The 72,089-nt window shown below is 40.0% G+C and overlaps 2 protein-coding genes across 2 annotated transcripts; one reads left to right on the top strand and one right to left on the bottom strand.

Moving 5' to 3' along the window:
• The first annotated feature begins 20,947 nt into the window (after positions 1–20,947).
• On the top strand, positions 20,948–41,152 carry LOC107759285 (uncharacterized). Its single transcript, XM_016577172.2, has 10 exons — positions 20,948–21,171; positions 22,013–22,163; positions 22,259–22,442; positions 24,540–24,610; positions 36,548–36,685; positions 36,922–37,013; positions 38,725–38,996; positions 39,754–39,839; positions 39,978–40,079; positions 40,639–41,152. Exons 1-10 carry the CDS (start codon positions 21,092–21,094, stop codon positions 40,798–40,800), a joined length of 1,338 nt encoding a protein of 445 aa, XP_016432658.1. The 5' UTR covers positions 20,948–21,091; the 3' UTR covers positions 40,801–41,152.
• A 550-nt stretch (positions 41,153–41,702) lies between these two features.
• LOC107759284 (protein THYLAKOID ASSEMBLY 8-like, chloroplastic) lies at positions 41,703–59,095 on the bottom strand. The gene is made up of 3 exons (XM_016577171.2): positions 58,745–59,095; positions 56,074–56,460; positions 41,703–42,033 (listed from the first exon to the last, which is right to left on the bottom strand). Exons 1-3 carry the CDS (start codon positions 59,048–59,050, stop codon positions 42,004–42,006), a joined length of 723 nt encoding a protein of 240 aa, XP_016432657.1. The 5' UTR covers positions 59,051–59,095; the 3' UTR covers positions 41,703–42,003.
• Positions 59,096–72,089: the final 12,994 nt, after the last annotated feature.

Genomic DNA, 72,089 nt, shown 5'->3' with positions numbered 1-72,089 from the left:
CGAATGAGGTTCAAAGCTTACCATTAGTATCCAATGTGACTCAGCTGCTATTTCACACACCAACAGTTCCTAAATTTTGATTAACTCCCTAAATTTTCAAAAATTTCATCAGAGTTTCCCCTGTAATTGGGCCTATCCTCGTGTCAGAGAATCCCAGAAACCAATTCTAACAACATATACATAACCCAACGACGCAACATGACATTAAATTAGCCCCAACCGTGACCTCATAAGCAATACATTATCAGAAAGGAACACCCTATGATACATAATTCATAGGGAACAATTTCATAGAATCAATTACATAGCTATTCAAACAAATGAGGTTACTTCTTCTTTATCTCTTCCTCGGCCTCCTGGTGGCCTCTTAAACCTGTTAGTTTCGCCGTAGTACTTTCACGGAGGCAATTTCTTTATTTCTTAGCTTTCGGACTTGCCTATCAATAATGGCAATTGGAATCTCTTCATAAGTCAATTCCTCATTCACCTCTATAGTCTCAATCAGAACAACAAGCGACAGATCTCCAACCATCTTCTTCAACATGGATAAATGAAACACCGGGTGCACTAAAGATATTTCTGTAGGTAGTTCTAGCCTGTAAGCCACCTGACCAGTCCTCTGAATAATTCTGTACGGTCCAACGTACCTCAGACTCAATTTCCCTTTCTTACCAAACCACATTATCACAATGAAAGCAGATAATACAATATCACGATAAGGTGGCTATTATGATATTATCGATACGGAGAGATAAGAGTGGCATTGTCACAGGTTCACTATCACAATCTGCCCGACATGGTCACATGCTATCACAATCTGCCCAGCATGGTCACAAGCTCAATGTCACAATGAAATCAATAATACAAGAATACATGGTCATGATCAATAAATGTCAAGTTTTATACTCCTGAACAAGTATAAGTGGAATGATACGGTGTATGCCTGTGCGAGTGTACTATTACAGCCCAAGTCAACTAGTAATATAGAAGACATCGAGTAGCTCATTGAAAGCACACAACAAGACACGTAAGGTGTATGACATACACAAGGAAAATCACACCATCACACGAATATCATCAAGATAATGCCCCCGGGACATCACACATCATTCCTGACATTGCCACCCTTATCTCTCTGTATTGATAACATCATAATAGCCACCCTTATCCCTCTTCCCAGACATTTACACAATAGCCACATGTATCACTCCAATAGCCACCCGTATCACTATACCCTGGCAATAATACAATAGCCATCTGTGTTGCTCTACACAATCATCAACAGTGAGATGCCACCCTTATGTTCAGCATAACGAAAACAGTGAGATACCACCCTATACTCTGCATAAAAACAATCAATCTACACAACAAATTCACATGTGCTAACATCACAACAACATGACATATCAACTCGTACCACAAGTGACCATAGGCCGCAACCTCTTAACAACAATAATACCAATACCACCTCATCACATAGCCTATGGCTCAAACATGACATGTACAAAATCTCAATAACAACAAAATGAACGGGGAAAGTTACTCAATAATGAACAACACCCCATTGAACAACAACTTCAACAAAAACAGATTAATGGCTTTCAATAACTTCAATTTCAGCTAATTGCTTAAGAATAAACTCAATAATAAAGGTATTTCCATGAAATGGTAAACTTCCAAATTCTAGTGTGTGAAATAAGTTAACAATGGAAGAGATGGCATGAACTAGCAACTACATCTAAATGCATGAGAATAACCTGATAACGAAAAGATATCATGTAACAACAATTTCAATTAAGAATAACTCAATAGTGAAGGAAGTCATATTATAATAAAAGAGGTAACAACATCAAATAAAGCAATTAAGAGTAAACATAACAAATAAAAGATATAACATGTGCCAACAATTCCACATAAAATAATTGAGAGAAAACATGACAAATAAAAAATATAACATGTGTTGACAATTCCAAATAAAGTATGTGAAAAAAGCTTGGGAGTCTAAACCGGTCAATTTTCACATATAAGTCTGGATACACACTCGTCACCTTGCATACATGTCTTTCACATAATTCAACTAACACAATCAACCCAATTCCTAAGGGGTAGTTTTCCCACACAAAGTTAGGCAAGATACTTACCTAAAAGAAGCTAAATCAAAACTCTAAAATGACATTCTCGTGTAAAACAACCTCCGAATGACTTGAATCTAGCCAAAATAACTTAATATCATAAATAAAAGCCATAGAAACAATTCCAGATAATAAAGCTTCAATCTTTAATGAAAACAAAAAAAACTCAACCCAAAAAGTCATCCCTAGGCTCACACCTCGGAACCCGACAAAACTCAAAAAATCCGAACATCCATTCAGATACAAATCAAACCATATCAAAATTGTCCAATTCTGACACCAAATCGGCCTTCAAATCATCATTTTACATTCTAGAAATTTTTTACAAGAAGCCTCATTTTCTCCAATTCAAATCACTAACTTAATGATAAAAATGAAGATGGAATCATGAAATATAAACAATAAGAACACTAACCCCAATCCAACATGTTAAAATCCCCTCCAAAATCGCCCATATCCGAGCTCTCCAACTTAAAAGTGATAAAATAACAAAAGACCTCGAAGTAGAGTACTTATAATTCTGCCCAGGTATAATACATCGTGATCGCGGAACTTACTTCACGATTGCGAAGAACAAAATCAATCAGCTGCCAAATCATGCTAAGAAAATACGACACTAGGATCGCGAATGCGGTGACCAAGAACTCAGACACTACGCGAACGTGAAGAGAAAATTACTTGATGCCCTTCCCGCCTTACCTTCAACATGATCGCGGACTATAACATGCAAACACGAAGATGGAAGTCTTCCAAGCTTCGTGAACGCATTGACATATTTGCGAACGTGAAGAACAAATATTTTCTAGCTCCAAATTACCTTACGCAAATGCTTCCTTACACTCGCGATCACGAATAAGAAAATACTAGATATCAAATCAGCAATCCAAAACATAAGAAAATGGCTCGCAGCGTCCGCGAAACACACCTGGGGCCCCCGGCCCCCCATCTGAACATACCAACAAGTTCCATATCATAACGCGGACCTATTCGAGGCCTCAAATAACATCAAACAATATCAAAACTACGACAAAAAGTCAAACTCTGGTCAACTCTTGCTACTTAAGCTTCTAAAACAAGAATCATTCTTCCAAATCAATCCTGAATCATCCAAAAATCAAATACGGCCACACACGCAAGTCATAATATATAATACAAAGATTCTCATGATCTTAAACCACCGAACGAATGTTAATTCTCAAAATGATCGGTCGGGTCATTACATTCTCCCCTCCTAAACAAACATTTATCCTCGAACGTGCCAAGAACTAGTTTGGAGCCACGAAATCACTGAATGAACTCACCATACATATACTCGCAGGTGATCCCATGTAGAATTCCCTTTATGAGGGTGCTACTTATGAAATAAAGTTGAATTACTACTTGCAACATTCAGAAGATATTAATCTAAAAAGGCATTCATAATAATTTAGTAGCGGAAATAAGCACATGCAATAAGGTTTCAAGGTGCAATATTTTTGTTTTTGAAAATACACTTCGTTAAAATTCTTAAATGAAATACAATGTCAAAGTATCAAGATAATATGATACAACCCTTCTTGAATAATCAACACGTTAAAGCAACTTCCTAACAAAATTATACTTTTCATTCAACATCACTGCAGGTTCATATTGTACATGAATTTCAAACTAGCGAGTATAAAAGGAAAACTAGTCTTATCCTTTGTATATATTTACAAGACAAAGTGTAAATTTAGTATACTACAAGACTTGAGTTATTAACACACTCTAAAACATCAAAACAAGTCACCGAATTCAAGTTACAAGCTTATATTCTTGAGATCCAACAAGCCTCCAAAATTACATACATAAGTGTGACATATAGATCCTACAAGTCACAAACTATACAAAACCTAAGTGCATATGCAAATGTGATCTCAACAAAATCTCCCATGAAGTCTACTCCAAAAGGCCTTCTTCAAATCTCTTCTCGCACATTACCTACGATAGAAAATAGCTATCGCTAAGCATAAAGCTTAGTGATGTATAAATGTCATGACACAAAACCCTAAACTGTCGTGATGATACCTATCGATGGTACTAGGCAAGTCGATTCTAAAAATACTTCGATATTTAATAAAAGATAAACCAAAAGCTTTTTTATAATAGAGTTTTAAAAAAAACACAAGTTAAACTCAAAATACAATGCGGAAAGGTAGCCCTAAACATCAAGGTGTCACCAAGTCATGAGCAACTAGACCTCCAGTCCAAGAAACAGTGTTTATAATAGTCTGTGTCTAAATGTAATACAGAAAAGAAAGATAGCAAAGAAGGAGAATAAGGACTGCGAATGCCGGCAGCTACCTCGTAAATCTCCGGTAATCGACCACGCACGAGCTCAATGTCCTCCGTGACCGGACACACCTGGATCTGCACATTTAAGTGCAGGAAGTAACATGAGCACTTCCAACTCAGTAAGTAACAGAAACAAATAAGGAATCGAGAAGCAGTGGCGAGCTATACAAATACAGTTCATTTTAGAAGTTTCAGTAAAGAATAGACATGCTTTCAAATATGGCAGTTTAAGCCAAGTCCGTTTTATACAGTTTCAAGTTCAAGTAGATCGGACATAAAATCTTCCAGGAATTTCACAATAATTACATATATTAACTAAGTACATCAACAAATGAAAACAAGTACAGCCTCACATGGAAACAGTCACTCAACTCATCTCAACAACTCAATCACTCGGCTCTCAGCCCTTAGTACTCACACTCAATAGGTACTTGCGCTTACTGAGGGTGTACAAACTGCGGAGGGGCTCCTACAGCTCAAGTGCTATAATCCGCACGGACAACTCACGTGCTGCACGGATAACTCACGTGCTATAATATCATATCAAGATCCGCATGGACAACTCACGTGCTACAGTATAAATATCTAGATCCGAACGGACAACTCACTTGCTATGGTAACAATCTCTTACCATCAGGCCCTTGGCCTCACTCAGTCATCAACCTCCCTAGTCTCTTGGGCTCTCAGGAATCATATAAATCAGCCCAAATAGAGATAATAACATGTATCAACAAAGAATAAGAAGAGATGGAGGTATAGTACGCAAGTAAAATCATGGCTGAGTACAAAATAGCAAATAGCAGTTAATTCAATAAGTACACGACCTCAACGGGTCCCAACAGTGATATCATATGGCCTAATCATGATTTCTAACATGAATTTCAGTCAAATCTCCATAAAACAAAGGAAAAAATCTCGAAGTCCCGTATTTATATGTTTTGCCCAGGCTTTTCGCACCTGCGGCCATATATATGCACCTGCGAAGCCGATTTTGCGCTGAAATATCCGCATCTGCGAAAAATCACTTAAGTGACCAGCTTCCGCACCTGCGCACCTTATCCGCTTCTGCGTAAAAAATCCCGTGTCACGACCCAAATTGATGGGCCGCGACGGGTGCTTGAGTCCTACCTGTCAAACACCCCTAAGCATGTGTCTAAGATATGAACCTGAATAACATCTATTGCATTACGAAAAAAACATACATGAAGGAAACCTGCCATCAAGGCATATATACGTATACATGCAGAATACAGTGGGTGAGCCGGCAAGGCTGCTATAGACAACTATACATCCAAAACTGAAACCCGACAAGGCCACATACAACCCAACTAGACATACTGTCTACAGACCTCTAATAGAAATATAACTGTACAAATACGGGGCTTAGCCATGTCATACCCATATATATATATACACACACACACAAATATATCGTACCAAAATCAAAAGTAGCTCTGGATCAAGTGGAGCACGCCAACTCTCGTTGATCAATGATCCTAAGAAGAGGGACCGTCAGCTTGCCTGCCTGCACCTACGGGCATGAAACGCAGGCCCCGTGAAATAGGGCGTCAGTACGAAAAATGTACTGAGTATATAAGGCATGAAAATTTGTACGTAAAAGACATAGATGAAACATGGAATAAAGAAACACATCTTTAAATCTGAATAATATTGTAAATTCTGAAACATTTATAATGTCATGCACATGCGTATAAATGTCGTGCCATGCATAGGTATAGGTGTACGTAATATCATCAAGCCACTGAGGGCATCCCATCGTATCGTCTCAGCCACTGTGGGCAACATCATCAACATATACCAGCTGATCAGGTGGTGGTGAGTATATAACGCCGTAACCTTTTTCCATATCTTATATACATATATTTACATATATACACGTATATAGCTCCATTTGATCATGGGTCAATGCTTATGTATAAATTGGTGAAATGCATGAAAAATACGTAAAAATCTCAATATTCCTTCCGGATAAACTTTTTCAACTGTGTATTATTCTAAGACCCATGAACAGAAGATAATAATAATTCTCATGAGGAATCAAGAATATAGACACCCCTAGTATCTCTATGAATAGAGTAATTTATGGAAACAGTGTGTTTGCTCGTTTCTTCTTTATAATTTGGACCATGCCAAAAGAAAGAAGGGATGACCTTACATACCTGGAGTAGGGAAGACTCTGTATAATATTCCGTTGGAGAACCTTCGTTGATTGAACTTAGAACTCAAAAAAAATCAAATTTCTGCTTTCTGAATCCTTGAACGGAATTGTGCTTGCTTCTTTTGAATTTTTCAAACGAAATTTTGGCTAAGGATTTCTTGAAATGTTGGACGAAAATGATCTCTGCTTCTAATGTTTTTGGTTTTTTAAACTAAAGACAGAATGTTGTTTTTGATCTTTACAAGAAATGGATTACCAAGTCTTATGCTTACAAGTCTTATTTGATAAGACTTAAATTTAAGTCATAAGTAGCCATCTAGCAAAAGTGACCAAGAGTCATTTTGTGTCATTGTGGCTTTATGCCACGTGGGGGTATAATTTATAATTATTTTATCTACTTATTAGTTAATTGGGTAATGTCTTGTTACCCGGTAATTAATCAATTACCCACAGAATTTAAAAATTGTCATAAATTACTTCAAATTCTACTTATTTTTAATATACTTTATACATTATACTACTATGGTCATATGATATCTTCATGGTACTAGTTCATAATCATCGGGTATTATTGCTCGACCCGTATTTTTTCTCAAATTGGTCACTTTCAACGAAACTCGTTTTCTTTAATTCGTGTACTCTTTTATCCTTCATAACACTTATTTATCGCTTGTTATAAATAGCATAAATACATTAACGTCAAGATGATCTCATCCCCGAGTCTACGTCAATTAACTAAAGACGAAATTTTTAATGTACGAAAACGCGAGATGTAACATCCTTCCTCCCTAGAAACATTAGTCCTCGAATGTTTAATTCCCCGTGATCCATATAACTTTGGCAGGGTCGCCTCTGTAATAACACCACTACCAACTCTCCCCGTAGAAGCTTAATAACCCAACGCCACATAGGGCCATAATTATGAATAACGACAATGGCCTCACATGACCAACGACAATAACCAACACAAGAATTTATACACGTACCTTATGGTTATGACGTCTCAGTCGGACCCTTCTTTTGAGGAGGAAATAAGTAGGGATATCTAGACTTCATGTCTTCCTCGGCCTCCCAAGTCATTTCTTCCACATTGTTGTTCCTCCAAAGTACTTTCACGGAGGCTACCTCCTTATTCCGCAGCTTGCGAATTCGTCGGTCTAGGATGGTAATTGGAATTTCCTCGTATGAAAAGTCCTCTGTAATCTGTACATCATCCATGGGCACCACTCGGGTAGGATCGCCAATGCATTTTCGTAACATAGATACGTGAAAAACCGGATGGACAGACTCCAATTCCGAGGGAAATTCTAACTCATAAGCTACTTGGACCATTCTCCGAATGATCCTATAAGACCCAATATAATGTGGGCTAAGTTTGTCTTTCTTGCCAAACCTCATCACACCCTTCATAGGTGACACCTTTAAGAATACCTAGTCATCGACCCCGAACTCTAAATCTCATCACTGCACGTCAAAATATGATTTCTGACGACTTTGAGATGTCAATAGTCGATCCCGGATAAGCTTTACTTTTTCTATGGCTTGCTGAACCAGGTCTGGCCCATGTAATTCAGATTCTCCAACATCAAACCACCCTATAGGCGACTTACACTTCCGTAAAGAGCTTCGTATGGAGCCATCTGAATACTGGAATGGTAGTTATTATTATATGGAACTCAATAAGCGGCAGATGATCATCCCAACTACCTTTGAAGCCCATTACACAAGCTCGTAACATATCCTTCAGTGTCTGAATGGTACGCTCGGCCTGTCCGTCTGTCTGGGGATGAAATGTTGTACTAAGACTTACTTGAGTCCTCAATCCTTTTTGGAAGGACATTCAGAAATTAGCTGTAAATTGAGCTCTTCTATCCGAGATAATAGATACAAGGACACCATGCAGTCATACTATCTCTTTAATGTAAAGCCTTGCATAATCTTCTAAGGAATATGTAGTTCTAACGGGCAGAAAATGGGCTGACTTTGTAAGCCTATCAACAATCACCCATATCAAATCAAACTTATGCTGGGTACGAGGTAAGCCTACGATGAAATCCATATTGATTATTTCCCATTTCCAAGTCGGAATCTCCATAGCCTGCAATAATCCACCGGGTTTTTGATGCTCAATTTTAACTTGCTAACAGTTAGGACACTGAGCAACAAATTCTGCTATATCCTTTTTCATTTCGTCCCACCAATATACTTCTCTGATATCATGATACATCTTTGTTGCTCCTGGATGGATAGAATAACGAGAATAGTGAGTTTCTCCCATAACCTGCCGACACAGCCTTTCAACATTAGGCACACATAATCGCCCTTGATATTTGAGGACCCCATCTTTTGTAATCTCAAATGGTGTATTCTTCTTCTGAAGAGTGGTATCCCTATAATGAACTAGCACAAGATCCTCGTACTGGCGTTTCTTTACTTCAGTTACTAAAGAGGATGTTGTCGTATCTTGAATAGTAATTCCAATATCACCTGAGTTCAGTGACCGAACTCTAAGACTAGCTAGCTGATGAACCTCATGGGCTATTCCCCTTTTTTCTAGCTGTAAATATGATAGGCTACCCAAAGATCTACGGCTGAGGGCGTCGGCTACTACGTTCGCCTTCCCCGGATGGTATAAAATATCAACGTCATAGTCTTTAAGTAGCTCCAACCATCTCCTTTGACGTAGATTCAATTCCCTTTGCTTGAAGATATACTGGGGGCTCTTATAATTCGTATAGAAATCAACATGAATGCCATACAAGTAGTGCCTCCACATCTTTAGAGAATGAATCATCGCGGCTAACTCTAATCATGGGTCGGGTAGTTCTTCTCGTGCTTCCTTAGTTGTCTAGAAGCATAAGCCACAACCTTACCATGCTGCATCAGCACATAACCCAATCCAATGCCGAAAGCGTCATAATAGATAGTATAACCATCGGTCCCTTATGGGAGTGTTAGAACCAGTGCTGAAGTTAATCTGTCCTTTAAGGACTGGAAACTCCATTCGCAAGCGTCAGTCCATTGAAACTTTACTCCCTTCTGAGTCAACTTATTTAAAGGTGCTGAAAGGGAAGAAAATCCTTCCACAAATCTCCTGTAATAACCTGCCAAACCGAGAAAGCTACGAACCTCCGTCGGTGTTCTAGGTCTAGGCCAAGTCTTTACTGCCTCAATCTTTTGTGTATCCACCCGAATACCTTCACCCGAAATAACATGCCCAAGGAAAGCTACAGAGTTCAACCAAAATTCACATTTAGAAAATTTTGCATACAGCTTCCTTTCTTATAGAACTATGAGCACAATACGCAGATGATCTGCATGCTCAGCCTCTGAACGAGAATTTACCAATATATCGTCAATAAATACAATTACGAACAGATCTAAAAAAAGACTGAACATACGGTTCATTAAATCCATGAATATTGCTGGGGCATTGGTCATACCGAATGACATAACCCAAAACTCAAAGTGCCCATATCTAGTCCTGAATGTTGTCTTCGGAATATCTTCATCCTTAACCCTTACCTGATGGTACCTGGACCTCAAGTCTATCTTTTAAAAACACTTGGTACATTGTAACTGATCAAATAGATCATCAATTCTAGGGAGCGGGTACTTATTCTTGATCGTCACCTTATTTAGTTGCCTATAATCAACACACATTCGTAAGGAACCATCTTTCTGTCTCATAAACAACACAGGTGCTCCCCACGGTGACATACTAGGTCTGATAAAACCTTTTTCAAGCAAGTCCCTTAGTTGTTCCTTTAACTCTTTCAACTCTGCAGGGGCCATTATATAGGAGGGAATAGATATTGGATGAGTATCTGGTAGTAGGTCAATGACAAACTCAATTTCTCACTCTGGCGGAAGACCCGGAAGTTCAGCGGGAAAAACATCGGGAAACTCATTAACCATTGGGATGGACTGAATGGTTGGTGACTTTACTTCTACATCCAGAACCCGAACTAAGTGATAAATACAACCCTTTCTAATCATCCTCCTTGACTTGAGGTAGGAAATAAATTTTCCTCTCGGCGACGCTGTATTACCTTTCCACTCCAAAATAGGCTCCCCTGGAAATTGAAATTGGACTATATTTGCTCTATAATCAATGATAAGAAGCCAACCAATCCATACCCACTATAACATCAAATTCTACCATATCTAACTCGATTAGATTTGCTATGGTAGATCAACCATGAACTACTATTATACAACCCATATATACTTGCTTAGTTATCACCGAGTCCCCAACAGATGTAGATACCCCAAAAGGTTTAACCAATTCGATTTTATTCCAAACTTACTAGCAACTAACGGAGTAACATATGATAAGGTAGAACCTGGGTCAATCAATGCATATACATCATACGAGGAGACTAATAATATACCTGTAACAACATCAGGCAATGACTCCTGGTCCTGTCGTCCTGCCAACGCATAAATGCAGTTATGAGGGCTGCTCGAGCTAGATGCTCTGCCTCTGCCTCTACCACGACTCATTGGTGCTTGGGAACCTTACCCAAGGGGCGTACTGATGATGACGAACCGGCTGCAGATCCCGACGGCTGAGCTATGCTTGCATCACCTCTCATCGGATAATCCCTCATAACGTGGCCCAAATAACCACAAGTATAACAAACACCTAACCCCATCTGGCACTGCCCAATATTCTGCTTACCATATTGAGCACATCGTGGCAAGGGTGGCTTCATCTTATTTGACCCACCCATATACTGAGAACCTGAGGCCCTGAAATTCTGACCAGACCCTGAATATGTAGAACGATCAAATCTCTTACCGCCAAACTGAGGGGCGCGCTAGCCGAGGGCTGGGATGGATACCTCAAGTATTGCTGCCTCTGACTACCTCAAAACTCACCAGAAGGACCTGAAGACCTCACTCTCTTATTCTGGGCCCTATCTTGCTCACGATCGGCCCACTGTTTTTGTTTATGCTCCTCTACACCCTGAGCGTATGCCTGAATACGAGAAATATACATGTCTGGCTAAAGTGAGACCGACATACAATCTTTAAGCAAGTGAGGCTCTAAACCCATCACAAACCGGTGAACCCGATCCTTCGTCTTAGATACAATAGTGGGAACATACCTAGCCAACGAATCAAACTGAAGACTGTACTCCCGAACATTCATGTTACCCTGTCAAAGGGTCAAGAACCTATAAACTCTGATTCGCTTAAGCTCTGGTGGCAGATAATGACAAAGAAAAGCTTCTGTAAACTCCTTCTATACTGCTTGAGGGGCATCCTCACCTCTAGAAAGTTCCCAAGACTCCTCCAATTAACTGCAACATCTCGGAGTCTATAGGAAGCTAACTCAACTGACTCAGTCGCTGTGGCCTTTATTACCCTTAACGTCCTCTGCACCCTATCAATAAATACCTGAGGGTCCTCATTCGGATCTGCCCTAGTAAATACTAGAGGATCTAAATTAATGAAGTCACAAACCCTCGCACTGACAGACCTATCTGAATAACCAATACCTATTTCCTGACGTCGAGTCTGCGTGGCTACTAATCGGGTTAATAGCTGAATAGCATCTCTCATCTCCTGACTCGGTACATCCAGCTGATGTGTTGAATATACAGGGGTGGGCGCTGGAGCTGGTGCCCCTCGGAGCTCTTTTGGAAAGGGCGGGGTATATGAAGTCTGAGATGGAACCTCACCATGAGATTCTCCCCGAGCCCTGGTAACTCGTGGCGCTCGACTAGAAGTCTCACCAACCATGGACTTTCCCTTCTGGGCGGTCGTACTCTTTGGAGGCATCACTGAAAATATAGCATATTGTTAGGAACATGAATTCTTGTATCGCACGATCTGAGATAAAAAGAGTGGATAACATCCTATATGTCTTGTAGCCTCCTGTCTATAAGTGTGGTGCACGACACACCCATAAACAAGACTCTACTAGACACGGTCTGTAGACAACCGTATGATAGAACAACTCTGATACCACTTTTGTCATGACCCAAACCGATGGGCCGCGACGGGTGCCTGAGTCCTACCTGTCAAACACCCCTAAGCATGCGTCTAAGATATGAACCTAAATAACATCTGCTGCATTACGAAAATAACATACATGAAAAAAACCTGCCATCAAGGCATATGTACGTATACATGCAGAATACAGTGGGTGAGCCGGCAAAGCTGCTATAGACAACTATACACCCAAAACTGAAAGCCGACAAGGCCACATACAACCCAACTAGACATACTGTCTACAGACCTCTAATAAAAATATAACTGTACAAAGATGGGATTGAGCCACGTCATACCCATATATATATATATATATAAACATATCGTACCAAGATCAAAAGCAACTATGGATCAAGTGGAGCACGCCAACCAAAATCAAAAACAGCTCCGGATCAAGGGGATCGTTAGCTTGCCTACCAGCACCTGCGGGCATGAAACGCAGGCCTCGTGAAATAGGGCATCAGTACAAAAAATGTACTGAATATGTAAGGCATGAAAATTTGTACATAAAAGACATAGATGAAACATGGAATAAAGAAACACATCTTTAAATCTGAATAACTTTGTAAATTCTGAAACATTTATAATGTCATGCACATGCGTATAAATGTCGTGCTATGCATAGGTATGGGTGTACATAATATCATCAAGCCACTGAGAGCATCCTATCATATTGTCTTGGCCACTGTGGGCAACATCATCAACATATACCAGCTGATCAGGTGGTGGTGTGTATATAACGCCGTCTTTTTCCCATATCCCATATACATATATTTACATATATACGCGTATATAACGCCATTTGGTCATGGGTCAATGCATATGTATAAATGGGTGAAATGCATGAAAAATATGTAATAATCTCAATATTACTTCCGGATAAACTTTTTCAACTGTGTATTATTCTGAGACCCATGAACAGAAGATAATAATAATTCTCATAGGGAATCAAGAATATAGACACCCCTAGTATCTCTATGAATAGAGTAATTTATGGAAACTGTGCGTTTGCTCGTTTCTTCAGTATAGTTTGGACCATGCCAAAGAAAGATGGGATGACCTTAACATACCTAGAGTAGGGAAGACTATGTCTAATATTCCGTTGGAGAATCTTCGTTGATTGAACTTAAAACTCAAAAAAAAAAATTGGATTTCTGCTTTCTGAATCCTTGAACGGAATTATGCTTGCTTATTTTGAAATTTTCAAACAAAATTTTGGCTAAGGATTTCTTGAAATGTTGGACGAAAATGATCCCTGCTTCTAATGTTTTTTGTTTTTTAAACTAAAGACATAATGTTGTTTTTGATCTTTACAAGAAATGGATTACCGAGTCTTATGCTTACAAGTCTTATTTGATAAGACTTAAATTTAAGTCATAAGTAGCCATCTGGCAGTCACTTTTGTGCCATTGTGGTTTTATGCCGCGTGGGGGTATAATTTATAAAAAAAAAATTATCCACTTATTAGTTAACTGGGAAATGTCCTGTTACCGGTAATTAATCAATTACCCGCATAATTTAAAATTTGCCATAAATTAAAATTCTACTTATTTTTAATATACTTTATACATTATACTACAGTGGTCATATGGCATTTTCATGGTACTAGTTCATAATCATCGGGTATTATTGCTTGACCCGTATTTTTTCTCAAATTGGTCACTTTCAACGAAACTCGTTTTCCTTAATTCGTGTACCCTTTTATCCTTCATAACACTTACTTATCGCTTGTTATAAATAGCGTAAATATGTTAACGTCAAGATGATCTCATCCCCGGGTCTACGTCAATTAACTGAAGACGAAACTTTTAATGTACGAAAACGCGAGATGTAACATCTCGCTTCTGCGACCTCACAGGTATGGAAAAGACCTTGCACATGCGACCACTGCCAAACCCCTTCTCTTTCGCTTCTGTGGGCAACTTCTCGCTTCTGCGGGCTCGTATCTGCTATGAAACTTCCGAATATGCGATTACAACAGCTGAGTCCAAACTTCAGCAGTCTTCCAACTCCAAAACTTGATCCTTTAACCACCCGAAATCAACTCGAGGCCCTCCGGACCTCAACCAAATACATCAACAGATCCTATAACCCAATATGAACTTAGTCGAATCCTCAAATCACCTCAAACAACATCAAAAATACGAACTAAACACGGATTCAAGCCTAATGAACTTTGAAATTTCCAAATTCTACAAACAACGTCAAACCTATCAAATCACGTCCAATTGACCTTAAATTTTGCACATAAGTCATAAATGACACCACGATCCTACTCCAAATTCTGAAAATTCAATTCGACCCTGATATCAAAATTTCCACTCCCGATCAAACTTTCCATAATTCCAACTTTCGGCATTTCAAGCCTTATTCTACTACGGACCTCCAAAACACAATCCGGAGGCGCTCCTGAGTCCAAAATCACCTAACGGAGCTAACGGAATCATCAAAATTCAAATCCGAGGTCGTTTACACATAAGTCAACATCCGGTCAACTTTTTCAACTTAAGCTTTCAAATAAGAGACTAAGTGTCTCATTTCATTTTGAAATCACTCCGGACCTGAACCAACTAACCCGATAAGTTATAATACAGATGTAGAACACAAAAAGAAGCAAAAAAAATGAGGGAACAGGGCTACAACTATCGAAATGACCGGGCGGGTCGTTACATCCTCCCCTCTTAAACAAACGTTCGCCCTCGAACAGGTCTAGAAACATACCCGGAGACATAAATAGGTGTGGATATCTGCTCCGAATCTCTCGCTCGGTCTCCAAGTAGCCTCCTCCATGGGCTGACCTCTCCACTGCACTTTCGCTGAAGCTATATCCTTTGAGCTCAACTTTCGAACTTGCCACTCCAAAATAGCCACCGGCTCCACATCATAAGTCAAATCACCATCCAACTGAACCGTGCAGAAATCTAAAATATGGGACGGATCGCCGGTATACTTTCGGAGCATAGAAATATAAAATACTGGATGCACACTCGACAAGCTAGGTGGCAAGGCGAGCTTGTAAGCCACCTCCCCAATCTTCTGAAGTACCTCAAAAGGCCCGATGAACTGAGGGCTCAGCTTGCCCCTCTTCCCAAACCTCATAACACCCTTCGTGGATGATACCTTCATCAAAACCTTCTCCTTGACCATGTAAGACAAATCATGGACTTTCCTGTCAGCATAACTCTTCTGTCTCGATTGCACCGTGCGAAGCCACTCCTGAATCAATTTAACATTGTCCGAAGCATCCTGAACCAAGTCTGTACCCAAAAGCCTAGCCTCACCCGGCTCAAACCATCCCACCGGAGATCTACACCGCCTCCCATATAAAGCCTTATACGGAGCCATCTGAATACTCGACTGATAACTATTGTTGTAAGCAAACTCTGCGAGCGACATAAACTGGTCTCATGAACCACCAATTCAATGACACAAGCGCGTAGCATGTCCTCCAATATCTGAATAGTGCGCTCGACTGTCCGTCCGTCTGAGGGTGAAATGTTATGCTCAACTCAACCTAAGTGCCCAACTTTCGCAGCAAGGCTCCCTAAAACTGCAATGTAAACTGCGTGCCTCTATCTGAAATGATGAAAACGGGTACACCATGCAAGCGAACAATCTCTTTGATGTAAATATGATCCAACCAATCTGAAGAATAAGTAGTATTCACTGGAATGAAGTGCGTGGACTTGGTCAGCTAATCCACAATCACCCAAATAGCATCCGTGGGAGCCCAACTACGAAATTCATGGTGATCCGCTCCCACTTCCACTCTGGAATCTCTATCTTCTCAAGCAATCCACCCGGTCTCTGATGCTTATACTTTACTTGCTGACAGTTGAGACACCGAGCTACAAACCCAATTATATCCTTCTTTATTCTCCTCTATTAATAGTGATACCTCAAATCCTGATACATTTTCGTGGCACCCAGATGAATGGAATACCGCGAGCTGTATGCCTCCTCAAGAATCAACTACCATAACCCATCTACATTGGGCACACATATCTGGCCCTACATCCTCAATAGACCATCATCACCAATAGTCACATCTCTGGCATTACCGTGCTAAACTCTGTCCTTGAGGACAAGCAAATGCAAATCATCATATTGGCGCTCTCTAATGCGATCAAATAAGGAAGACCGAGAAACCACACAAGCTAGAACCCGACTGGGCTCTGAAATATCCAATCTCACGAACTGGTTGGCCAAAGCCTGAACATGAACTGCAAGAGGTCTCTCCCCAACAGGAATGAATGCAAGACTGCCCATGCTCACTGCCTTCCTACTCAAGGTAGCGGCCACCACATTGGCCTTTCCCAGATGATACAGAATAGTAATATCATAGTCCTTTAGTAGCTCCAACCATCTCCGCTACTTCAAATTGAGATCCTTCTATTTGAACAAGTGTTGGAGGCTACGATGATCAATAAATACCTCACAAGACATGCCATAGAGATAGTGCCTCCAAATCTTCAACGCGTGAACAATGGTAGCCAACTCCAAATCATGAACATGGTAGTTCTTCTCATGGGGCTTCAACTGGCGCGAAGCGTAAACAATCACTCTACCCTCCTGCATCAATACACACCCAATAACGATTCGGGAAGCACCACAATATACTATATAAGAACCAGAAGCTAATGGTAAAACTAGAACTGAAGCTGTGATCAAGGCAGTCTTGAGCTTCTAAAAGCTCGCCTCACACTCATCCGACCACCTGAAAGGAGCACTTTTTGGGTTAATTTAGTCAAGGGCGATGCAATAGACGAGAAACCCTACACGAACCGATGGTAATAACCAACTAAACCAAGAAAGTTCCAAAACTCTACAGCTGAGGACGGTCTGGGCCAACTCTGAACCGCCTCTATCTTCTTCGAATCTACCTGAATACCCTCACTGGACACCACGTGCCCCAAGAACGCCACTGAACTAAGCCAAAACTCACACTTGGAGAACTTGGCATAAAGCTTCTCCCCCCTCAACCGTTGCAATACAACCCTCAAATGTTGGACGTGCTCCTCCTAGCTACGAGAGTACACCAGGATATCATCAGTGAACACAATACCGAACGAGTCGAGATAAGGCCGAAACACGTTGTTCATCAAATTCATGAACTAAGGTGACACGCTAGGCCAAATAAACCCCTTATAAAAGAGTTCCTGAAACTGCTCATTCAATTCTTTCAACTCCGCCGGTGCCATACGATACAGTGGAATAGAAATAGGCTGAGTGCCCGGCACCAAATCAATGCCAACTCAATATCCCTGTCTGGCAGGTCTGCAAGAAACACATCCGAAAAATTTTGCACTACCGAAACAGAATTAATAGTAGTGGTCTCTGCACTAACATCCTTCACAAAAGCTAAATAAGAAAGACAACCCTTTCTAACCATCCGCTGGGCCTTCAAGTATGAAATCACTCTACTGGGAACATAGTCTAAAGAACCTCGCCACTCAATCCATGGCAAACCCGGCATCGCTAACGTCATAGTCTTAACGTGACAGTCCAAACTAGCATGATATGGAGACATCCAACCCATACCCAATATAACATCAAAATCAACCATACTAAGCAGCAACAGATCAACTCTAGTCTCTAATACCCCAACAGTCACTATACACGACCGGTATATGCGGTCCACAATAATAGTATCGCCGCCCGGCATAGATAGACGAACAGATAAAACTAGAGACTCACGGGGCATGTCCAGATAATGAGAAAAATACGACGACACATATGAATAGGTGGAACCAAGGTTAAATAATACAGAAGCATCTCAATGACATACTAAGATAACACCTGTGATCACTATGTCTGAAACAATAGCATCTGGTCTGGCAGAGAGTGCATAGAAATGGGTCTGATCGCCACCTGATCGGCCTCCCCCTCTAGAGTGACCTCTAGCTGGCTAGGCCCCACCCAGAGCTGACTGAGCGGGTGGTGTAGCTGTTGGTGCTGACGCCATCGGCCGAGAACCAATCTCTCTTGATATGACCAAGATCCCCGCACTTGAAACAACCCCTCCTCTAACGGAATTGCTGCTCTTGATACCCCGAGGAACTACCCGTAGAAACCTGAGAGGACGAGGGATGGTGAGAACTCTGTGCTGGTAATGCACTGAATGAAGGCTGGCCTGAGCGAGCAATGTGAGAATTGTGGCTGACTGACGCATCACGATGAACTGGTCGAGTCGTCTGAGCATGCCTATAGGGACGACCCCTACCATGGTGGAACTAACCTCCAAAAGGACCCACCAAAACTACCTGATCCACGAGGCCTCTTGGCTCCCTCTCAACTCGTTCCTAGTGGCAAACCGACTCTATCTCCCGAGCAATGTCAACAACCTCCTCAAAAGTAGAACCAGACACTCACTCTCTAGTCATAAGCACCCGTAGCTGAAACATGAGGCCATCAAGAACCTCCCGATCCTCTCCCCATCAGTGGGAACTAGCCAAACCGAATGACGGGCTAACATAGAAAACCTCATCTCGTACTGCGTCACAGTCATATCATCCTAACGCAACAGCTCGAACTGTCTGCGCAGCTCCTCTCTGCGAGACTACGACACATACTTCTCCAAGAAGGGAACGGAGAACTCCTACCAAGTGGCGCTGCACCAACCAGCCTACGCCTTTCATAAGCCTCCCACCAAGTGAAGGCAGCTCCAGTGAACTGAAAAGTAGTGAACGAGACCCTACTGGTCTCCAGAAGACCTGCTGTCCGGAGGATCCTCTAACATCTGCCAAGAAACCCTAGGCATCCTTTCCCTCTGCACCGCTGAAAGACGAAGGCTGGAGCCTAGAATAGGGCTCCTCTACTATATAAAAGGGAGTCTGATAATTCATTGTAGATATTGTAACACACATCCCAAAGCAATATACTGTTATTACTAGTTCTCATTATCGCATCATTCTGTTCCGACATCGATTAAGGCATTTTTGATTCGAGAGTGACCAACCTTCAAGGCCAAGATTGTTCAACTTGTGTGGTTTGCATTTACTTTTCTATCATTAATATCAATATTAATCTGATTTCTCAAATTGTATTAAGTTGGATCATGTATTCTTAAAATCGCGTATAAATTCAGTTGTTATCCGATTTGAGGGTAAACAATTATTTTAAAGTAATACTCGAAATTATTAAATTGTTTAAATTTATTAATAATATTTTTAAGTATTGTATAGTAAAATTTCTAATATTTTGATTTAGTTATTTATAATTAATTAATTAAAAAATAAGTTACATGTGCCATATGGCTAAATTAGTTATTAGTTATTAGTTAATTAGTTATACATTACATGTGGCTAATTTTAAGGCTGTCACTTGGCTTAAGTAGAGGGTTTTTTTCTATCCTTATAATAATATATAGATTTTACTTTTCTTGTCTTTGGCTATTTTAATTCCTTATTAGAATAGGAATTGTAGTCATCAAAGAAGAGACTCTAGATCTATATAAAGGGTTCTCATGGCTTGTAGAAGAGAATTCACGTTTTTGGAGGTTGACCCTAATTTGCAATAGAGTGTTGTTCTATATTTTGTCTTCTTTATTTTTGTTTTTGTTTCCAAACAAGGTAGTGATAGCCTTTATCTTATTTTCAGTTGTGTATGGTGTTTCTTTATCACGTTAATTGATTTCAAGCGATGACTTTATGAACTTTTTAGTTCTTGATCATTCAAGAAAATGTTTCTTGATCTAAATTCGTTCTTTTGATATCATAGAATTATAACTTTCATTGAACCGGTGCATCATCAATTTTTACTTGTTTTGAACGAGCAAATAGTCTTTCTTATAGTTCAGATCGTTATCTTTCACCTCGGTTTTAATCATCAGATTTCGAGTCCTAAAACTTGAAATACGTTGTTTCTTGAATTCAACCCATAAATCATATTTTCGTTTCAAAATCTTGATCCTGATCGATTGGTTCTTCGTTAACCAGAAGAATCATATCACGAGTCAAACAAGCTTAATAGAGTTCTCAACTTGCCTCCTTTTGTTGCATTCCTCCTTTGACTATTCCTGTGGCTATATAAGATATGTGGAAAAAAGTAGTTGTGAATTTGCAAAAGACAAATGAGTGTTTAAAATGTAGAATAACTATGTTCTAAGATCATTTCTTTTTAGTTTTTAATTAATCCCACAGCTACAAACATTTGCTTTTTATTTTCTTAAATTTATATATTGTCGAAATTTACCCCCCCAAAAAAAAAAAAAAAGAAGAAGATGGCGCCCAGTTTCCTAAAATGGTCAAAGTATGTGGAGAGAGCAACTTTGGTTAATGCCAGAGCAAAACACGCATCAAGAAGTTGTACTAATGCGCAGTTGAAGCTGTACCATATTAAGGCAAGAGCCAGGAGAAAAAAATCTCTGTGGCGTCATCAATTGTACTCCTCGTAACAGACTTTAACACTTAACATTGAAAGCAAAGTTTCGAGAGCTTCTCAGGCAAGTGATAACAATTAAACCATGAGGAGCGACAGGGAGGAAGATCCAAGGAGTGCTACTGTTGATTCAAGATTCAACCAAACACTCAGAAATGTTCAAGGGTAATTGATCCCTGTTATTTATTCAGATCTATATAATTCTCATAAACCCACCGCTTAGATTTCCAGTTTTTTCCCCCCTATCATTTTAAATGAGGGAATTCAAAGTTATCTATGATCAATTGGACTTGGAGAGTGTCTGATCAGTGAACGAGTAGGCGTATTTTGTAATCTGAATGGTGGATTTGTGATTAGAAATGAAGTTGGGCGACAAGACATTGGTGTATACAGATGAGGCATCCTTAGGTAGAGTTGAACCTTTGATCAGTGCCCAAAAGCTCTGCTTCTTTTTTGCCTATGGAGGAATTTGGTTATGCACCTTGCCTAGTTTCTTCACTATTGGTGCTAGCTCCAGCATAAACTAACAGTAGGAGATGAACAGCATACTTGTTTGCATATAAAGTGACTTTTTACTTATTTCTTGAAGTTAATGGTTACAATTTTTAATGATACATTTAACAACTCCATTTCTGGTTTCATTAGTATTTTAATAGTTTGCTTTAGAAGAGTTGAGCAAAAAGAAATGCTGAGGAAAGAAGCCCAAACTTAGCCCCTGAATGTGAACTTCATTGCACATACTTATTGCTTCTTATCCTTTTATTGGATATTGCCATTCTAGTGACTTCTTTTGTTAACATGTTGCAACTTTGTCTCATAGCTATGGCCCTGAAGCACCATCTGAAATCATTATCTTTACTGATTAAAGAAGAAACCCTCTAAAATAATAATCGTTGGTATTTAACAGTCAAGGATGTTGATTACTTTGTTTGATTCGTTTTAAATCAGAACACCTTCTTTTTTGCTTTAACTTTTAACAAGTCACAAAAACTATGATGTGATGCAGGTTGTTAAAGGGACGCAGTTTCCCTGGCAAAGTACTGATTACACGGAGGTCAGACCCAGTGGATAACTCAACAGTGAGGTCTCCGGATAATCATGGCAGTCTAAGAGATAGTGAGACGGGACCAAGCCAACAGACAGATGGATCTTTTGAGGTATGACCGGTGCTGACATTCAGTGTACTGGGATTTGTGGTATATCTATTGCTTATATGTATCAGCATACGTAAGCTCTTTTCTTTGTATATCAGGATGAGCTGCAAAAGAGAAGCAATCTGAATGCTAGCTCATCCGCTAGCCAGTCAAAATCGTCCACGTCAAATTCAGAACACACGTCCGACGAAGTACAGAAGCCATCGATGGGCTCAAGAGCTACTGATTCAGCTAGGCTAATGAAATTCACCAAAGAATTATCAGCACCAACTGTTATTCTAGGTACCAAGATATGTTTTTGGTTATATAAACATCTATGATTCTTTTCTTGCATAAGTTGGCATATGTTTTATGATTTTGTTTATCCCTACCTAGGAGCTCCCAACTTTGCTCCCTTGATGACTCGAATCTTCAACCTTAAGGTTGGAGGTGGAGGTTGCTTACCGCTTGAGCAAACGTCTCTTGTCAAAATTTGGCATATAGTGGTGAGAGCTTATTATTTGGGAACCTATGGGTGCCAAGATCCTAAAAAGATGATTTTTGTTTGACTAGTTAAGGATTGAGTATCCTTTACATGCATTTGCTCCTGAACTTTTCACTATTAATTTCTTTGAGAAATTGGGAGAAGAATTTCCTTTCTCACCATGAAAAGGCAGTCCCTTTAAGGCGGTCAACCTTCCTGACCCTCTCCCTCCCCCTTATTCTTTTTTTTTTCATTTGTTTCAAGTATGCTCCGGGTTTGACAATCCTTGACATAGGTCCCCTAAGAACTCATAAAGTATGGTTGCAAATGCATTGTAGATGCTTGGTACCTTTCCCGATCCACCAAACGTGTAACAAATGAGCTTAAGACTTAACACCTATAACTAATTCAAAGGAACATTTATGTAGTGTAGATGCACAAAACTGTAATAATGCGACTTATACTGTTTCTAGACCTCAATGAAAAAAGAAAATACGAGAAAGCTGAAAATGCTCTTGGAGTGTTTGTAGAGCATCTTGATGATGCTGTGTGAGAGTTGAAATTCTAGTTTCGCCTACAATAGTCTTTGAGAGGAGAATTTCCTTATATCCCTATGATCTCTCTGCAATTGGGTTTAAAGTTCAGGGTAGGGGATGTAATGCTTAAATTAGTATGCTTGGGATGTAATGCTTAAATTAATATGCTTCCTTTGTTCCTGGAAATGAATAGATGCAGGAAAATGTTCCCGTTCACCGCACCTTGTTGAGATGGGGGAACGGAATTAGGTGATGCAGCTTAAATCTGAAGAAGATAGAAAGTTTGAGCCGCTCGGAACTTCATTATCAGTTGACTCTCAGGATTAAGTAAAAGACTAGGAGAAAATCCATCATGCAATGTTTAACAACAACTACAAGTCTTCAGAAGTTACAAATTAAAAGAAAAAACTGGTAATACTAGATAAAGGTTTCACTTGGCCTTACGACTTCAATACGAACATTTTGACAGGCACTCCACTAAGACACCTACCCAGTAGGAAAGAAAAAGAACTAGAAACTAGTATGTAACCTGCCAAAAGTAATTTATGGTCTATCAAAAATTACAGCAAATGCTCATGAATATAAAGTACCTGTTACCCATGAAAGAAAAATGTTTGATGAAGCGCTAACTAATCTTGATATCCTTGAAATTAGAACTTTTTTATAATAATAGATTGGGACAGTTGAAAAGTATAACTTAAAGAAAGACAATAAACTAGTATGCACGCAAGGGTGTGGCCTAGTAGTCAATGAAGTGGGTGAAAACCATGAGGTCTCAAGTTCAAATCCCAGCGGAGGCAAAAAATACTAGGTGATTTTTCCCCATCTATCCAAGCCTTGGTGGATAGAGTTACCTGATACCTGCTGCTGATGGAAAGGGCAGGTTCATTTGCATCAAGATTTTGAGCGGCTCATTGTACGCTTACTTGAAATTCTTACAATACCTAAAGAAAAGCTTTGATCTCCAGCCAAGGATAAGCCTTTTGGAGGCTCGAAATTGTCGTAATGGCCTATTTGTACATCCCTCCCTGCCACTTTAAATACTATCATTGGCATATCCTTTGGCACGTTGATCACAAAGGTGATGATTTCTTTGGCTTCCATTCTTTAGTCTCACGGGCTTTGTGAATTTTCACTAGCTAATGTTCAGACTAAGAGAGATAGTTCTACGCATATCATAACCAAAATTACTGTTTCTGGTTTGATCTCACACGGGGTTTGATCTTTCTTCCTTCATGATGACTTGTATAGATTTGAAGATTTAGTAGCTATTGTTTGTTACAACTTACAACTTGGAAAGCTATTTTGTTAATTCTCAATGCTATTACCGGTCTGATTGTTGCATTTTCTTCTTTATGTACTTCCCAACTTCTCTTGCAGAAAAATTGCGCGAATTAGCTTGGAATGGTGTCCCGTCATATTTGCGACCCAACATATGGAGGCTTCTTTTGGTATGGGTCTAATTAACTTTATTTTTCTGGAAACATTTTAGGTCAGTAGAGAGGAGGAACTATATATTAACATGGGATCAAGGAGATGCCGAAATACAAGAAATAAAGAAAGAAAAAAGAAAAAAAGAACAAAGATAAAAAAGGGGTATGATCTTGAGGGGCCCACAACTAGAAATGTAATCTAGTAGCTGACAAAAATCTTCAACTCCTTCCGTCAACTCTTCCTTATATCACAGTGTTGATTGGCTTAATTATTAGGGAAAATTTGATTTGATTCTGATTGAGATTTGATTTTATTCTGATTGATTGTAATTTATTTTCCTTCTTAAAATAGTCCTAGGACCTTGTGTATAAATACTTTTGCTTAGGGATGTAAGAAACATAAAAAAGCCTTTTCATCTTTTCAAATTTACATGGTATTAGAGTCATTGCTGCCTTTTTGATGTGAGTTATCTCCCTCGCAATACTAGGGTTCCGTTTTTATCAAAGAGACTTAGGGTTCCGGTGTGGCAGTTAGCTTTCTGGTCAGATCTGCAGTTTTGCAACGACTTTTTCAGGAAATTTTTTCAGATCTCGGGTCACAGGCCTATTCCGACCCTTCCCATCTAAGTTTCGGCAGATTCCGACTAGTTTTTCGATGGGTTTTTCCGACAAGATCAGGCATATTCTATCTCTAGAAGTTAATGTCTATATTTCTGAATATCCCTATTCGGTTTGTTGACACTAAGGATTATTATTTGTTCAAACTATTGGTGATACAAAAACAGATAATAATTCTATGTCTCAAATTAGTGCTGTTAAATTGGATGGGGCTGGTACGTATCTTTCTTGGTCAAGATCTTGTTTACTTTTTATTAAGTCTAGAAAGTTACTTGGGTATATTACTAGAGAAAGAAAGCACTTGCTATTATTGACCTTAACTATGTCAATGAGATTCTGAAAATTCCCATGTTATGACATGGCTTTTGAACACTATGCACCCCCGAATCTCTAAGCGATATTTATTGCTTGATACCACTAAAAAGATCTGGAATTCAACTAGGCGCACTTACTCTCGCAAGGGAAATGATGCCCAGATCTTTGAGAGTCGAAATAAAATTCATGCTACTGGGCAATGTGAGTTGACTATCATTGATTACTATTCCGAATTAAGTGGGTTATGGTAGGAAATTGACTATCAGGATCTCCAAACGAAGTGTACTAATGATGCAGTTCTCTTTCAACAATTTGTTGTAAAGGAAATGGTCTATGATTTTCTGGCCGGTTTGAACCAAGAGTATGATCAGACCATGGTTCAAGTTCTCGGTAAAATTCCTTTTCCTTCTTTTGAGGATGCATACTCTTATGTTCAACAGGAAAAGAGTCGACGAGGGGTCCTGCTTTAGAGAGTGTTTGGATTGACTTATTTTAAATGCTTATTGGCTTTTAAGCACTTTTCTAGTTTTGTGGTGTTTGACAATAATAAAGTGCTTAAAAGCACTTACTTTTAGGCATGGAAGTACAAAAATAAGCCAAAAGCCAAAAGTTGGGTATTACAACTTATGGCTTTTAGCTTATAAGCTATTTTTTAAAAGCCAATTCAAACACCCTCTTATTCAGCACCAACCTAGAAGTCTGGGTTTACTATGTCTCATGAGCAACCAAGGGTAATCACTTCTGATAAAGATCACATGCACTGTGATTATTGTGGAAAGCCAAGGCATACAAATGAGACATGCTGGAAACTGCATGGTAGACCAACTAGAGTTCGGGGAAAAAAACGTGTAAATCCATCAAGGGTTCAAGCTAATATCAGAAAATGTGGAGACATCCAAGGAAATTGCTTTTGGAGAAGCTTTGGCTTCAGACGAAGTTCAGCATCTTCATCGTCTCCTGAACAAACTTGATTCTTCTAATGTTTCCACTTCCAATTACGTGTAGTCATGTATTGCCTTTAATGCTCACCTTAATTCTTAGATTATTGATTATGGTGTGAATAGACATATGACAGGCTCTTGTAAATACTTCCAAAACTACTCTCTATTCCCAAAGGGGATTATATCAGAATAGCCAATGGCTCCCTAACTCCTGTCTCTAGAACAAGTTCTGTTGTCTGTACACTTGATATTATATTATCATCCATTCTCCATGGCCTGAGTTTCCTGTTAACCTGTTAGCGCCATCACCAAAAGACTAGATTATAGTGTTGAGTTCTTTCCTGATCATTGTGTTTTTTAGGATCTTCAAATAAGGAAGAAGATTAGCAGTGGTAGATTGCATGATGACTAATATTGGATTCATGGAACTCGAGACTTTGGTCGGGCCTTTTTTGGAGGAAATAAGGATGTCAACCAAGAACTAATACAATGACATAAACGGTTGAGGCATCCATCATTTTTTGTTTTAAAGAAGTTATATCCTAGTTTGTTTTTTCCAGAACTGAGTTTGAATCTTTGTTTTACGATGCTTGAAAATTTGCCAAGCATACAAGGAACTCTTATCCTTTAAGTGATAATAAAAGTACAACTCCTTTTTCAACTATTCATTCTAATGTATGGGGTCCTACTCAAACAGTTTCTTTGTTGGGTAGTCGATGATTTGTTATTTTCATTGATTGTTGCACTAGGATAACTTGGGTGTATTTGTTAAAAGCCAAAAGTGTAGTTTTCTCCTATTTTCAGTCATTTCATAAGATGATTTGTACCCAATTTGAGGCTAAGGTAAAAATCTTGCGAATTGACAATGGCACAGAATGCATGGACAAATATTTTGGTGCTTATTTGGAGTCTTATGGGATAATCCACCAAACTAGTTACCCTTATACTAGTGCACAAAATGGGGTTGCTGAAAGGAAAAATAAGCATTTGTTAGAAGTGACAAGATCTCTTATGTTTACTATGAATCTACCAAAACCTTACACCTACGAAGATCAGGTGACTAACAACTATATCCCTTCTGAATACGAGAATAACCAAGGAAGACACACTTGAGAGCACGAGGAGCTAACTTATCTTTTTAAGAGACTAAGTTATGAACGACACATGTGCTCCCAAAAACACGAGGGGGAACAAAGTATAAGGGTGATTGGGGAAACAATATTGAATGCGAAATCTGATTCTGGAAGGGAGATGAAGGCATCCGATTAATCAAATAACAAGCTGTGAGAACTGCATCGCCCCAAAAACGCTATGGAACATGAGACTCAATGAGAAGTGTGCGAGCAGTCTCAATGAGATGCCTATTTTTTCTCTCAGCTACCCCATTTTGTTGAGATGTGTACGCACAAGATGTTTGATGAATGATTCCATGAGAGTTCATAAACTGCTGAAATAGGGAAGACAAATACTCTAGGGCATTATCACTACGAAATGTGCGGATAGAAGCCCCGAATTGATTTTGAATTTCAGCGTGGAAGGTCTGAAAAATAGAAAACAACCCAAATCGATTTTCCATCAAAAATATCCAAGTGCACCTGGAATCATCATTGATGAAACTGACAAAGTAGCGGAATCCCAAGATAGAACTAACCCGACTAGGACCCCAAACATTTGAATGGACTAAAGTGAAAGGTGACTCCGCTCGATTATCGGGACGCCGAGGGAAATTGGAGCGAGTATGCTTACTGAGCTGACATGACTCACACTCTAGAGTGGACAAGTGAGATAAGCTAAGTACCATATTATGAAGTTTTGACAAACTGGGATGTCTCAACCGTTTATGTAATAAATCTAGTGAATTAGTAACAAGACAAGTTGTTGAAGGAAGACAAGATGTGAGTCCATGCGATTTAGCAAGGATAAGGCAATAAAGTCCATTTGATTCACGCCTGGTATCAATGATCTGCCCCGTACTACGTTCCTATATAAAAACAAGTTCATCAAGAAATAAAACAGCGTATTTAAGTGATTTGGCTAAGCGACTAACGGCTATGGATTAAAAGGACTACTGAGAACATAAAGAACTGAATCTAAATGTAAGAAGGAAGTGGACTTGTTTGACCTATTGCAACTGACATGGCTTGAGACTCATTGGCCATTGTGACTGTTGGAAGAGATTGAGAATATGAAATACTAGTGAAAAGAGATTTGTTACCAAAAATATGATAAAATACACCTGTATCGATGATCCAAGAATCGGAGGATGAAGATTTGGAGACATAAGTCATACTATTACATGTTTGAACAACGGAAGCTTTCTCCGAAGATGTCTGTTTACGTGCTTTGTACTGAATGAACTCAATATAATCCGGTAGAAAAACCATCCAACTATTCATAGTATTGGATCCCATGTCGCTACAATTAATTTCTCAAATTCTTGACTAAAAGTTGTAGGGTTAACTTGAATATAGTGGAAATCAATTACTCCTAGAAAACTGAAGAAATATCTGGGAAAACACTGTTCACAACAGAGAAAAATAACTCTATTTTATGCCGAAAAACACCGTTTACATCGAAAAATTCCAAAGTTGTCGGAATCTGTCGGAAACAATACTGGTGAACTCGGAATTGCGGTGCGAACAGGTTGTCCTGAAGAAGCTCGGCAAAAAAATGACCGGAGAAGCATGCACGCGCCGGTCGTAGGACAGACGCGCCGGTGGAATCACAGATCTGGGTGGCCCGTGGAGGCGCGTGGGGTGTCTGTTGCCGAAGAATCTTAATGAGGTTTGGTCGCCGGAGTTTTTCGAGTCTAATGGTGGTATTGGTTTGTGGACAACACTCACCAAGCGTGAGATGATGCAAATCAGTCACCTAGGTCACCAAAAATTGCACGGTGACTTAGTTCTTTCTACCCGGATGTTGCTGAAATGACGCACAACGATCTTTTCTCAGTAATTCTCTGATACCATGTGAGAAAGCACGGGAGAAAATATTATTGCTTCTTATTCTATGTTATAATGAGCTCTATTTATATGTATACATAACACATAACCTACTCCTATTACATACGGGACTAGGACTAATTACATATATTCACATAACTATACTAACTCAGAGAATTCGCGGAGATGGTTATCCTAGAATAAGACTTCTTACCCTACCAAGATAATTTGTAATCCAGGATACCTAGGTAAAAATCATCTATGAATTATTTAAGAAGAGAAGTTGAACAAGTTGAAAGAGTGTTGAAGCTAGATTTGCACTCTGATGATTTTATCCTAGCTGACAAAATTTGAAAGTAATGATTCACTTCTGAATGGGCCATCTTATGTCACTACATTGGGCCACCAAAGACTGAAACAGAGGGGGCAGTGAGCTGTACATTTCAAGTGCAATCCCTCTTGTTCTGCAGATGTTTGATGCTTCTAATGAGGATGGCATGCCTTCCACTATCATTTCAGTGTGGGCAGAGCTATTACTGATAAGATGGTTGTGGCATATGCACAATGTCAAGCTATGCAACTGTATAATCTCATTCTGTAATAAGTGCTTTACCCATTTGTAGCATCAAATGCATGAACTTAATGTTTAGTTTTTGTGGAGTCGTATAGTCATGTATAGTTTGATTTGGTGGCCATGTTAGGTTATTCTAGGAGAAGCAATGACCATGCAACGTAGATTAGTAGTCTTAGATGTAAAGCTTTAGAGTAGAGTGGGAAATGAGACGACTTGCAAGCAACCGCGAACTAGGTGGTGGGCATTAAAAGGCGCTAACCAATTAGTGTTTTAAGAAAAACTACGGGAGCAGGAAGCTCGAGACTTAGAGGGAGACATAGACATCTTGTGGAAGGAATGTCACGTTGCATTCGAAAAGTAGCAACTGAAGTGCTAGGTATGTCTAAAGGTCTAGGACTTCGACCACAGAAATCCTGGTGGTGGAATGAGGAGGTACAAAGAATTACTAAAGCTAAAAGAAAATGTTATAGGAAGTTGCCAAAAGCAGAAGATGGAGAAGCCTTTGAAGAATACAAGATATCTAAGAGGGAAGCTAAAAGACTATTAGTAAAGTCCAAGAGGAAGCTCTAGTGGCTTGTACTAAAATCAAGGGACACAGGAAAGGGAGAAAAAAAATGTTTAAACTAGCATGACACGTCTAGGAGAGAAGAAATGTAAGGATTTAAACCAGTTAAAGTGTATTCTTGTCACGATCCGAATTTCCCATCGTCGTGACCGTGAGGGCGCCTAACATTGAACCTGCTAGGCAAGCCAACGTTACTGATTATTTTACCTTTTTCCTTTATCTTTAATAATTTATCAGATGATATAAGAAAATCAGTGGAAATCAAATTGCAGAAGTACAGAATTTAACAGTTTAACTTAATACTAATATGAAATCCATAATAAAACTTCACCCAGAGCTGGTGTCACAATTTCACGGACTGTCTACGAATACTACAAATAGTGGTATGAACAAAGAAATACAAATCTGTCTCAGAAATAGATAAAACAGAAAAGAAGCAGGATAGAAGGGGATGCCAAGGCCTGCGGACGCCTAAAAGACTACGTCGGATCTCCATTGGACTGAAGGCAGCAACCTCGAACTACGATCCGTAAGGCCCAATATCGGGATCTGCACAAAAAGTGCAGAGTGTAGTATCAGTACAACCGACCTCATGTACTGGTAAATGCCGAGCCTAACCTCGGCGAAGTAGTGACAAGGCTAAGACACGACATCATAAACCTGTGCCGTTAAGAAGTATAATAACACAGTAACAAGTAATAGAAACTAAGCAGAAATGTACGGGAAGGGGGAACATGCTATGGGGGTTTTAACATAAAGAATTACAGCAGTAAAGGAATTTAAACAATTAAAATACTTGAACCGATAATAGCAATTGAACACAGCAAACAGAAAATGCACGACATCACCCTTCGTGCTTTTACTCTCAATCGCACCATGCAATCAATAATAGAAATGTGCACGGCATCACCCTTCGTGCTTTATCACTCTTCCCCACCATATGATTAATATAAATGTGCACGGCATCACCCTTCGTGCTTTATCTCTCTTCTTCACCATATGTATCAATATAAATGTAAATGTGCACAGCATCACTCTTCGTGCTTTATCACTCTTTCCTCACCCAAACAGTAGAAACAATAACATCCCGGCAAGGAAATCAATAATAGAAACAAATACATCCCGACAAGGGAATCAACTATAACCAATCTAGTTCCAACAGTTAACTTCACAAAATAAATCTCAACTTGAGTCAATACTCAACAATGGTCAAATACCAAGAAAATACCATTAAGTCTTGCCAAACATGAATAATCATCAATTTAAGCATAATAGTACATAATAAGAATCACAACAGTCACAGTGTAAGACTCACGGGCATGCTCGACACCAATGTATAGATACTCGTCACCATACCTATATGTCGTACGCAACACTAACACGTAGTAAATAAGACACAACACCTATTCCCTCAAGCTAAGGTTAGGCCAAACACTTACCTCGGATTCCACGGCCAAACTCAAGCCTCAAATACCGCTTTCCCTTTAGATTCCACTTCCAATTCACTTGTATCTAGCTATAATTAACTTAACATCAATAAATGCTAAAGAATTCAACTCCAATGCTTAATTATAGGTTTTCTATCATTTTTCCCAAAAAGTCAAAAATCGACCTCAGACCCGCTTGGTCAAAAACTCGAGATTCGGACCAAAATCCGATTACCCGTTCACCCACGAGCCCGAATATGCAATTAGTTTCGGAATCCAACCCCAAATCGAGGTCTAAATCCCCAAATTTGTAAAATCCCCAATTCTTCTAAAATCCCTAATTTCTACCCTTAAAGAACAAGATTTAGGCCTAGAAATCTAATGGGTGTTGATGGAAAATGAAAGAAATGAGTTTAAGAACACAAACTTAGGATTTGGTGTTGAAATCCCTCTTCAAAAATTGCCCAAGGTTGGTTTCTATGGAAGAAGATATGAAATTATGGCCTTTTCCCGACTTAGGTTCTGTTTTAAATTCGGTGGACAGGTCTTCTTCGCGTTCGCGAAGCATTGGCTAGAAGAGCCTTCGCGTTCGCGAGATACTGAACGCGTTCGCGAAGGTTCACCCCCTGACCTTCGCGTTCGCGAGCCATTCGTCGCGTTCGCGTAGAGTATTTCCCCTTCCCCAGGTCCCTGCCAAAATGGCCTTCGCGTTCGCGATAGCCAGGTCGCGTAGGGTAATGGCCCCCAACACTCCGCGTTCGCGACCTGTGCCTCGCGTTCGCGTAGAAGGAAATTTCCCCCAGACTAAGTTACTCTTCGCGTTCGCGAGGGTTCCTTCGCGGACGCGAAGAGCAAAGTATCAGAACACCAGAAGCGGCAATACAACAGAAATCCTTAAGTCCAAAACATCCCGAAACCTATCCGAAACTCACCCGAGCCCTCGAGACTCCAAACCAAACATGCACACAAGCCAAAAAAAGTCATACGGACTTATTCCTGCGATCAAATCGCCAAAATAACACCTAGAACTATGAGTTTAGCATCAAAATCAAGGAAAATCTCAAGAACTCTTAAAGTTTCCATTTTCACAACTGAGGGTCCGAATCACGTCATATGAATTCCGTTTCTTATCAAATTTTACAGACACAACATAAATACCACATTAAACCTGTACCGGGCTCCAGAACTAAAATACGGGCCCGATACCATCATATTCAATCGTTATTCAATTTCCAAACTTCTTATATTTTTCAGTTAAACAATTTTCTTCAAAAATTCATTTCTCGGGCTAGGGACCTCGAAATTCGATTCCGGGCATACGCCCAAGTCCCATATTTTTCTATACGGGTTCGGGTCCATTTACCCAAAATGTTGATGGAAGTCAACTTAAATTCAAATTTAAAGGCAAAATTGGCTTTTTTCTCAAATTTTCACATAAGGGCTTTCGGAAAGCGCGTCCGGACTGCGCACGCAAATCAAGGAGAAAGAAAATGAGGTCTTGAAGGCCTCGGAACCCCCGGATTGGGTTCTAAGACACGAGATGACCCTTTTGGGTCATCACGATTCTCAAAAAATATTTACCGAAAATAATGAGATCACGGAGAGATGAAGAGGCTATTTTGATCTATTGTTCAACTCGAACCAAGAGAATAACATTTTAGACATCCACGTGTCTGTGTAGATAGAACTTTAGCTACACTCGTTTAATTAAGCCGATAGAGGTAAAGGACGCCATAAAATGTGAAAATTAGAAAAGTTTGTGGTCCAGATAGTATCCCTATAAAGGTGTGAAAGTGTCTTGAAGAGGTTGGAGTAGAATGACTCACCAAGTTATTCAATGTTATACTAAGAAGTTGTAGGATGCCCATGGAGGAAGAGTACCCTGTACCCTGATTCCAAATTATAAAAACAAAGGAGATATTGAAAGTTGTGTGAACTATCGTGGCATTAAACTCATGAGTCATACGATGAAATTCTTGGAAAAAGTGATAGAGCTTAGACTTAGGAACACACAAGAGTGACAGAGAGCTAGATTGGATTTTTTTTCCAGGGATAAATAATATATTATATGAATGTTTGCACTAAGCCAGTGCAAAAGGCGTAATTACAGGTTGTGCAAATTAGCAATTGCGTTTAAAATATCATCTACATCTGGTACAAAAACAAGTTTGCACCAAAAAGCGATCATCAAAATGCAATTAAGTTTAAGGCAGACAGACCACCTGATAACTTGAGGAACAATGTTCCAGGTCTTTTGAGCCTTCTTGCGTAGACCCTCCCTGGTCCAGCACTACAACATTTGAATTTATACGGAGGCTATATTCCTGCTATGGAGATTGATGGAAATTTTCGCGAAAGGAAGAAAGACCTACAAATGGTGTTCTTGACTTAGATAAAGATAAGGATAAACTATTGTGAAAGGTACTTTGGTGGGTGATGGAGAAGAAAGGAATTTATATTTAATATATAAAGCTATAAATGATATGTATGATGGAGAGCGTGAAAATAGTAGCAAGAGATAAAAAGGAGTTCCCAATAACAGTGTGTCTAACCAGGGATCAGCATTAAACCCCTACTTGTTTACCCTAGTAGTGGATGAGCTAACCAACACAATACAAGATGAGGTCTGATGATGTATACTATTTGTTGATGACATTGTGTTAATTGACAAAACTAGTGAGGGTGTCAACCAAAAGCTTGAGATATGGAGAAGCGCCTCGGAGACTAAGCTATAGAATAAATAGAAGTAAGATTGAATACATGTATTGGAAGTTTAGTCAGTATGAGAAGGACAAAGTTGAGGTGAGACTAGAAGGGATTTGCGCTGCCGATATGCAAGCAATTTAGGTATCTAGGCTCGTTATTTCAAGAGAATGAAATGATAGATGAAGATGTTACTCATAAGATTAATAACAATATGGTTGAAATGGAGAAGTGATACCAGGGTGTTATGTGATAGAAAGATGCTTATCAAAGTGAAAGGTAAGTTTTATAGAACAACTATAAGACTGTCAATGTTATATGGTAGTGAATGTTGGGCCACTAAAATCCAACATGTCCAATAAAAGAGTGTTGCAAAGATGCCTATGCTAATCAGATTAAAATGACTACATTCGCTAGAAGGTGCAAATAACATGCACTGAGGACAAAATGAGAGAAGGTCGCTTGAGATGCTTTGTGCATGTATTGTGTCGACCTACAGATGCAGCAGTTAGTGGGTGTGAAGCTATGGTGAATGAAGGTGTTAAAACTGGGTAGACGTAACATCACATGAATGGAAGTTGTCTCGTAAGACCTACAATTCCTTGGAATTAATGCAGCTTAATTAAAGATAAGACACAATGGAAGAAAAAGATACATATAGGTACTATTTACTAGTTGAGAATAAGTTTTAGACCTGTTAGATAGCTTATTGAATATAGCTTATTACTTATATATATATATATATATATATATATATATATATATATATATATATATATATTAAATTTATTTTTATTTTCTTTTATTTGGTATGATGATAATATAAGTTGAGCTTAAATAAAGAAGTGAGGATTGATATAGCCGACCCCAACTTGTTTGGATTGAGGCATACTTGTTGTTCTGTCATATACTGGATTCTAGAAGTTGAGACTCTCCTTTGTCCTGGTACTCAAGAATACAACCAACCTATAGAAGTTCTTAAAAGATGTTTTATGCTGATAAAAAAGAGTTTTTGAAAGATGTTTGTATATGAAGCATTTCATGCAGTGGTTCCCAAGGCTTTGGTCTAGTGGTAAGAGTACAATGTGATGTGTGGGTTAGGCGCTGTCACAGATTCAAACCATGCTGCAAATAAAAGTCTGGTATTTATCAATCTCAAAAAAGAAGAAGTCTGGTATTTAAGAGAAGGGTAGAGGTAGGGGCCTATCATCCACTGAGCTTCGAACGTGCGCCATTGGCCCTTTAGGATTTCTCAGTTAAAAAAAAAGAAGCGTTTCATGCAGTGCCGTTGTATAATTTTTTTGATATTAGTAATCTCTGGTTAACCTGTAGAAGTACTTAAAAGAATCTTGTATATGAAGCATTTCATGCAGCGCTGTTTAAAATATGAATTCTGATAATAGTAATTGTTGGTTTTGGTATTTATTTGGGGATATATTAGCCTATCCTGTGAACTTCTTTTGTTGAAATTGGCCTTTTAGCCAGAGCTCGCTAATAACTAGATCTCTGCTTCAGTTTGCTAATATTCCTGTACACAGGTTTGCTTGCTTCTTACATTGTTTTACAAAACCTGCCAAACTAGATTGCGGGTTTTCTTATTAGACATAGTTTGTTGCTTTTTATGAAATTTAAATAATGAACTGACAACAGGGATATGCACCCCCTATCCTGTGAACTTATTTTGTTGAAATTGACCTTTTAGCCAGAGCTCGCTAATCAGTAGGTCTCTGCTTCAGTTTGCTAATATTCCTGTACACAAGTTTGCTTGCTTCCTACATTGTTTACAAAACCTGCCAAACTAGATTGCGGGTTTTCTTATTAGACATAGTTTGTTGCTTTTTATGAAATTTAAATAATGAGCTGAGAACAGGGATATGCACCCCCTAATTCAGATAGAAGGGAGGGAGTTCTGAGAAGAAAGCGTCTAGATTATCTTGATTGTGTTGCTCAGTACTATGACATTTCAGATATTGAGCGCACAGATGAAGAGATCAACATGCTTCGGCAGGTATTATGGATGCTGTTCTTTTTTATTACATGGGGGGAGGGGGAAAGGGTAAGGGGAAGCTATGCTACTGATGTGGTTTGAACCCTCCACCTTTAATGTGGAAGGCAGGGAGCTCACCAAGTGAGCTAGCCCTCAACCCCTTATAGATGCTGTTGGGTTGTCTGTTTTGATCTTTTTTATGCCTCACTTTCCGGATCTCATCAATCATATAACTATTGCTTCTCTTGTGCTATTAGATTGCTGTTGACTGCCCTAGAACGGTGCCTGATGTTTCTTTTTTCCAACAAGCACAAGTTCAGAAATCCCTGGAGCGCATACTCTACATTTGGTAAACTATTTCTACTTGTCTGTATTTTTTTTTTTGATGACCGAGAAATCCGTCTGGGGCCGATCCTTTGGACCAACAGCAACCTTCGAAACTCGGTGGATAATGGGCCCGCCCCTCTACCCTTCTCCACTTAAATACCAGGCTTTGCTTTTGCATGGTGTGGGGGCTTGAACCTATGACCTAAGACACAAATCCACCACCCTTTGCCACTTGAGCTAGGCTACTTCTCTGTATTTGTTATCTGTAACATTCTCCTTGAATCCAAAGTTTCTCTACAAAGGGAAGAGTAAAGAAAATATTACATTCATTTCTTTAGTTAAGATGTGGAACTAGATGAGAAAGCAATGATTGGGTTGTAATGGGCTGTTGGCATGGTCGAAATTGGTAGTAGCCATTCGGGATGTGCATTATTCGGTTTAAACGGAAGAACCAAAGCAAAGCAAATATTTTGGTTTTCCTTTATTTTTTATTTTTTGGTCTTAGATAAAAATTTATGATTGTTGGTTTCGGTTTGAATACGTATTTTTGAAAATAAAAATTGAAAAAAGCAAAAACTTGAATTACTAATATATACTTTTTTTAAATTTTTATTTTGCACTTAAATATCTTATGTTTTTTAAAATTTCGGGATTTGCTTGTCTTAAGCTTGAACTCTTCTTTCCTAGTTCCCATCTTTCAGTCTTTCAGTTTTCTTACTTTTGCAACTACAATATACTCAACGTTTGGTGCCACAGTATGTCAGTTGGCAGAAGATAATGTAAATGGATTTTCAGATAAGATCTACTTAATTTGTTTGTAATTTTTAATCAACTACCATGATTATATCCTTATTTATTTATTTATTTATTTATTTATATGTTTGCTATGTTTGACATTTTCTGAGAGTGTGAAAAATGGTTTCAAGTTTTTCAAACGATCATTTCAGAGTATAAGGTGACTTTCATTTTATGAGTTAGCTTGATTAATATTAAGGATGTCTCTCCCATCAGAGAGTTCTTTTAAGTGAACTCACAATTTTTGTTGTTTCATGAGCTTATCTCTTTTTTTCAGAAAGCACGTACATCTCGACAAGTATGTGTATGTATGGAAAGAAAAAGAATTATGAGAAATTTATGATCTCCTCTTCTTTATAGTTACTGATTTGTACACCAAGTAGCACACTAAGATTTTGCTATGTACAATACCTTGCTCATTCTTATAACCAAATAAAAATTAATGATTACAGCAATTAAAGAGAAATCCAATAACCCAAACCAAACCAAATCGAAAAGAGAGAAATAAAGCCCAAACCGAATTTATTTTGGTTTTGATTGGATTACTCATCCCCGTTCAATATTGGATCAAACAATAGATGGCTGTAGCACTGACCTCTTTTTTTATTGATTCAATGCAATAGGGGATAAGTATCAAGTAAATCGGTATAAGTGGTCGTGCTCTCGCTACCGGAAGCTTGGCAGAAATAAAACACAGATCAACCCCTATCTGGATTGCGAAAATGGAAAACTGGAAAAGTGGATCCAAATAAAGTAAAAAAAATAAAAAAACCGGAATGCACACCCCTAGGCCGTAGTAGCCATCCCCTTAAGGGTGTCCAGAAAATAAAACTTAGAGAATAGAAGATGCATGGGCATCCGTTAACCTTTATTAATTGCTCATGTTGGTGTTTTGGATGCTCTCTCATATGTTGGTGATTTAACGTTTTCCTTTCTAGGGCCATCCGGCACCCTGCGAGTGGATATGTGCAGGGAATAAATGATCTTGCAACACCATTCTTAGTTGTTTTCTTGTCAGAACACTTAGAAGGAAGCATTGACAAATGGATGATGTCTGATCTGCCTTCTGAGAAAATATCTAACATAGAAGCTGACTGTTATTGGTGTCTATCAAAATTGCTTGATGGGATGCAAGACCATTACACATTTGCTCAACCAGGAATCCAGCGCCTTGTGTTTAAGCTAAAGGAGTTGGTTAGACGGATAGATGGTAATATCCTAGTGGTTTCTACTTTATTTGTTTTCTTTAACTACTGCATAATACAAAAAATCTGGAATTTGGTGTCAAACAGTACTGGTTTCCTATTTGTGAAACAGTGATTTATTTTAAAGGTTAAGCAAATTTTTGTTCAGCATATTATATGTTTATTTATGTTGTGAATGAGTTAACTTTCTATGACCGTATGAAAAAGGGCGCGTACCTCTATGATTGGCATCATTATGTGGGTGTTATACTGTTGGAACCAGTATTTATTTCATTCAATTTGTCTTGGCCAGCTAAAATTGTTCTGTATTGGTTTCAATGGGTTACACATGTAGGTATTTTCTATAATTTGTTGATGGAGGTGGCTGAGATTGTCTTTTGATAATTGGAACTTGAATCACGTTAACATTTGGACATGGTAAAGACACATTACAAGTTTTATGTTACCATTCTCAAAAAAAAAAAGAAACACATTACAAGACTAATTAGTAGAAAATGTTAAATTTCATTAAGTGTAAGAAAACCCTAATTTGCTTCCGAATTGTTAGAGGTTAACCATGGTTAAACTGTGGTTTTTGAGGTAACAAAGTACGAGAACCGAAAGTAGGGTGGCTAAGAAATGGCAGCATAATTACTGTTCTCTCCGTCCTGTCTATATATATATATATATATATATATATATATATACATATATATATTCTTTCAGAATTTTCACATGACGTGTTATAATAATTTTGATATTTGGTTCCTTCCCATTTAATAGAACCTGTGTCAACACACATGGAAGAGCAAGGGCTTGAGTTTCTCCAGTTTGCTTTTCGCTGGTTCAATTGTCTCTTGATACGCGAGGTTTGTTTTTCTGCCTTTATCATATTAATTTTTTTTTCCCCATCCTTTTTCTAAGTTCTGCATCGTTGATAAAGCCCTTTTTAGTTGTCATAGTAAAGAATACCTTAAGACAGTGACCTAATCAATCTATTCTTGCAGATCCCTTTCCATCTTGTTTCTCGATTGTGGGATACATATCTTGCAGAAGGTGATGCGCTGCCAGATTTTCTTGTATATATTGCTGCAAGCTTTCTGCTCACAGTAAGATTTCTCTTAATATCTGCTTGAGATTTATCTGATGACATTGATGGTGTGTTTGGTATGAAGGAAAATGTTTTCCCAGAACTGAGTGGTTTTGAATCTTATTGGCATTTTTCCCAGAACTGAGTGGTTTTGAATCTTATTGGCATTTTTACAGAAAAAACACACTAGCACAAACACTCTCTTTTACCTTAATTTAGAAAGAAAGGTTTGTTAGACAAGTCCAGAATGGATTGGTAAATATTGAATTGAAGGAAACAGGGTTCAAGTAATATTATAAGTTATAGACACCCCTTGACATATTAAGACAATGCAAACAAAGAATCTATCATGGGTATTGTTACACAGTATTCCAGTCACTGACCCAAAACCTCTTTTTCTTTTGACCAGAGTGTTATTAAGTCTCAGTAGTTCTTCATACCCTTTCTAAATCCAATATTATTTTCCATACACAAACTGAATCTTAGAGCTTCCTTTGCCTGTTATATTTACTAGACCAGAATTGATGTTGAAGGAGCTTTGCTGTGTATATATGCTCAATGTTGTGTTTATTGTGCAGTGGTCAGATAAGCTGCTGAAGCTTGAATTCCAAGAGATGGTTATGTTCCTTCAGCACCTTCCAACTCATAACTGGAGCCATTCAGAGCTTGAGATGGTACTTTCTAGAGCTTACATGTGGCATGCCATGTTCAACAGATCACCCAGCCACTTGGCTGGCTGAAGTATCCGGTTTTTTGTTTTTGTTCAATTTTCCATTGTTGGTTTTCCTCGCCTAATTCTGCTATTGCATTCACTACCAATTGTTTCTTTTCTTCTGTATTATGATTTGTAAGATGTGTATGCCATATATGTTGCCTTTCCTAGTTGTTGTTTTATAGTTATCACTTATCTAGTTCTTCTTCCGTTTATGACCTATTTGGGTTTTCCCCCTCTAGATATAGACGTAAGGAAAACCAAGTCCGCAATCTTGAAAGGGTTACAGTGTATGACTTCAAATAATGTGACATTTTTGGTTTCTTTTGGGGCTCTTCCGCACCCACTCGCGCACATGTTCCTTCTTTCGTGGAATCTCATCTTAATCAGTTTCCAGTTATTTTATTTTTCTTCCTTGTTCCATCTTCAATTAGTTCTATTATTTCTTTTTTGTTGTTGTGGGTATCCAATCTTCTGCAGTTACCAAAGTAACATGATGTAAAAAAATTGCCTGTCATATTTGTAGAAAGTGCAAGTTATATTCTAGTCATGATTTGGTAACAAGAATGTTAAACTGATGAAGAAAATGGGATTTAATGTCAAACGGAAACATGAAATCACCAGTCATATCAGAAACATGAAATCACCAGTCATATCAGAAACAAGCATCATATAAATTGAGCCCATTTGCTCCTCCGTTTACTCTGATCTTGACTCATTAGCTTCTCCCTCTCTTTTCCAGTGATTACTACGTAATTATTAAGGTCAAATTACATTCACATTTGGAAGTGATAAGTAGATGGTAGACAAGCTCCTTCGGTCACTCAATGGTTTCGAATCCCCTAAACTTTATTTTTGAAATTTTCAAATAATAATTCCGATAAATATTCAAGTTCGAATCAACTTTAAGGATCAAAACCACTTTTCAACTAATTGAAAGTTAAAATCATCATAAGCTATATATTATTAATTCTACGTATTGTACTAGCAAAGCATTTCATCACCATACCAAGCAACTTGCCAAAAGGAGCCCTAGTTAAATCACATCTCCACCTTACTCACAAAACAGTCCTCATTGAGATAATAAATAAACGCCTCCATGTACCAAGAAAACAAGTAGTAATAGTTAAATACATGTGGATATTCTACTATGTTTTTGCTTTCCAATAGTTACATATCTCCAAGAGCTCCACGCAGAACTCGTAGGTTGTTGTAGATAAATTTCAACAATTCAGACGAGATAGAGCGACCTTCGCTTGGACTGGGAACAGGAATGGAAAAAGAAAGTAACGTCAGCTTGAGTCAATCAAAGTACAGAAATGTAACAATTTCACATTTTTAGGGGCAAGTCCTCAACTTGTCTTATTTACATTTCTCTGACCATTATTTCAGAATACTCAAAACTGCAGGTAAAGGCAAATGACACGAGAAAATAAGCAACTTCAATCTAGTTCAACAAAACAACTCTCTTTTAGTTTCTGAAATTCCCAGACCTCATCTCCTTCTGATTGAGTAGGCAACATGTGGCCATGGAAGCAGACAGGGACGTTGTTTTGGGCTCAAGCTAGAAAATTACTTCTCAAGGGAAATAAAGTAAGGGGTAAAGTGGAAATAAACAGGCACTTCGTTGACATAATGTGATTTAACTGTACTAGAAAAAGGAATTGCACGGGAGGTCCCTCTAAAGACCTACTGAACTAAGAAGCTCCAATAGTTTTCAAATAAAAAGACTCATTGCTGTTAAACTAGAACTGAGGCCATAGTAATTCTGCCACATAAAAAGTTATCCTCAATTCAAACAGGTGGATTCTTTGAGAAATCACCATCAACAACAATGCTGTACTCCCCCAAATTTATCGATGGACTAAGGTCAAAGTATCACCCGCAACTTAGGTGTTCTCTCCTTTTAGGTGTTGGCTAAAAATCATAACTTAGAGCAAACTTTAAATTATCCTACCTTTTAGTACTGGTAAAGTCTCGGCCAAATCTGTCACTATTTCTATCCACACATCCATTCAAATCTCTCTCGACAAAGATTTGCTAGCCATTTGACCCTTATATCAAAATATCCACATCTTTCCCGAATTTAGTTTTAGTTTCCTCATCTAATCTTTACTTAGTAAGGCACTAACTATGTTGATTGTTACCTTTCCCCACGCTAGTCTCAACAAGAAATGTTATCACCAATTCATTTTAGTTCTACAACTTTATCCTCAAGTGATGGTTTTACAATGATTCCCACTCAATTCCTATTTGACTATCCCAAAAACCCAAAATGTAACACGCGCTAAAGTTTTAGGACAAGGGAAAAATTACATAATTTAACATGTGCCAATTTTTTTTGATAATCCAGAAATCCACAAGGGTCAATGGTGCACACTTCGAAACTCTATGGATAATGGGCTCGCCCGTCTACCCTTCTCCACTTAAATACAACCTTTTGTTTTTAAAAGGATTCGAATCCGTAATGTGCGCCTAAATTTCACACATCACAAGTTGCGCTCTTTCCACTATAACAAAGCCCTGGGGCCATTTAATATATGCCAATCTTCGTAGCAAAGAATGGAATTTAGAAGAGTTTTTGGCAAAAATCATCCTTAAACAATGGCTCAAATCAAGGGTATATCCTTGTCTTATCCTAGTAAACAAAAACCATCCTTATACTATTTAAAAAGTTGCAAGAATCATCCTTCCGTTAAATTTTATCACAAAAACTAACAGCATCATCAAAAGACCATGTCCATCACGTGTCTTTTCCCCTCAATTTTCCAATATTGTCCCTCCTACCCGATCGTCTTCCACCTTTGCCAAAAAGGACTAAGACTTCAAAACTAGAAGTTTCTTTCCATATGAACTTCACACCCAACTATGGTATGATAGTTGGAACTCTCCGATCTCATGCTATACTATTTCTTGCTACCTTCCTTTTGGAGAGGAAAGTGCAAAGCCTTTAAAAATAGTGGAAGAGTTTTGACTTTCTAAGCAGCAACATGTATTTCAATGCACGTACGGTAGATTTTGATATTCTATCTTTAATTTGAGGTGATGATGCAAGGTTTGTTTTTAAAATGTGACTCCAACTTCGGTTTAGCTCAACTATTGTGAAACCACTCACTCCGACAAATGGAAGAGAACTAATCTAGTTTCTGACTTTCAGGTTCTTGATTTAGAGCTAGAACCTTTTAATTTTTCTCATTTATAGGTAGACTAATAAAACTGACACAAAGAGAATCGGCACCCTCATCAAAGCTCGGCACAAATATAAGATTTTACATGATCATAATGCACTTCCACCTCAAGGTCGTGCCAATCTCTTGTTATCATCTGCTTGTTATAAGAAGATAACTTAAGGAGAAGTTATTTCAGTGTAGGCCATTTTTGTTCATTAAATAACAGCAACTTTAAAGAAGAAATAAGCAGAACCTAGTTCATCCTGCTAGTTTTCTTGAAGAAGAAGAAGAAGAAAGGGAGGAAACAAAAATTAAGAAGGAAAAAGAAGACAGTCAGCACGTTCTTGAAAAAGTCGATTGGGCAGGAGGGACAATATTGGAAAATTGAGGGGAAAAGGCACGTGATAGACATGATCTTTTGACGATGCTGTTAGTTTTTGTGATAAAATTTAATGGAAGGATGATTCTTGCAACTTTTTAAATAGTATAAGGATGGTTTTTGTTTACTAGGATAAGACAAGGATGTACCCTTGGTTTGAGCCATAGTTTAAGGATGATTTTTGCCAAAAACTCACTTAGTTACTACATCTAGCAACGCTACGTGGGGGGAGTAGCTTCTTTACCTACACCTATCTATGGTGTAGGAACCACTACTATACTCCCTAGCAGCCAAGTAGCATTGCGTTGCCGATGTGTCACATGCTCAGATGAACACGTCCTAACGATCTTAATGTTTAAAAGATTCATCATGCCTTCTTTTATTTGACAGACAAAATATGCTAAGCTCACATAGGTGGAGTTGAATGCAAACTAAAGAAATGCTCGAAATGAAGTTGAATCCTATTAGTCCTAGTTAAGTGCAATAATGCCCCAGAAAAATGGATGAAGGTGCAACAAGAAGACCAAAACTCGTGAGTTTCTGACAATAGTTACGTAGGGGATAAGGTTAGAGGTTCTTAAGGCTTCAAAAGTGGGTTTGCACCATTAACACAAGGATGATGATAATTGAATTAGATGTCAAAAAGAAGAGCTGAAGCTTAACTAAGAAATCGGGGAGTAAATAATGCCTTTTGCTTGCCATTACATTGATAACACATCAATTACTCGGTTTGCAATGGAAACCAACATTTATGACATCAAGATATTAGATCTACTTATTGCATGACACTGGTTTTCTCTTCCTCTTGTCTTCACATTGGTAATTTATGCATTCTCCCTTCAAATAGTTCTCATGAAGGGGTTCAGTTTCGACTGACTTCTATTGACATTTTTAACTTTTTTTTTGGGTTTGAAATGGTAAAGTTATTGACATTCTTCTTTCTTTTTCTTAAAAGGCTTATTGACATTCTTAACATTGGCATCTGCATATCGTTTCTCTATATTAATTTTAAACTTCCACCATTTCCATACTCTACATTGTACACGGTGAAATCTGGGAGACTGATTTCTCCTCGACTGAACACTTCGAAGGGTGATCCCGGGAGCCCAGGATCTCGGGCCGGTCACTTCCTGCAAGATTGAGCGGCACTCCGCCAAGGATAATGTCGGCCAAAGCCTCAGCGAATGCAGGTATCTCTCAAAGAATGCACCCGGGGTCGATCAGGATTATTCAAGCAGCTCGGTATCAGCCCACGCACACATCGCGGAGTTAGTCGGTTGTCCCATCCTATTTCCTGCATCACGCAGTACTAAGATTGGACTCCCCCCTTTTCTATAAAAGGGGAGTCACTAACACCCTGTAAAGGCAGAGCTCCAACTATTCTACAAAAGTGCAATAATATCTTCTCTCTTTCTTTCTAACCTGTTCGTTCTCACTGCCCCGAGGTCGCCTCGATATTCATCGCTTTCTTATTTGTTCTTCATCATATAACTTAGTATTGGCCATAAAGAGCCTTATTTAACTATATCTTCAACTGTTATCCCATCCCCGACCGTCCCCGATAGCTCGAGCTCGACCCCGACGTCGACCCCGAGGTTCTCATCGACCAGACACACGTCCGGGCAGCAGGCCTTGCGGTTCGATTATCATCCCGTTTTAGCTTGTATTTAATCTTTACACTCCATATTATTAGCATCAACTGCTCTAACAACTAACTCGGGAATAGATCACGTATTTTTAGAATCTCATTTACAAATTTAATTGTTGTTACCATTTTCATGGCAAACAGTTTGGCGCCCACCGTGGGGTTAAAAATAATAGTGATTATCTTCTTGCTAGTTTCATTGCACAAACGCACATTATCTTTCACACTTTTTCTTGTCCAAGATCCTTTGATTTCAGGTCAAAATGTCTGGCTCGGTAAACGAAGTCGAGAACGACAACCTCGAGAATCACAGGGAAAATGGCGTGGCTGTCCCGGTCGCCGAAGCACCACTACAGAATCCAGATAACGCGCCCGGACCGATTCTAGCGGACGCGGACTCACAGGACGCACAACAAGTCGACGAAACTTCTCACACCAACAGGAGCATACGGCATGGCGACCGATAGGAAGCTCAAAAAACCCTGGCCCGGGAAGAACAGGAAGTTAGTCTTCATGTTATTTTTGAAATGTTGCAGGCACAGCAGCTGGCCATTGCTCAGTTGCAAAGCCATCCGAGAACTCCCAGCACAGCAGTACCGGATGTAGCCCCCCCGCCGAGCAAGTACCCGAAAGATCAAGCAACAACGAGTTAGCAGCTGACCCCGCCATAGTGAAGATGCTCGAGGACCTCACCAAAAGGATCGAGTCAAGTGAGAAGATGATTGCAACCAACGATAAAAAGGTCGTGACCTACAACTCTAGGGTGGATCAAATCCCGGGAGCACCCCCGATCCTGAAAGGTTTGGATTCGAAGAAGTTCATACAGAGGCCGTTCCCTGAGGAAGCGGCCCCAAAGCCCATCCCTAAAAAGTTCAGAATGCCGAAACTCCCTAAGTACAACGGTACCACCGACCCCAACAAACACGTTACTGCCTATACCTGGCAGTAAAAGATAATATAAAAAATAACGAGATCGAGTCCGTGTTGCTGAAAAAATTCGGAGAAACGCTTTCGAAGGGGGCCATGATGTGGTATCACAACATGGCTCCCAACTCCATAAATTCATTCGCCATGTTGGCAGACTCCTTCGTAAAAGCACATGCTAGAGCCATCAAGGTAGCAACAAGGAAGTCTGATGTTTTCAAAATTAAGCAGAGAGAGAACGAGATGCTGCGGGAATTTGCGTCTCGCTTCCAGATGGAACGGATGGAGCTGCCGCCAATCTCCGACGACTGGGCGGTATAGGCCTTCACCCAAGGCCTGAACGAACGAAGCTCGGTGGCCTCGAAAAAGCTGAAGCAGAACCTGATCGAATATCCGGTCGTGACCTGGTCGGACATTCACAACCGGTACCAGTCGAAGATTAGGGCCGAGGACGACCAACTAGGAGCCCCTTCGGGCTCAGTATACCCAAACAGACTCCTGGTAAAAGAGTCGAAACCAAACAAAGAAAGGTATCAACCGTACCTCGAAGACAGAAGGGACGCCCCAAGGAGCAACCTACCTCGCAACGATCGAAGGATGGATTGAGGACAGGACCCTCGAGGGCTCGCCAACAGAACCAAGTTTGATCGAAACATAGCGCCAACAAACACGCCCCACTTATCGGAATACAACTTCTGCGTCGACGTTTCAGACATCGTGTTCGCCATTAGCAAGATCAGAGACGCCAAGCGGCCCAAACCAATACAGTCAGACCCTTCGCAGAGAAATTACAACTTAGTATGCGAATTCCACAACACGCACGATCACAGGACTGAGGATTGCCATCAGCTACAGGAGGAAATGGCTCGATTGCTCAACAAAGGGCACCTCCGGGAATTCCTCAGCGATCGGGCCAAAAATCAATTCTGAGAGAGGGAAGCAACCAAGAAAAACGAGGCAAACGAGCCACAACACGTCATCCACATGATCATGGGGGGCGCCGATGCCCCGCAGGAACCCGTAATGAGAAGGACAAAAATATCCATCACCAGAGAAAAACAGACTCGGGGATATATCCCCGAAGACGCCCTCACGTTCAGCGAAGAGGACATCAAAGGCCCTGTCTCAACCCCACAACGACGCCCTGGTAATCTCCTTTCTTGTAAATTCTTTTTAGATAAAACGTGTACTCGTAAATCCAGGTAGCTCGGCCAATATCATCAGGTCGAGAATGATAGAACAACTCGGGCTGCTCGAACAAATCGTGCCCGCTACCTGGGTCCTCAATGGATTCAACATGGCGAGCGAAACGACGAAAGGAGAAATCATCCTTCCGGTTACCGTGGCCGGCACAACCCAAGACACCAAATTCCATGTCATCGAGGGAGATATGAGGTATAACGCCTTGTTTGGACGACTTTGGATACACTGCATGAGAGCAGTACCATCCACCCTCCACCAGGCAATAAAATTCCCGACAAAGGACGGGTCAAAACTGTCTACGGGGAACAACACGCAGCAAGGAAAATGTTCGCTATACAGGACGCAGTACCAACGCTCATGCCTCCACCCCCGAATGAAACAACAAGCAAACTAGGACTCGCCCCCGGTCGAACTTGACAAAACAGAGAAAAGATCCACGCAGCATCTCCGCCCCCGGGCAGTTATAATAGATCGATCCCAAGGCATCGCCGACATACCTTGTTTCAAGGTACAACCATTCTTCTTTTTATTATTATTATTCGGAATTAACCTTCGTGCAGGCACCCGATCAGAGCTGCCGGGACAATAGTGCTATTGCTAGACCTCAGGGCCCCAAAGGCGCACTCGTTGCACTCTTTTCCTTCAACCGAGTTTTTATCCCAGAAGAAGGGTTTTTACCAGCAAGGTTTTTAACGAGGCAACGTCTGCAAGCCGCTTAAGGGGGAACTCCGCAAAATATTCAAAACTATCCCAGCGGCTGACTTTTGAATAGGCGAGGGGCATTCCCCCCGAAAAACTGCCCGCTCGAAGGAGTTTTGAAAAGCGCCAAATGAGGTTTCCTGTGGGAAAACGATGAGTCGGACTAGACGGCCGATATAGTCAGGCCCCGTCGACAAAAACATGTACTATTGTATCGAGCAATCAAAAAATGCCTTTTGTCAAAAAAGAAAAGGGGAAGGGAAATCATTCTCCGAACAGGGTAACAAATCCTTTCGCCAGAAACGCCCCGAAAAACTCGGGAAAGGATGCCAACAGTTCAAACGCCCCTAACGGCCTCCGGCTCGAGGCTCTGAAATCACAAAAAATTTCAGGTACGATAAACCTCCAAGCGATCGGCTTTTACTCGATATAGGTCAACTCATCACAACAAATTATATCACGACGATGTATGTCTACACCAAGCAATAAAAGGATATCTTTTCAACACCTTATTCTCCGAGCGAGGAAATCTTAAGTATATCCCCGATAGGGGCCTCTCCACCAAACGCGTCCCGAGATACTCGGAGACTTAGCGTCAGCAATTCAGCACCCGCACGACCCCAGGGTCGGAACTCCGGGCTCACAAAGCCCCTACAACGCAACTCCGAGCTCACAAAAAGCGTTCTTCACGCTTAAACAAATTCAATGACTCGAAGACTGTCATTCGTCGCCAATCGCCATGCGCTGGGAAACCCGAAACTGTAAGACCCCTAGCGGGCAGACTCGGCGTAACCAGATCTATTCTACATTACAAAAACTGTAAGACCTTAATAGGCATGACAAACTGTAAGACCTCAACAGGCATGAAAATCCCGAAGTTCAGGCTATACGTGGCATTTGTAAGAATCCCGAAAGGGCATACCCTCGGTGTAGACGCCTGAACTGTCACTCGGGATCAAAAATGGCTCCGGCCAAACACGTATGACTACGGTCAAAACGGCTGATACAACCATACTAACGCAACTCGGGGACGGCCGACTGTCGCTAAACAAAAATCGCAGGCCACTACTTCGAAAATACTTCGAAAAGAACCGGTTAAAACAGGCTTCCCTCAACAGGCAAAAACGAGCTTCGACCATGTCAGCTCCAAATCACAAAGGCTTCGACCTACTCAGCCTACGAGCTATGAACCTTCTGAGGTGCTCAAATATTGTCGATAACGACTTGAAATCGAGGTTCTCCGGAACCAACGACGGGCCAGGCAAAAATCTTTCAAAAGACCTTAATGAGCAGAAAACAAAGCCTACAAAAGCCCACGGGCAAAAACAACATAAGAGCCATTGTCGCCAGCTAAGCAAGCCTACGGGCCACATATTAAAAGGTCTCAACGACCAAACAGCGTAAGAGCCATCGTCGCCAGCTAAAAAATTGACAACTTGAGGATTAAAGTGAGCTCGAATCGTAACCCAATTCGGAGACCGAATCCAAAATAGTTAATTATACAAGCCTCCGAGCCACATATCAAAAGGTCTCAACGACCAAAACAGCGTAAAAGGCCATCGCCATCCGCCCATGCAAGCGGAAGAGGACTTAAGGGTCAATCAAAGCTCGAATCGCAACGAGACTCGGAGACTGGACCCGAAATGGCTAAACTACAAAATGCCTAAGGGCACGGCATAAATGCCACTGTCAACCTGCCGAGTGATCCTTCGGGCCACATATGGAAAGGTTTCGACGACCAAAAAAACGGCACAAAAGGCCATCGCTATCCGCCTATGCAGGTGGAAGAGAACTTAAGGGTCAATTAAAGCTCGAATCGCAACGCGACTCGAAGACTGGACCCGAAATGGCTAAAATTACAATATGCCTAAGGGCACGGCATAAATGCCAGTATCGCCAGCCAAGTGAACCTTCGGGCCACCCACCTGTAAGGTCGCTTCGACCCGAAGCACGAAAGCCCATCGCCATCCGCCCATGTAGGAAGGAAAGAGCTAAAGGGTCAATTGAAGCTCGAATCGCAACGCGACTCGGAGACTAGACCCGAAATAGCTAAACCACAATATGCCTAAGGGCACGACATAAATGGCGCCATCGCCAGCCGAGTGAGCCTCCGGGCCACCCACCTGTAAGGTCGCTTCGACCCGAAGCACGAAAGGCCATCGTCATCCGCCCATGCAGGCAGGAAAGAGCTAAAGGGTCAATTGAAGCTCGAATCACAACGCGACTCGGAGACTTGACCCGAAATAGCTAAACCACAATATGCCTAAGGGCACGGCATAAATGCCGCCATCGCCAACCGAGTGAGCCTCCGGGCCACCCACCTGTAAGGTCGCTTCGACTCGAAGCACGAAAGGTCATCGTCATCCGCCCATGCAGGCAGGAAAGAGCTAAAGGGTCAATTGAAGCTCGAATCGCAACGCAACTCGGAGACTAGACCCGAAACGGCTAAACTACAATATGCCTAAGGGCACGGCATAAATGCCACCATCGCCAGCTCAGACAAACGCAAAACTCAAAGGTAAATTAAGCTTGAGTCGGGTCTCGACTCGGAGACTGAACCCTAAGACAATTAAAACGCGCAAGCCTAAGGGCAAATCCAGGATCAAATCGACCCAATTTGAAACTCCAACGAGCAAAAATACAGAAGATACAAGTTGCGGGGTTTCCCCTCTTATTGCTACTTATTGACGACGAAGCGCAACCTCAGCCTGTGTCATATAATGAAAGCTATGTATATACACAACAAAGAAGGCAGGGAACGATCATTCCGCTTTTTTCAGGCAGTTATAGCCCGACGATCTCCTCCTCATCGTCCTCCACATCGGACAGTAGGAACTTGGTATCGTACCCCTCTCCTCTGGCTTGCTCGATCTCCGCCGAGAGATCAAAGCCCCTGGAGTGAATCTTCTCAAGGATTTCCCTTCGGGATCTACACCTCACATACTCCTTGCCGTTATTGACATGATCGAGGGTCTTCTGCAATTCAGCTTAAGCAACAGAAGCACTCCTCGAATAAACTGCCATTTTCTGTCTCCGCCCTAGTATTATTCATCACCACCTCGCTTTTCGCCCTTGAAAGCTCGGACGAGCGTATCACGATCATCTTTGTCCGAGCAGAATCATTCGTACGGGCAGCCTGAATTTGCGCCTCGACAGCAGAAGCCCCGACTTGAGCCCCCTCTTTTGCCTCAAAATGGGCATTCACATACGCCTGTGGCTCGATAAATTCACGTTTGGTTTTGCCAAACTCGCCTCATAGTTGTTCCAGCTCATCCGCCTTGTCTTTTAGCTGAAACAGCGAAATACCCGAGGGCAAAAAGTGAAGACAATCACCATCCGCCCGCACGGGCACAAAAGAACAAAGGGCAGGCAAGCTCAGTTAAAGGCCCGACTCAGAGACCGAGCCTAAAATAGTTGGGCAACACGTAGAATTCTCAACACCTGCTCGCAGCAAGGATCGCGCTTGAAAGCCCCCGTGCCTGCCTGATCGATTCCGAACCCACGAAGATCCCGCCAAAACGCGGAAGCCAGCCCTCCGGATTAAAGGCAACACTGGAAGAGATACAAAGGAGGTAAAACTTCAAGATTTCTCTCATTCTATATATATATGCACGAAAGGTGCGCTCTCCATCTACAAGCATGCTCTATAAACAGCAAAATACAAAGTGGCAAAATCTACGCTCCACCCCTAAAGGGTTACGGCCTACCAGCCCCAGCCTCGTTCTTCATGGCATCGGCAATAAAACTGGGTATCGCGCCCGACTACCTTCACTCAAGCAAATCCTTCTAGAAGTACGAAACCCTGGGCATAGGTCTCTCCAAATGCCTGTCCCGAAAATCTACGACGAACGTGTTCCTCGAAAGCCCGCTCCGACCCAGCTGAATCATCGGCAACAAGTCGCCACTCCTTCATCATCCTAGGTCCAAGCTCAGTACTATGCCAATCCAGGCGCCGGTTATTCCCAATCCGTACTTTTGAGAAATCAAGCTACATCTTCACAATTATATCCATTCAGATCAAAGCTCGAAGCCTGCATTTTGGTACTTCAGGGCCCCCCGAAGTATAGCCCCTTGACAGAGCAGCTCAAAGACCCGAGATACGGAGGGATCGTGCTGAAACCTAGCTGGCAAACCTACTCGACGACCGAACATCCTCCTGATAGCCCAACCCTTGTTGGCCAAAGGAACCGCCGCTCCGAAACTAAAAACTTCAAAAACACTAGGCTCGAATGATGCACTCTCCTCATAAGCTCGGGCTCGTCTCGCCCTGATAAAAGCTCCTTCATGATTGCGAAGCACACTTCTCATCTACCGCCGTGCTCGGTCTTTGCCGTCCCCCAAATAAGCAGCATCTAAGGGCATGACCCGCCAGCATCACAACATCAGCGAACCCCGAGGACCCCCGGGAAACGGAAGCAACCTCACGACTGCATACGAAAAGGGACGGAACGAGTCAACCCCAATCAAAGACACCGATCATCAGTACCGCCTTTGGTTTCGAGGTAATGCAAAACCTCGAAGACCTCCGGCATAGCAAAGCAGCGCCCTAGCAGACCAACAATGCCTTTACCAAATTGGCGTTTAGCCTCAAGAAGCCTCCGCCAAAGAAGGCCAGTTTACGAAGAAATGGGCGTCCCTAACAAACGCCCGGGCAAAACAGATTCCGGGTAATGACCAGGGCGGCCCGAGACACGGCCAGGCCTCCATTCAGAGATTACTTCCAGGAAGTCACCGGCGTCCCGAGATCGCGAATCCTCAGGAAAGCCTCTTCTCAAAGGCCATTATGGGGCCCGAAGATGTTATCCACGCCTTCACGAAGGGAAAGGGTTCCGGCGGCCCAAGGTTATTGGCCTAATTCGGGTCCGGTTCGAGAAATCACAAAAGACCCCATGAGAAGCCGTTTCATCAAAGACCGGAGAAAATACTCAAAGCCAATGTCACAAGCGACAAAACAGGATCATGCACTCGAAGCCGCCAAAAATATAAAGAAATATAGCAAGTATCGAAGGAAGAAATCAAGAAAATATCTTTGTATTTATACAAGTATTTGCTTACAACGACCCTCGAGGGGTCCTTACATATAGTTACATTACATATGATTACAAAAGCTCGTAGAGAATCCTTACGAAAAAGTGAAGAAGTACAAATGATACGCATACAGCAGGAGCCTAAGGATCTAGCCTATTCATGCTGCGTCTCCGTCGTCATCCTCTCAGGCATATGACCTCAAAGACTATCTTCCAAAAGGCCGACTCCCTCGAGGACCGCATCCCAAGCCTCCCGGAATGGCATCTTCAAAAGAAAGGCAGGGGAGAAGAGCAAAGTGACGAAGGAAAAGCCGAAAGAACGCGAGAAGTGGCTGGGTGAAAAATTTGGCTAGTACGAGCTCCGCCAGTACTGCCATTTTGAAGCCACTTCCTGATACGTTGCCTCGGCCCAGAAGGCAACAGCCGGCAGAGACTGCCGATACACCCCCTTGAATCGAAAAGGGATATAACATGCCAAGACGAGGGAAGAGGGTGAGCAGCGGTGTATAATTCGAGCCCCCTCTTGAGCAGCGGTGCATAATCCAAAGTACCCCGGGGCGGAGGAAATCGACCCTCTACCTCATCACCCCGGGCCAACGACAGCAACAACAACAACAACGGCATCACAACGGCACAACTTCGCCCTATCGAAAGAGAACCGAGGGTTGGGCCACGGTACACACAGCACAATATCTTGAGGCCACAAGCTCCAGACACGACAAGATAGCAGAAATTCAAGATAGCGGGAAAGGAAGGAAAGAAGGATACCAAAGGAAATTTGGATAAAAGGCCAACCATGAAAAGCCCCATTTATAGGGAGAGCAAAGTAACTGACGGTGCTATTACCGCCCTCGGAAGGCGTAACAGCAGGCGCAATTAATGCGTCTATAGAAGCTGAACCGATATCAACAAAAGATCGAAGAATCGCAACATTTCGGGTAATCCTAGAGAAGCGGGAAGGCAGAATGCCTCGACACTTGTAAGAAGCAGGAAGGCTGCACCGCCAGCGCGATGCCGTTATGGGGATCGAGAAATGGGGTGTCAAAATCATTTCTTATCACTTCCCTCTAAGAAACGCGGAGACTATCTGTACACGGTAAAATCTGGGAGACTGATTTCTCCTCGACTGAACACTTCGAAGGGTGATCCCGGGAGCCCGGGATCTCGGGCCGGTCACTTCCTGCAAGATCGAGCGGCACTCCGCCAAGGATAATGTCGGCCAAAGCCTCAGCGAATGCAGGTATCTCTAAAAGAATGCACCCGGGGTCGATCAGGATTATTCAAGCAGCTCGGTATCAGCCCACGCACACATCGCGGAGTTAATCGATTGTCCCATCCTATTTCCTGCATCACGCAACGTATCTTGTACTAAGATTGGACTCCCCCCTTTGACATAAAAGAGGAGTCACACCATGTAAAGGCAGAGCTCCAACTATTCTACAAAAGTGCAATAATATCTTCTCTCTCTTTCTTTCTAGCATGTTCGTTCTCACTGCCTCGAGGTCGCCTCGATATTCATCGCTTTCTTATTTGTTCTTCATCATATAACTTAGTATTGGCCATAAAGAGCCTTGTTTAATTATATCTTCAACGGTTATCCCATCCCCGACCGTCCCCGATAGCTCGAGCTCGACCCCGACGTCGACCCCGAGGTTCCTCATCGACCAGACACACGTCCGGGCAGCAGGCCCTGCGGTTCGATTATCATCCCGTTTTAGCTTGTATTTAATCTTTACACTCCATATTATTAGCATCAACTGCTCTAACAACTAGCTCGGGAATAGATCACGTATTTTTAGAATCTCATTTACAAATTTAATTGTTGTTACCATTTTCACGGTAAACATGCATGCTGACATAGTCAGGTATCTTATTAAATAGCACCCAATCTAATCAAAATTAAAACTCTCAACTATTCCTCTCAACGCCAATTTTAGTTTGGACCTTATCCTAAGCTTCGTCTACCAGAAAAATCATGTATAAAAATAGCATTGGCCACTTAATGCTACCTCCTTCAAGTGGTGATGGCATGGCTACAAATGAACGTGGACTTTAGCATGACATAGGAATAAATAAAAAGATTTTATGAAGAGGAATGAAGAAAAAATTTAAGCCACAGTGCAGAGGTCGAAGAGCATACCAGAATGACAGGGTATTTTCCATTTCAGTACAATAATGAAGAACACATATAGCAGTAAACTATAACTCCATGTAGGGAAAATTGATATTCGTTACAGGGAGTTGATCTACTTACATTGGTACTTTCAATTTCTTTTAGAAATTTCTCTGGATAGTCAATATAGTCGGCGCATTCTTTCTTTACTCTAGCCACAAGGTCTTTCTCTTCGGCCTTTTGAAGGCTCCTTATCAAAATACTCATAGTCAACTTATCTGGGAGGAATCCTGATTTCTTCATCACTTCATACATTTCCATTGCCTTCTCTACGAGATCTACTCTAAAGTATGCCCCGATAAACTCTGTATAGGTTCTACTGTCTGGTTGTAAGCCCTCCTTCGTCATGTCCACAAAGAGTTGTTCAGCCATTCCAATCAATTTGTTTTTGCCCAGCATCATTATCATACTATTGAACACAGATAAATCTGGTACATAACACTCCTCATTCCTGACAAAGTTGAACACCTGAACCCTGATAGTTTTCAGATAAGTGCACATTTAAGAAAAAAATAAGGAGAAGTATTAAGATGGGAGGAAGCCATGAACAGATATTTTCATGATAGGCAAGAAGAGAAAACACCAAGTAGAAAGAAAGAGCTATATATTGGTCTTTTTGTCCATATCTAGTATGCTTTCCTCCACAAAGTATGGGATTTTAATCAGTCTAGTCTGCATCTTCAAAATCAGAATGAAAGGTTTTACGAGATCAAGTTGATCATGATCACATTTTAAGTTGGGGGGTGTTAAAATCTGAATGCTAAGACACAACAAAGTGAGAAGCAAATCTTAAGCTGCCACATCTGTGCATGACCGTGCTCAAACAGTCAAAAACGTCAAATGAGAAGCAAACGTCAACATGTAGAAGAGCTAAGTTCAGACATTACGTCCAGCACCCTCCCAGGCAGCCCCACCAACCCCTCAACCCCCAAAAGAAGGTTAATAGAAACACAGATAAGTAACACTGAGTTGTTCTATAACAAGAATACGTGTTTCTCATTTATAAAAAACTAACTAGTCTAGCATTACAAGAGACATATTGTCAACATCTTTGTAACCATGTCATGGAAGATATTCCTCTGCCTATTAAATTAAATGGAAAAATAACATTTCATCGTCAAAGTGTAGAGAAAATGACAAAATGGTCTCTTATGTTTGAGGGTAGGTTCAAACTAGTCCCTTAAATGTGCACTACGCAGTTTTGGTCCTTTAAGTTTGTCGAAAGTTAACACTTCTAGTCTCCATCAAATATTTAACAATTTATGTTCGTTAGATTTGATGGAAACTGTGGAAAAAAAATAAACCTTAAATACCAGGAAAGTCCCATCAAATCCTAAAAATTGCACTAGACACCAAAAAGATATAAAAAATTAGCCAAAATTACACACTAAAAAGCTGTTGCAGACTCTAAAACTAAATCGAAAATAACAGAAACTACAAAAATTATATCTCTAAATGTGAGTTCCTGCTAATTTCCCCTTTTCGTAGTTCCCGTCAATCTAACAGATAGAGTTCGCTAAATATTTGATGGAAACTAAAAATTTTAACTTTTTGGTAAACTTGCAGGACCAAAACTGCTCAGTGCATACCTAATGGACTACTTTGAACCTACCCTCAAACTTAACACACCATTTTTGTCATTTTCTCTGAAAGTGTAGGTTAAAAGCCTTCTATTTTTGTAGAGCATTGCATTTCTTCTCCCCCCACCCCCCCAAAAAAAAAAAAAAAAAAACACCACCCACCCAAAGCTCAAATCCTCTGTTAGATCATTTATAGGAAACTGACCTGCCTGAAGTTATTAATTTATGCAATCCAATTGCATTTTAAGCCATCACATAGAACTGTTGTCTCAGACAGTATGTGTTTCAAACAAATTAAACAAATGAATCGACATCATATACAAATAAAAATTGGTAGTATTCATCCCTAACAACAGAATCAATGGGTGGTTAAAGAAAGTTTCAGAAAAAAGATCGGCTTTGGACATGTTTCTATGGAATTTATTTTGGTCCTCCCAAGTTTGGACCCTATAGATTAAAATAAAGATACACATTGGAAGCTACCAAACTTCTCTAAAACATTACAAGCTGAAGAAGAGCAAGAGCAGACATGCAATTTCAGGCTCATTGCAGAATGTGCATAGCATACCGCAGCACAAGCACTAATCCGTTTCCAAAAAGAATCCAAATTCGTAAAACAAGGTCACATTAATCACCTTAAGAGACCCCATTCAAAAAGATTGAAGCCAAAGCAAAGCTAATACAACAATAAGCTTCCTTGAAAATCTTTTTACATGTTCAATTTTGTCTATGGACATAATTACTATCTTAACTGCTTTCAAATATTCCTCATGCTTCCTAATAATACAGTTTGATTCTTAACCCATACCTCTATACCTTTTTAAAATAATGATCATGATCCTCAGTGCCACCGGTCTCCTATAGATAAGAGTATAGGACTTGCTCAAAAAGAAAAGAGAAAAAGCATCCAGTTGCATCAAGTCATAGCTTAACTAGCTATATCAAAACCTTTTTGTCTACATCAAAACTATTTACTCCACCTTTCCTTTATGCTTTCTAACAGTCAAAAACTGTAATCATTAACCAAAACATGTAATACGTCCCTCTAATATGTCTCAATCAAATCTAAGAACATACATACTTGTAAGACAACAGGGAGCAAAAAAGAGTACCTCTACTTTCAAGAAAAAAGTAGCTTCATATGAGCTAGGGCGAGATGAAAGAAGTTATACCTGGAGAGCCAAGTGAACCTCATTTTGCCTTTGCAGCTCAGTTAAAGTGTCCAACACGTCAGCCTTCAATAGCCTACTAAGCTTGATTTTCAAAACCTCCTCCATTTTTTCAGGTGATTTGGCTAGTTTCAGAGACTGGACAGCTTGAATTGCCTCTGTGGACAATACCCTTGACCTCCACATAGGTTTTCTCGCTCCATTTCTAAAACTACACCTAGTTTTCTGCTTCCTCATTGAAAGGTTGACTTGGGTTCTTGAAAACTGTAGAAAACCCAATTCACAAAATTGAATTCTGAGGGAAGCCATTAAAGCGAAATTAGGTGAGAGCTTTACTTAAAAGGAAACTATATTAAAATGTGTTTCAATTTTATTTGACTCGATATAAATTGAAGAATTGGAATCTTGCAAAAATGTTACAAATAAGTTCCAATTTACTAAACTCTATTAATTATACACTTACGAAAACTAGTCAATTACATATAAAAATTAAAAACCCAAATAAATAAGGTTATTTCTCTTCAAGAATCACACGCAAAAATCTCCTTTCTTATTTTTAAGCGTGATGAGCAATATTAGATGCTAGCAATGGAAAGAAATTTTATGGATGAGATAGCAAATAAGGTGATAAAATACAATATATATATAAGATTCTAAAAATATAAAAAAAAGGACATTTTTCAATGCATGGTTGTTATTGGGGTCTTGAGACCCATGTGGATCTCCTACTTCTCGACATGGTGGATTTCGATGTCATTCTGGGGATGGATTGGTTATCCCCATATCATGCTATATTGGATTGTCATGCCAAGACCGTGACCTTAGCATTACCGGGGTTGCCTCGTTTGGAGTGGAGAGGGACTCCTGGTCATTCTACCAGGAGGGTTATCTCATATATGAAGGCTCGGCGTATGGTTGATAAGGGATATTTGGCCTATTTGGCATATGTTCGTGATTCCAGTGTTGAGGTTCCTTCTATGAATTCTGTGCCCGTTGTTCGTGAGTTTCCAGAGGTATTTCCTTCAGACCTGCCGAGGATGCCACACGATAGGGATATTGACTTTTGCATTGATTTGGCTCTGGTCACTCAGCCCATTTCTATTCCGCCATATCGTATGGCCCCGCCAGAGTTGAAAGAATTGAAAGAACAGTTGCAGGACTTGTTGTATAAAGGCTTTATTAGACCGAGTGTCTCGCCTTGAGGTGCGCCGGTGTTGTTTGTTAAAAAGAAGGATGGGTCGATGAGGATGTGTATAGATTATCGGTAGTTGATGTTTTAAGCGTCAATACCACACAAGAGGGGGGTGATTTGTGTGGTACCCAATTTTTGCTCAACTAAACTATAGCTTTTAGGTGTTCCAACTACTACTGTTTGCGGAATAATAAATACAGAAAATAAAGAACACAGAGATTTTTACGTGGAAAACACCTAGCTCAAAAGGTGAAAAAACTACGATCTACTACTCAGTAGGATTTTACCAAACTTCCACTAAAATCACTGAGCCAAAACAACATTTACAAAAACTCTTTGTAAACCTAAGGATTAACCTAATCCCGTTGTGGCACATAGCCTCACCTGTTGCGACAACTTCAAGTTAGCTATAACTTGAACACTCTAGGTACCTAATACAATTGCTTCTATGAAAGCTGAAAGGTACAATTTTAAATCACCTACTACAATTGAACTAGAATAAAAGATAGACACAATCGAACTGGTTCTTCTATCTTGTTCATGTAGCTTCAGGAGTGCACACTCAAATGACACATAAATTGCTTGCAAAATCGCCTTGCTCTTTTGCTCTCAATTTAGTATAACTTCTGTGTATGTGCATAACTTGTAAAAGAGAACAACACTTACATTTAATAGGTTAGTAATCAGAGTTTGATTGGGACTCAATTGCTGCTCTTCTATCGTGGAAGAGTTCATGATGATCTCAAGCTCTAACACTATATTCATCCTAGATTGTGTTCTCTTCAGATAAGGAGACTTTCTCCCCTTATCCAATATGCAACCTTTTCGATTAGATCAGGAGATATTGCTGCTTGATCGGTAGGACTTATCTCCTTCACGTACAACTCACATGTATAGGTTGATCATGACTGTTGCTTCACAAGATGGACCTGGTCCATGACTGAGTTCTTTTGTCAATCTTCAAAACTTCACCTGTTCTTGGGCCAACAAATTCCCCCTTTTTTGATGATGACAAACTCTGTGTTTTTTACTGATTTGGAACCTGTAAGAACTAAGCTTAACCATCAATACTAAACTTAGAAAATTCACTTATCATCAAGGACCTGTTTAATTAGGTTATAAATATCACTTATTTCAGAATATGTAAAGCACAATGTTTCTTCCCTCTTTTGGCATCATCGAAAGGTTGCATACAAAGTGTGACTCCCAGATTTTAATAAGTACTCATGGCCACTGGGGCAACTGCAAGTGCAATCAAGGTGTAATCATCAGTAATCAAGCAAACATATTTAAACTGTCAAGGACAGATTAATCATTGAACAAGAACAAAACAGTAGTTATCATTGACAGAGATATGTTGCCACCAATAATCCACAAAAAGAAAGAAAAACATCCAAACCATGAGCAAAAACAAAAGATAGAAAAATCCCCAATCTGGGTCACTAAGGCACTAAACAAGTTCAGGAGACAAAAGCTAGGAGTCCTAAGGCTTGGAGGAACTAGAGGGTTGGGTTTGGGTTTGGAGAAGATTCAACATGTTGTGAAGAATTCCATCATTCTTCTCCTTTTCTTTGGCAAGCTCAGTTTTGAGACCATCCCTCTCAGATTCCACTTCAGTCACATGAGCCTTGAGCCTAGCTATTTCAGCATCCTTGGCTGCACATTCCTGAACCAGAGTCCTAACTTTGCTATTGATGGGTGCCTTCTGGGATGAACCAGGTTCATTTGGGATGACATTGACTGCATAGTCACAAGCAAGAAGAATATTGATGCCAAAGTGATCCTTGCTCGAGGCCATTTCCCATTTCTTCAGAGGCACATTGAGCCTGTCCAGAACTGTGGTTAGAATAAAGCCATAGGGAGTAGCATGAGCCTTGGAGCCATTTATGACCCTGTCTAGCATCTTGATAATGAGGCAGGCCAGTTGATTTGCTTTCCTCTCTCCAGGCACTCCATAAGAACTAGATCCATGTAATTTGCAATGTGCCTTCTCTCATGTCTGGGCAATAAACACTTGTTGACAAATTCAAACAAGACCTTGTGCTCAGGCCTCATTTCACTTTTCTGCACAGCCCTGGCTTGATTCACATCTTCTGAATCACAAAGCCTCCTGGTGATTGCAAGAGCAGTAGGGAGGAAGTCCAGGCAGGGCCGCCTTTGCCTTGTATAGTCATCAAACCCTTCAGAGGGTATGTCCAGGATCTCTCCCAGTTTCTTTGCATCAAACTGCACTTGAACTCCTTTCACCAGGCTACTAACATTGCCATCCTTAACCGCAGCATTTGCCATAAATTCAATTAGCTCATTTCTAGCTAGCCTACCATCCATCTGAAAGACCATTTCCTTCCATCCCTAAGCAGCTAAAACATCCACCAAGCTCATCATTCCTGGTTCCACCAAGTCTTTCAGCAATCTACCCTTTAAAATCTTTCTTTTGCCAAACATGGAAAGCTTATCATGTTCCTTCTCAGAATCATTTTCTTCTTCTTCTTCTCCACTCAAGTCATCATCTTTAAAAAAATTTGATTGTTTGTTTTTCCCTGCAGATCTTGTCCTTTTGGATAGTGTAAGTTCAATAGCCTCAGACACAGAGGAAGACTTCTTGGAGGAAGTCTTGGGCTTTTTGGGCTTGGGGGTAGGAACCTCCACTGATGTACCCCTTTCTTGATGGACCAGTTCCATCTCCTCTTCCTCAATAGCCTCTGAGGATTCTGCAATCTTTCCCTTTCCTTTATCCATTTTCTTTTTGTTACTTTCAGCCAAAGCCCTTTGTAGATCAGCTTCACTCTGTTTCACCCTGCTTCTTGTGGCTCTACCCTTTGGCAATGAAGAGGCAGTAGGTGTTGGGGATGAAGCCTTTCTTTTCTTGGAAGGCTTAGGAACATTTGGGGCTTTTGTTATGGGAGTTCTGCGTTTCTTTGGGTCATAGCTTGCCCCAACCTTTTTCAGCAGGTCTGCTAGGGTCTCTTTAGTAGATGAAACAGGTTCATCTCTCTGTTTGCTCAGATGAACCAACCCCTCAGCAGCTTCTCCAGAACCACTTCCCCTTGACTTCATGCCACTATCTTCTACCCTTTCTTGTGCAACCCCACAGATAGCAGCCACTACTCCTTTCCCATTTCCCCTCTCTTCACCACATGCACCCTCTCTCTCTTTTTCTTTTTCAGAATTCTTTTTACCTCCACTCCTTCCTGACCCTGGTAATTCTACATCTTTAACATACCCAACCAGAACAAACCTAGTTTCTAGATTTTCAGACATAGAAGGAATTACCTTAGATGAAGATTCTTAAGTCTTTTCAGAGTTAGAAGACCCAAGAGTTTTGGGCCTGACTTGCCTTCAACTTCTCATTTAATTTCTTTCTCAGAGCCCCAGATGCAACAGTCTTTCGAGCAAGTATTTTCACCCTTCTCTAGGTTTTGGAGATGTATTAGGTGGAGGAGGTGTGGATGAATTTGAGGGAGTTGGTGGTGGAGGAGTTCAAGGATTGTCTTGTGGGTTAGTCATGATCGTTAGTTTCTTGAGAGAATTAGTAATTAGAGTTTTGGAGAAGAGGGCAAGTGAAAGTGAAGAAGAATTTTTGACGGTTTAAAATTATGAAGATGACAGGAGAAATGATGCGTATTTAAAGAGAAATACACATTTAATAAGTAACAACAGCTTTTAGTAGTGGTCAATTAGAGGTCTTATCAACCTGAAATTCCAGATTTTGAATGATCGGTTTATCTTCCCTAGATTTTAGGCAAATTTTTCGGTTTAGAGTTCTAGGCAGACGAAACTGGTTCAAAGCTAACAGATAGAATTTTCTAGGAATTGAACAATTATAGGACTTCTGCTCATGATTTAAATATTAATCTTTCTAATTATGTAGAGTATAGAAAACATACCTTAGCTTTCATATGAACCTATACTGATGAACCATGTTCTTCATTTAGAAGTCTCTTGAACATGCCTCAAATGCCATAATAGAGAAAATTTTGTAAGAGGTCAGTGAGTCATATAAACACATGTCACAGGAATATACTAATTAAAGTATGAAGCTGAGTAAGAATTAATCTGGATATTTACACAAGTTCAGAATTCCTAGCCAAATTTTTTTTTCATATTTTTTTTTTCATTGTGCATTCTGAGCTAGACCTATTAGGTGATCTTAATCATCCCTAATTCCAACCTGTTCCTCTCAAAGTTTTCTCTACTTAGTGCTTTAGTGAAGATGTCAGCAATTTGTTTATCAGTAGCACAAAATTCTCTGGAGATCAATCCTTTCTCATAGTTATTTCTTAAGAAATGGTGTCTAACATCTATGTGCTTAGTCCTCTTATGATGAACAAGGTTCTTTGTCATACTTATAGCATTAGTGTTATCACATAATATAGGAATTCAACCAACTTCAATGCCAAAATCTACCAGCTGCTGTTTGATCCATAGCAATTGAGCACAACAAGAGGCAACAACAATATACTCAGCCTCAGCAGTAGATAAGGCCACTGAATTTTGCTTTTTAGTGGCCCATGATACAAGACATGAACCAAGAAAGTGAGCCATACCTGAGGTGCTTTTCCTATTCACAAGGAAACCTGCATAATCAGCATCAACATATCCTACTAAATTGAAATTACTACCTTTAGGATACCAAAGACACAGATCAGTGGTGCCTTTCAAATATCTTAGTATCCTCTTGACAGCAGTCAAGTGAGACTCTTTTGGATTAGCCTGAAAGCGAGCACAAAGCCCTACACTGAAAACTATGTCAGGTATGCTGGCAATAAGATACAAGAGTGAACCAATCATACCCCTATACAACTTCTAATCAATTGATGAACCAGGTTCATCTATGTCTAATTTAGTGGCAATTGCAATGTGGGTGTCTATTTCCTTTCATTCATCCATTTTAAACTTTTTGATCAGCTCTTTTACATACTTCTGTTGATGGATCATGGTTCCATTTTGGCTTTGTTTGATCTGTAAGCCTAAGAAAAAGTTAAGCTCACCCATCATACTCATTTCAAACTCACTCCCCATTAATTTGGTAAAATCCTTACTTAGTTTATCAGTGGTGGCCCCAAAGATTATGTCATCAACATATATTTGTACCACAAGGAGATCCTTACTTTTTTCCCTTAAGAATAGGGTACTGTCATTTACCTCTTTTGTATCCATGTTCAAGTAGGAATTTGGACAGTCGTTCATACCATGCTCTAGGAGCCTGCTTGAGTCCATAGAGAGCCTTGTCTAATTTGTACATATGCTCAGGACATTCCTTGCTCTCAAACCCTGGAGGTTGTTTCACAAACACTTTTTCTTTTAGGTAACCATTCAGAAAGGCACTTTTGACATCCATCTGATGGAAAGTGAATTCCATGTGTGCTGCAAAGGCTATGAGGAGTCTTATTGCCTTTAATCTTGCAACTGGAGCAAAAGTCTCATCATAATCTATACCCTCCTCTTGGCTATAACCTTGGACCACCAGTCTTGCCTTGTTTCTTGTAACTGTTCCATCTTCATCAAGTTTGTTTCTGAAGACCCATTTTGTGCCAATAACTGACCCGTCCTTGGGTCTTGGAACTAGATGCCAAACTTGACTTCTCTCGAACTGATTGAGTGCATCTTGCATTGCATTCACCCAATTTGCATACTGTAAAGCCTTAACAACATTTTTAGGTTCAATAAGAGATAAGAAGGCATCAAAAGCACACAAATTCTTTAATTGTGATCTAGTTTTGACTCCAGATGTTGGATCAGTGATTATGTTCTCAATAGGATGAGAACTTTGATACTTGTGAGGTTTCACAACCAGCTGATTTCTGCTAGATGTTTCTCCCATGTTCTGTTGCTGAGGAACAGGGTCATGAACATGTTCTTTTAGGGGATTAGTTTCAATTCCTCTTTGATCAGTTCCCCCTGTCAGGTTGCCCTGGATGGAAGAACCTGTTCCATCACCTGTTCCTTCTTTTGGTGCCACTTTAACTTGTGCTGAGACTTCAGTCAAATCCTTTACCAGTCCAATGACTTCATCTTCATGTTTCTGTCTCTCAGAGAGAATGTTAGTTTCATCAAACACTACATGCACACTTTCTTCTACACACAAAGTTCTTTTATTGAACACTTTATATGCTTTACTATGTGAAGAATATCCCAAGAATACTCCATCATCACTTCTAGGATCAAACTTACCTAGGGAGTCCTTTCCATTATTGTGCACAAAGCACTTGCATCCAAATGCCCTAAGATGGGATATATTTGGTTTTCTCCCTTTAAGTAACTCATAGGTAGTCTTCTCTACAAGAGGTCTAGTCATGCATCTATTGATAATATAACATGCAGTGTTTACAGCCTCTGCCCAGAAGCTGTGGGGAAGTTTACTAGAAAGAAGCATAGTTCTAGCCATGTACTCAAGAGTCCTGTTCTTTCTTTCAACTACTCCATTTTGTTGAGGAGTCCTAGGGGCAGAGAAGTTATGATCTATACTATGTTCATCACAAAATTCAGCAAACTTAGCATTTTCAAATTCAGTTCCATGATCAGACCAAATGGATGCAAGTTGATTATCTAATTGTTTCTGAGTTTTTCTAACAAAAGCAGTAAACATGTCAAATGCTTCATCTTTAGATGTTAAAAATAGTACCCAGGTAAATTTAGAATAATCATCAATAAGTACCATCACATATTTCTTTCCACCTCTACTCAAGGTTCTCATTGGACCACAGAGATCCATATGGACCAGTTCCAACGTCTTGGTTGTGCTTACTATTTTCTTGCTTTTGAAGGATGATCTTACCTGCTTCCCCCTTGCACAAGCCTCACAAACTTTGTCTTCCTTGAACTTGATGTTAGGTAGCCCTATCACTAAGTCCTTGGAGACTAATTTGTTGAGCTGATTTAGACTAGCACGACCAAGTCTTTTGTGCCATAGGAGGGGATCATTATCCAATACACTTAGGCAGGTGAGTTCATTTTCTGAAAGAGTAGGCAAATCTACAATGTAAATATTGTTAACTCTTTTTACCTACAAAACAATCTTGTTAGTGATAGGGTTAATCACAAAGCATTTGGTAGAGGTGAATGCTACAAGGTTACCTCTGTCACACAGTTGTGACACACTGATCAGGATGTATTTCAAGCCATCTATCAAGTAGACATTCTCAATGGAGTGTGAGTCTGTCTTACCTACTTTATCTTACCTACCTTTCCAACCTCAATAATCTTACCTTTCTTCCCATTTCCAAAGGAGACATTACCTCCTTTTAAGTCCGCAAGGGAAAGGAATTGGTTCTTACTTCCAGTCATATGCTTTGAGCAGCCACTATCCATGTACCATATTTGGTTACTTCCCTTCACCTGAACCTGCAAAAAGAAATCAAGGGTTAGTCTTAGGAACCCAAACTAGTTTGGGTCCCTTTCTATAGGTAAAGGGTAAATCAAATTCCTTGTAGCCCACGCAGGCAGCATATTTTTCTCTTGAACAAAAACTTTGTTCTTTTGACTGGCCTTTTCTTTTGCATTACATTCATTTTTGTAATGGCCAGTCTTGCCACAGTGTGTGCAGATTTTGTTCTCAGGAAGAGTGAGGTACTTGCTTTTAGGATCCCACTTAGGTACTTGAGTCCCATATCCAAGTCCTCTTTTATTGCTACTGTGATGTTCTTGTAGCCAGGAAAGTGCATCAGAAGCCTTGTTCCATTTGCAAGTTCTGTCTAGTTCATGTTTTACCTTCCCTAGATCTTCTTTTAAGACTTTTATCTGCTCATCCTTCCTGTACAACTCATCCTTCATTTTTTCTAAGTTTTCTTCTAGGGTAAGATGTGTGTGATCAGCTTTCTTCTTACCTGTTCCTAGTTTCAGTTTTAAGTTCTCAGACCTAAGTTCTAAGACACTGGTGTCAAGTTCAAGAACCTGGTTCTTCAACTCAGCATTTTTACTATCACTCTCATTAGCCCTAGATTCTAGATTTTTGCACTTGGATTTTAAGATCACACATTCCCTAGACAGATCTTCCTTCTCATTGTTAATTATCTCAGACTTATCAATGAAGTCTAGCAATAGTTCAGATAACCTTTCTTTAGACAGGAATTTAATCTTGTCTTTGAGATGAAGGACACCTACCTCTTGTTCATCATCTGATTCTTCGATGGCCATAAGTGCTTGTTCATCTCCAGCTTCATCTTCTGAGTCCTCATCTGATGTTTCTCCCCAAGCAGCAACCATAACATTTGTTGATCCTTTGTTCCTTCTTCCTGTTCCTTCGTTCAACCTTTTCTTTCTTCTACTCAATTTTCCATTGAGGACAGTTCTTGACCATATGATCAGTCTTACCACATTTGTAGCAACCCTCGTTGGTCTGTTTCTCAGGAACCTTTGGTTTGTTGAAGGTTGTACCTCTTGAAGAACTCTTTCCTCTCATTAGGTACTTTTTGGAAGCTCTTGTAATCATGGCCATTTCATCATCCTCCAGATCTGCACCTTCACCTATTCTGAGAGCTAGATTTCTTTCCTTCTTGGGTGTATCCATTTTCATAGTTTGCCTTCTTAGTTCATAGGTAGTGAGGTTTCCAATCAGTTCGTCCAGCTTGAGGGTAGCAATGTTCTTTGATTCCTAGCAGTGATTTTGCTTTCCCAAGTCACTGGTAAGACTCTTGTCAAGATTTTCTCAACCTTGTCTTCTTCAAGGATAATTCTCCCGAGAGATTTAAGTTCATTTGTTAGTGTTGTGAACCTTGTGTACATCTCCTAGATAGATTCTCCTTCATTCATACTTAAATTCCCGTATTGAGAATATATCAGTGTTCCTCTTGATCTCTTTACTTGAGGAGTTCCTTCATGAGCCACTTGTAAAGTGTCCCATATTTTCTTTATAGTGGTACAACTTTGAATCCTGCTATATTCATCTGGACCCAGTCTACACAAGCCATTTCTTGGCCTTGACATTCTTTTCCCATTTCTTCAAGTCCTCAGCAGTGCAATCAGCTCTTGTCTTTGGCATATCCACTCCTTCAGCATTCTTCTTTGTAGTTGCCAGAGGACCATCAGTGACTATGCCCCAGAGTTCATAGTTTTTTCCTATGATGTGATCTCTCATCCTGTTCTTCTACCAAGAATAGTACTGACCATTAAAGAGTGAAGGCCTAGCAATGGATTGCCCTTCCCAGTTTCCAGGTGGTGCACTCATTTTGATCTTTTCCTAAGATGTTAGCCTCTTCAAGGATAACCCACTCTGATACCAATTGATGTTTTAAGCGTCAATACCACACAAGAGGGGGGGGGGTGATTTGTGTAGTACCCAATTTTCGCTCAACTGAACTATAGAAGAACTTGGTTCTTCTAGGTGTTCTAACTACTACTGTTTGTGGAATAATAAATACAAAAAATAAAGAACACAAAAATTTTTACGTGGAAAACACCTGGCTCAAAAGGTGAAAAAACCACGACTTACTACTCAGTAGGATTTTCCCAAACTTCCACTAAAATCACTGAGCCAAAACAACATTTACAAAAACTCTTTGTAAACCTAAGGATTAACTCTAATCCCGTTCTTCTTCTTCTCCTCCTCCTCCTCCTCCTCCTCCTCCTCCTCCTCCTCCTCCTCCTCCTCCTCCTCCTCCTCCTCCTCCTCCTCCTCCTCCTCCTCCTCCTCCTCCTCCTCCTCCTCCTTCTTCTTCTTCTTCTTCTTCTTCTTCTTCTTCTTCTTCTTCTTCTTCTTCTTCTTCTTCTTCTTCTTCTTCTTCTTCTTCTTCTTCTTCTTCTTCTTCTTCTTGTCCTCAAAATTGAGATATAAACTCCAAACAATATTTTCAATTGTTTGCAACAACACCCAATCCAAACAAATAATAATTTTTTAAAACCCAAATTCGAATTCAAAGCTTTTTAATGGCTGTCAATAACGGAATTGCTGCTCTCTTTTCCTATGCTTTACATTACTAGAATTAGGGATTGAGAGATAGAGAGATACATAGAGAGAATTCCCAATTATTTGCAACAACACCCAATTCAAACAAATAATATTTTTTGAAAACCCAAATTCGAATTCAAAGCTTCAAAACTTTTTAATGGCTGTCAATGGTAGAATTGCTGCTCTCTTTTTCTTTGCTCTACATTAATGGAATTAGGGATTGAGAGAGAGAAAGCGCATGACAGAGAGAGAGAGAGAACAGGAGGGAGAGAGAATAAGGATGAAAAATAATTGATTCCTAATATAAAGGGATACTCATTTAATTCCTAAAATGTATATAATTGGTTAATTTGTATATAGGATGTAATTAAATTAGAACTTGAGTAAAGAGGATAATAAAGTTTCTAACAGTGTATAGGTATGTAAAAATTCCTAAAATAAAACTCTTACAAATAAATAAGAGCTTGCAACAAGTAAAAAATCTAGAACCAAATTGATGTAGTACATCAACTTGGTTGTACAAAATGGCCTAACTGTATAGTAAAGAAACATGATATATGTCCAATGTAGCCCATGTTGAAACTTGTCTTCCACTGTGTCCGTAGTATTTGCCTATAATAAAGTCCAATGTAATAACATGATGATCAAACAAAACATCCAAACAGTCCTTTGTGTATCTTGTCCATAACAGTGTATTTCCAACAAGTATCAGTCATGAAAAGCTTCATCAATGATCCCGAAAAGTGATATATATAATATCCAGAATCAGAGCCAGATTCAGGATTTAAATTTTATAGGTTTAACTTTTAAGAGTTTTAGTATTAAACTCATTATATTTTAAAGTTATGGGTTCATATCTACTATTATGCAATTTTAATAAATTTTTACATATAAATTTTTACTTCGCATCGAAAGTTATGGATTCAATTGAATCCGTTGGTAATATACTACATCTGCCCCTGTCCAGAATTGGGTTACACTATGTCCAGGTGATAGCCATTTATGCAATCCATTCACCCGAGAGATTTAAGTTCATTTGTTAGTGTTGTGAACCTTGTGTACATCTCCTAGATAGATTCTCCTTCATTCATACTTAAATTCCCGTATTGAGAATATATCAGTGTTCCTCTTGATCTCTTTACTTGAGGAGTTCCTTCATGAGCCACTTGTAAAGTGTCCCATATTTTCTTTATAGTGGTACAACTTTGAATCCTGCTATATTCATCTGGACCCAGTCTACACACAAGCCATTTCTTGGCCTTGACATGGATTGCCCTTCCCAGTTTCCAGGTGGTGCACTCATTTTGATCTTTTCCTAAGATGTTAGCCTCTTCAAGGATAACCCACTCTGATACCAATTGATGTTTTAAGCGTCAATACCACACAAGAGGGGGGGGGGGTGATTTGTGTAGTACCCAATTTTCGCTCAACTGAACTATAGAAGAACTTGGTTCTTCTAGGTGTTCTAACTACTACTGTTTGTGGAATAATAAATACAAAAAATAAAGAACACAGAAATTTTTACGTGGAAAACACCTGGCTCAAAAGGTGAAAAAACCACGACCTACTACTCAGTAGGATTTTCCCAAACTTCCACTAAAATCACTGAGCCAAAACAACATTTACAAAAACTCTTTGTAAACCTAAGGATTAACTCTAATCCCGTTCTTCTTCTTCTCCTCCTCCTCCTCCTCCTTATCCTCCTCCTCCTCCTCCTCCTCCTCCTCCTCCTCCTCCTCCTTCTTCTTCTTCTTCTTCTTCTTCTTCTTGCTTGTCCAGCTTTTCTCTACATAGCTTTTGAGGGAAAGGTAAAGCAGGCCTATATTTGCTCTCCTCATATTCCTCCCTTCTTGATTTTTCTTCCTCCTTCTTCTTCTTCTTCTTCTTCTTCTTCTTCTTCTTCTTCTTCTTCTTCTTCTTCTTCTTCTTCTTCTTCTTCTTCTTCTTCTTCTTCTTCTTCTTCTTCTTCTTCTTCTTCTTCTTCTTCTTCTTCTTCTTCTTCTTCTTGTCCTCAAAATTGAGATATAAACTCCAAACAATATTTTCAATTGTTTGCAACAACACCCAATCCAAACAAATAATAATTTTTTAAAACCCAAATTCGAATTCAAAGCTTTTTAATGGCTGTCAATAACGGAATTGCTGCTCTCTTTTCCTATGCTTTACATTACTAGAATTAGGGATTGAGAGATAGAGAGATACATAGAGAGAATTCCCAATTATTTGCAACAACACCCAATTCAAACAAATAATATTTTTTGAAAACCCAA

The sequence above is a fragment of the Nicotiana tabacum genome, chromosome 22 (assembly GCF_000715075.1).
Source record: "Nicotiana tabacum cultivar K326 chromosome 22, ASM71507v2, whole genome shotgun sequence".
Lineage (NCBI taxonomy): Eukaryota > Viridiplantae > Streptophyta > Magnoliopsida > Solanales > Solanaceae > Nicotiana > Nicotiana tabacum.
Note: the sequence above shows the minus strand (reverse complement) of the source record. Positions and strands in the feature narration are given on the sequence as shown.

What these genes read in the sequence shown, in the direction of transcription:
- LOC107759285 (XM_016577172.2), top strand. Translation starts at nt 21,092, where the DNA reads ATGAGGAGCGACAGGGAGGAAGATCCAAGGAGTGCTACTGTTGATTCA. An exon ending in ACACTCAGAAATGTTCAAGG is followed by an intron (nt 21,172 to 22,012) that starts GTAATTGATCCC and finishes GATGTGATGCAG; the next exon opens with GTTGTTAAAGGGACGCAGTT. An exon ending in AGACAGATGGATCTTTTGAG is followed by an intron (nt 22,164 to 22,258) that starts GTATGACCGGTG and finishes TTTGTATATCAG; the next exon opens with GATGAGCTGCAAAAGAGAAG.
- LOC107759284 (XM_016577171.2), bottom strand. Translation starts at nt 59,050, where the DNA reads ATGGCTTCCCTCAGAATTCAATTTTGTGAATTGGGTTTTCTACAGTTT. An exon ending in AGGTTCACTTGGCTCTCCAG is followed by an intron (nt 56,461 to 58,744) that starts GTATAACTTCTT and finishes ATCAGGGTTCAG; the next exon opens with GTGTTCAACTTTGTCAGGAA. An exon ending in AAGAAATTGAAAGTACCAAT is followed by an intron (nt 42,034 to 56,073) that starts GTAAGTAGATCA and finishes TCCTGTTCCCAG; the next exon opens with TCCAAGCGAAGGTCGCTCTA.